This window comes from Hordeum vulgare, chromosome 1H, assembly GCF_904849725.1.
Source record: "Hordeum vulgare subsp. vulgare chromosome 1H, MorexV3_pseudomolecules_assembly, whole genome shotgun sequence".
Classification (NCBI taxonomy): Eukaryota; Viridiplantae; Streptophyta; class Magnoliopsida; order Poales; family Poaceae; genus Hordeum; species Hordeum vulgare.
The window spans coordinates 96,533,092-96,605,180 of record NC_058518.1 but is presented as its reverse complement, the minus strand read 5'-3'; the positions used below and the strand labels follow the sequence as shown (position 1 = coordinate 96,605,180).

Here is a 72,089-nt window from a genome sequence, read left to right as displayed (position 1 = left end):
TATATTTGTCCCAAGCAAAATATCAAAAATTGGTGCTACTAATATTTATCACTCGGCCATACCGATTGTAGACTTAGACGGATACCAGCCAAACCCTACCTTTTCGGTGCAACCGAATCTGCATCGGTGCTACCGAGTTCGGGTGACCAACCTTATGTTGCCTCGGTACACAAAATTGGAACTTCTGAGTTTTTGTATCGGTGTCACCGAGTTGTGTCATATCACCGTTAGTCACCTTTTCGGTTCTACCGAGATTCAAAGTTTCTACCATTTGAGCAAGTCGGTACCACCGTGGTTGTAGCTTCAGTGTCACCGAGTTGGTCAATTATGGTGTAACGGTTGGATTTTGGAGGATATCTTTATATACCCCTCCACCTGCCTCACGTTCGCAGAGGAAGCACTCCCCAAGTTGCTCATGTGTTGAGCTCAGGAGATTCCATTCCAACCATTTGAACCTTGATTTCTAGCCTCTCCAAGTTGCTTTCCACAAGATCAATCTCTCCTACCCCTACCAAATCTGAGAGAGAGTCATTGAGTATTGAGGAGACTATCTTTAGAAGCACAAGAGCAAGGAGTTCATCGTGCTACCACATCTATTACCTTTTGGAGGGTGGTTCCTCCTAGATTGGTTAGGTGTCGCTTGGAGCGTCCTACTTCGTGTTGTGGAGTTGAACCAAGATGTTTGTAAGGGAAAGAAGATCGCCTACTTCCTCAACATCTACCGTGAGTGAGGCTAGTCATGTGTGGACGAAAGTCGTGGTCGAATAGACAAGGCCGCTTATTTGTGGACCCCTTGTGGGTGGAGCCCTCCATGGACACTCGCAACCGTTACCCTCCATGGGTTCAAGTCTCCACTAACATGGACGTACAATAGTGCAACCTATCGGAACCATGCCAAAAATCGTCGTGTCAACCTCTTGTGTTTTTTCTCCCTACCCTACCTTAATTTACACTTGCATGTTTTACTTTCCGCTGCTATACTCTTAGATGTGCATGTGTAGGGTGTACTTGACTAGTCATGGTTGCTAAAACTGGCCCACACTAAAAATTGGGAAAAGGCTAAGTTTTTAGCTTGTCAAGTAGTCTAATCACCCCCCCTCTAGACATACTTTTGATCCTACAACTGCAGACGCCGTCGGGGTGAGGTGCACGAACGCTGGGCGATGGCGCGCATGCTCGGGTGCAATTACGGTGCTGCAAACGCAGGCGGGGTGACACGATGGTCTGGGCATGACGGCGGTGCTGCAGACTGTGGCGGGGGGACACGCAGGCATGGAGGCGGGGCGGTGAAAAGAAATTGCGGGCACGACAGCGGTGCTGCACATGTCGGTCAGGCAACGCGCAGGCGTAGACGTGGGCAGTGGCATGTGAGGGATTACCGGATTAAGGGGTCCTCGGGCAGTCGGATTGTCCCATATGGGCTGATCATATGGGTTGTGTCATTGAAGATCGTATTATCTGACGATTGCGTAATCAAGATGGAAAGCTCCAAAGACTAGGCATGCGCTCCAAGGCAGGAGGACCAGTTCGGCCCATCTACCTCCGACCTATGTCGATAACATGTAACCCTAGGGGCCCTAGTGTCTATATAAACTAGGGGTTGTTATGCGTAAAGGCAAGTTATCTCATCTAGGGTTTAGCTCGTACGATCTCAAGGTAGATCAACTCTGTAACCATCATTCCCCATCAATATAATCAAGAAGGACGTAGGGTTTTACCTCCTTAAGAGGGCCCAAACATTGGTTTTGACATCGTTCCCCATCAATATAACAACGGTTCGGGACCCCCTACCTAAGATGTACCGGTTTTGACACCGACATTGGTTCTTTCATTCAGAGTTCCTCTGTTGGATCACCCAAAGGATCGATGGCTCGCTTGATCATCAATGATCGAGTCCGCGAAGAGGGCATCTTTTCCCCCGAATGCATCTCCACGCTCGGCTTCTTCACGCTGAGCATGGACCTCGCCGTCCGTCCTGGCCAGATCGAAGGTTTTATCCCCGATCACCGGATAAGGTTCGAAGGATTCAAAGTCTCCACCGACTCGCGAGGCAATCTTTTCCCCACTAACCTCACGGCCTCGGTCAATGAATCGAAAAGGCCCGAAGCCTTGTCTCCGAGTCCCCTGTCCGACCATGATCCTGATCCCCTCCTCTTCAGAGAGGAGGCTTCCAACTCGGAGCCGATCACTGTGTCCGGACAGCAGGAAACGGCTACTGCCGAATTGGCTTCTTCTCCAGAAGTCACGGAAGTTAATCCAAAAACCTACAAAGGATTGGTGAGTTCAGCCTCTCGATGTTAAATGAGACGCTTGACCAGTTATAGTCACTTCAAATATCGCTTACCCGAAGTTCTACTTGTTCGAAGGTTGGATCCAAGGTGGATTATAGAGACTTCTACGACCCACCCACCACCCACTTGATCGTCACCGTCCAAGATCTAACCGACGCATTGGACTACACTTCTGAAGAGATCGAGGATATGGTTGATGAGGCCTACTACCCCACCCTCATAAACACCGGGAAGTGGAGCGCAACATCTACTTACGATTTTTACATGGTAGACACGCCTCGCAATACAGATAACGTCACACCCAAGCAAAACAGTGATAAGCCCACACAAGATCCCTCAAAGCGCCGAAAGCCGCGTAAGTGCTCCAAGGCAAATAGGGGAAGGGGCTCCGCACAAGCCACAGGGAGAATGCGGCCCCTGATGGGCACGAGAACCCCGAGGCTCCCGAGCACCAACCAGAGGAACTGGCCAATGATGATCTCGACGGCCGCAACAACTCGGACAATGACGACGATTACCTCCCTCCCATCGACGACCTCAACGGACTTGAAGCCGAAGAGTTCATAATTCCTGAAGACCCTGAAGGCTAGGAGCAATTCTGGCAGCAGCAAGCGACTAAGAATTATATAATGTGGCTAACTTACGAGAACAAGAAATAAGAGGGGGAAGGTCTACGCATAACGGACGTGGCCTACTGATGATCAAATGAATGATCCTAAACACCTACTTACGTCAGACATAACCCCACCGTGTCCTCGATCGGAGAAGGAGCTCACGAAAGAGACACTCATGGTTACGCACACGGTTGGCATATTTTAATTAAGTTAACTTCAAGTTATCTAGAACCAGTGTTAAACAAAGTTTCCACGTTGCCACATAATCGTGGGCACGGATTTCCGAAAGATTTAACCCTGCAGGGGTGCTCCAACTAGTCCATCACAAATTACCACAAGCCGCATAGAAATCCTCGATAACGAAGCTCGCGATCTCATCGGACTCCTTAGTGGAAAACCTCAACTCTGGGATTACCCAAAGCATCACCGGAATCCCGATGCACAAGATATCTCGTAAAAGGTAAAACTAATCCAACAAGACCGCCCGACGTGTCGACGATCCCGATAGGAGCCGCGTATCTCGTTCTCAGGACACGACGGATGAGCTAGACATCGGGATCGCTAAACCCTGGGTGACCAGGGGGCGCCGGACATCACTCAGGTGGGACCAACACTCATGCGGAGCACTGGCCCGGGGGTTGATTAATTATCCTCGGGGTCCGGAAAGTCCCTATGCAATTTTATTAGGTTATTAAGCAAATGTAGTACCAAAGTTGGGCCTTGCCAGACCCGCTTTAATCTAAAACGAATTATCAAGGGGGTCCCCATAACAACCCCAATCGTGGTAGGAGCGCTCAATTATGGAACATAACATCGGTATCTGAAACTAAGGGGGCAAAGGTGGAACAAAACACCAGGCTAGAAAGGCTGAGCCTTCCACTTTTTACCAAGTATATAGGTCCATTAAATTAAATAGCATTTAATATGGTAATATAACAAGGAACCCATGTTATCACATGGAAGCAACTGCACCTGCAACTAGCAACGCTAACACATGTTTATGCGAGCAGTAACATAGCCAATCAGTGGTTTGCTAGGTGGTCAACGAGTTGAATGCTTTCATGGCAATGTTGAGAGGCTGATATTTAACATGTGGTAGGCAACGAGACATAGCGATAGAAACGATAATACTAGCATGGCAATGGTAGTAATGGTATCTGGGGAAATGGTCATCTTGCTTGAGATCCCGCTTGGAAGAAGAACGACTCCGTGACGCAGACGAACCGACGTAGTCGAACGGGTCCTCACAATCCGACACGCTTGCGGAACTCTATCGAGGCGAAGGAAACCGGAAACAACCATCAACACAGATATTCACCACGGCACATGCACGACAAGATGTAATCCACATATGATGCATGATCAGCTGAATATATGCAAGACATGGCACGGCGATTCACAACACTCAAACACTACACATTAAGTGAGGTTCAATATGCAACGAGTTGCATATTGACGAAACTCCACATACGAATTATTTAGTTTTATCCCGAATAGGCACACGGCAATATTAAATGTGGTTAAACATGGCAAGAGGTGAAGCGTAATAAATCTGCCTATCTAGGCATTTTAAATGAGGTCGGAAATGACATATAGCACCTCCGAAACGACCTCACATATTAATTTACAATTCTGTCCAGATCTGAACTAACACATTTAAATGTTTCTTAAACAGCCAAACAAATAGGTTCACATGATTCTACGCGTCGTTACAAGCAATTTACACATAGAGAACATCTCCAACGGAGCTACGGTTCAAAAGATACGAACACCGCAAGATATGATGGCATGAATGCAATATGTGTGCAACGACAGTCACAAGCATTTCAAAACATACAACCAGCAAGATAATATGAAACTTCACGAGATTCTAAGAAAGTTTCATATAGGACACGATCAAAATGGAGCAACGGTTCAATAACTACGAGCGAAACAAGAAATCACTACAATCTGCCAAAATCAGCCACATAGCATTTTCTACACCCCACAACTACGAGCTACACAAAACCAATATGCTCAACCAAGGCATGATATGATAGAGGGCAAGATGCACTACAACATACAACCAATAACACCTAGCATGGAAGCATGGATCACTAGGAAAAGAAGTCACAAAAAGGCATCTCACACACAGTTTCAGACTTGGTGAAAATAACACTTCGTGAAAGTGCAGTTTTCGATCTGAAGGCATATTGGCAGCAGCAAAACCATAAGCTACAGGACTCCAAATGGCATAAATACTCAAAGCATGCTAGAGAATCCTAAAGTCTACAACTAACTCCATTACACCAACCTCAAAAGAGCTTCAGATCACCAGATAAACTCAAGACAAGACAGCAACAAAATATAACAGATTTCAGACTTAGAAATATTTCAGCGTCTACAAAACAGCACTATTTCCTAGAAAGTTGAGATCAAGCAAACCACACCTAAACATGGATTTCTATTGCAACCAAAAATATCAGAGGCTGGCCTACACATCCAAGGGCAAATCTCTAGTTGACAACTCCTTCATATCAAGCACGGATTAAATCCCACAAAATAAACAAAAGGGCACCATGGCAAAATATCATGCGAACTAACTTGCTCAAAAGCTAAAACTAAATGCACAGTTAAATTCTATGGATTTTTCTACCCCGAAAACATATATAACATGAGGGGTTGCAAAATAAAAACAACTCCACACGTATATGCGGGAATATGTCCTAAACGCGAAATAATACACTAGCGACTAAACCCTACATGAAAAAATACAACCAACTACTCTAAATACATGGCAATAGGGTTCTTAAACATGAGCATTTTATCTACGGTGTTCGAACAATCCGGACACGCATAGAAAATAACACGGGATGAACTCCTATTAGGACAGCACGCTAAACTAGGCATATGGCAAGCCAAACTACGTCAAACATGCATGCAATTTACAAATTACGAATCTACGCGGAAAACTACACAAGATACATATATAGATCATCTCGATCCGACGCTCGATTTAGAAACTACGGCCGTTTTAATATATCTATATTCCTGAAAATAACTAATTCGAAAACTCTAAAAAAAACTATCGGGCCGAATTCTACTACATATGGCCTACAGTACACGGGCGCAGGATAGCAACACTCGCCGGCGGCGCATAATAGAGGGCCAGGGGGTTAGCTCACCTTCGGGCCTTGGCCCGGCTGGAGGTGGGCTGGCTAGTGGCGCTGCAGATAGGGGCGCGCCTGGCGCTGGGCGAGGCCCAGCTGGGCCGTCGGGGCAGGCCTGGGGCGGCCAACACGGGGCATGCCTCGTCCTCCCGTGCTCTCGAGGAGCACGAGGACCTGGCCATGGTGGCGGCGCTCCTACCTTCGGCAGACAGCGCGCCAGGGCGAGGGGAGCTCGGACACAGGGGATCGGGCGGATTCGACGCTCCTAGCCGGATCTGGTCGACCGGCGGCGACGGCGACCGGAGGGCAGTCGGGCAAGGCCTGGCGGCGAGCTCGTGGCGGAGGAAGGTCCTGGGGCGGCCGACGGGTGGAACCGACGGTGCGGGCTGGCTAGCCACGACGGGGCTGCGGCCAGGGGAGCTGCAGGCGGCTCGTGCGGCGGCATGCCGGTGCTCCGGCGGGGCGACGAGTCAGTGGGGAGGCGCGGGGCTACGGCTCCACAGGAGGCGTGGCCATGGAGATCGGGGGCCGGCCCGAATGGGCTTCGGTGGGCTTGGTTCGGGTCCGGGCAGGCCCGGCGGCTGGAGGAGGGAGACAAGGAGGCTAGGGTTTGGTGGGGTGGCGTGGAAAACGAGGAGGAAAGAGAGTGAGGGCTAGATTAGGTAGGTGGGGTTGTTTAAATAGGGAATGGGGCTAGGTTTAGCAGCTTCTCGCCCCGGTTTCAACTGCGCGGTCGGAATCGAACAATTCCGAACGAGGGATGGGCTAAGTGGCCGTGTAGAGTAGGTTAGCCGGATATGAGAGGGAAAACGTCACCCGGTAGTGCGATTTTAAAACACCGAAAAACGTCTGACGGTAGACCGAATACGGTGCCGCTACGGTCGACCGTTCGGGTACCAGACGGACTCCGATTGTGACGAAATTCGACAGGCGGCCTACCTATATTAAAATAAGACTGCACATCAAGTTCCAACCCAATCCGAGAAAATTTTATACACACTTTTAAAAACAAGATTTAAACGATGTCGAGGGCGCGTGCGAGTGCGGTCGGTCTCTGAACGGGCAACGACGAACACGGAGAGAACCACAACTAATAACGGATGCGAGTTTGAAAACTGGCGGCAACGGAGATGCCAATGCAATGCGGATGATGCGCATGATGCGATGATGATGCGACAAATAAAAATAAACACCCGACGAAAACGGAAATAAAGGGGAATCTTCTGGAACGTTGGTCTCGGGCTGTCACAACTCTCCTACACTACAAGATACAACTTGTAACGCCCCGGACACACCCGCGGTGGTCGTTACTCCTGGCGGGATATAGACGGTCCCCACATATCAATACTAGTCTTTTCTGCGCACTTTGTCCTCACTCATGCGCACCCAGGATCAACTTCCTGGTCGGTCACCCATCCTAGAACTACTCCAAGCCGAGCACGCTTAACCTGAGAGTTCTATTTGAATGGGCTCCCGGAAAAGAAGGAAATCCTTATTGATATGAGTAGTCTATCATCCCTAATAAGCGAGGCTATCACATACACCACCACTCGGAGGAACCGACGTCCTCGTCGGGCCACAGGAGTGTTCCCTCTTGGCACAAACGTCTGTGCATCCAGTCCGGTACATGTGCCATGTCATGTGCCACGACGGGTCACAAACGTCATGAACAACATGACCGCACACCTGTCTGCAAACATCCATGTAACTGCGAGGGTCGGCTCTGATACCAAACTTGTAACGCCCCAGACACACCCGCCGGTGGTCTTTACTCCTGGCGGGATCTAGACTGGCCCCACATATCAATACTAGTCTTTTCTGTGCACTTGGCCTCACTCATGCACACCCGGGATCAACTTCCTGGTCGGTCACCCATCCTAGAACTACTCCAAGCCAAGCACGCTTAACCTGAGAGTTCTATTTGAATGGGCTCCCGGAAAAGAAGGAATTCCTTATTGATATGAGTAGTCTATCATCCCTAATAAGCCATGCTATCACATACACCACCACTCAGAGGAACCGACGTCCTCGTCGGGCCACAGGAGTGTTCCCTCTTGGCACAAACGTCTATGCATCCAGTCCAGTACATGTGCCATGCCGTGTGCCACGACGGGTCACAAACGTCATGAACAACATGACCGCACACCCGTTCGCAAACATTCGTGTAACCGCGAGGGTCGGCTCTGATACCAAACTTGTAACGCCCCAGACACACCAACCGATGGTCGTTACTCCTGGCGGGATCTAGACTGGCCCCACATATCAATACTAGTCTTTTCTGCGCACTTTGTCCTCACTCATGTGCACCCGGGATCAACTTCCCGGTCGGTCACCCATCCTAGAACTACTCCAAGCCGAGCATGCTTAACCTGAGAGTTCTATTTGAATGGGCTCCCGGAAAAGAAGGAATTCCTTATTGATATGAGTAGTCTATCGTCCCTAATAAGCCAGGCTATCACACTCACGATCGCCGTGGTCGGGCTCCGCCTCCTGGTGTCGCAGGGCGCGGGTGTCATGCAGATGGACCCCAAACGAGTTCTGCATGTTCCCTAAAAAGTGAATAGTTGTTCTTGCTACCACGTGATGGACCACGAGTTGGCTCGCTGTTGTTTTTGTCCCCTAGATGCATGACTACCACGAGATGGGTGTGTACTTTCTTTTAAATAAGAGGGGTCTCCCCCCGGCCCCAACTTTATTAAATCCAAGGCAAAAGGAAATCAAGCTCAATGTACAATGCCTTAGGTGGACAGCCTGAGGTAGCAGCCACAAAACCAAACGGGCAAGGTACAACTAGTTTTAGCCCTATTACAAAACACTTTTACATGGCAAAGAGAGGAATCGGGAGATATGTAATATCACCGCCAAAAGCCACTCCACGCTGCGAGATACTCATAAAACTACCATGCAATCCTAAGAAACACCCTCTTCGATGGTCCGAAAGCCTTAAACACCGGAGAAGAAGCGCACCCTCAACGTCGGAACACAACACTTTCTATTTCGTGATAAAAAGCCCGCACCAGATCCATGATACATCACATGTTTCGCCACCTCCTTCCCTGAAAGACAAATTCATTGCAAAACAGCCATAAGCCCCACGCTACAGGAATCATCTTCTTTGTCGTGTGCTATAGGAGGCGGTAAAGTTCAAGGTCACGGACGGCAAACACCTTTGTCGTCCGCTCGCTGACGGCCCCACTTCTAGCATTGTAAGTCATGGTAATCAGCTTCTTTGTCGTCTGCAAAACCACAATGGACGGCAAAGAACTTTGTCGTCGGTCTTCCTAGACAAGCACACAGCAAAGGTGCTAGACAGCAAAGCACAGTTGTCAGCCTCATTAGGTGGCTAACGGCAGCCTTTGTCATCCGCCAGCTGACGGCAAAGAAGCTTTGCCTTTGTCATCTGCTAGTTGATGTGAGCAGTCCATAGCTGCACGTCACTCCTCCCTCCACCATTGCCATTTGCTCCCTCCACCTTTGTCATCTGCCAATTGCCTCTTTGTCATCTGCTAGGTGGTTCTTTGTCGTTTGTCGGCCCCAGCTGACGGAAAAGTGAGCAAATGGGTCAGACCTGGTGCTCCCAGGTTGCACAGGTAGTTGCCATGTAGCACCTTTGCCATCAGCTGGCAAACGCCCTTGGTCGTCGGCTAGCAGACGACAAAGTGCCTCTATTACCTCTTTTAAATATGTTTTTTGTTATTCCCTGCATTTTCAAAACACATATATGTTATATATAGTTTCAAGCACTAATATAGGCCATGTATTCCAACAAGTACTATGTAATATCCAACACAAGAGAATTATTAAACAAGAGAACACATAGGCTATTAAAAGAACCAATACACATAGTTTCACACTATTCATCCATGCATAGCTTCACATTGTTCATCAATACAAATCAAAACAAAAATTAAACACTAGCATTCCATCATGCCAGCTTCCATGAAGTGAATCAAATCTGCAAAATGCGAATAAGAAAGTTAGAAGAAGAAGAAGATGATGATGATGATGATGATGATGATGGTGAATAAGAATAAGAAAACTTGCCATCATCGTCATCATGAAGGTGAAGCACTGGGGTTGCTCGGGTCGGTTTCACCTTGAGAAGGGGTGTGCGATGCGGCTCGGGAGTTATGTTGCACCAAAAATCGTTTGCATTGTCTCGATGGCATGATGACACTCAAATGTGAAGACTAGTAACTAATGTCCATTCAAATGAAACTCATCGTTCCCGTCGTAGCAATGACTGGCAGCGACGCATGGATCTGACCGGTCTTCTCGCACATAGACTGGACATTTGGTTTTGACGAGTCGGTCATATTAGTTAGTAATGAAAATGAACATTTACGTGCATGATTTGGCTAATATGCAGAAGAAACTTATCAAGAGGAGCTCATACATGGCATGCATCTAATCGGCTCTACCTCTGCAAAGGCTTGAACAAGACTCCGTATGAAATTCTTACCAGTAACAAGCCCAACCTCAAGTACTTCTGGGTTTTTGGTTGTAAGTGTTTCATTCTTAAGAAAAGTTCTTGTGTGTCTAAATTTGAACCTAGAGCTCAAGTGGGCATATTTGTTGGTTATGCTACAAACTCTCATATATACCGTGTCCTCAAGAAGTCCAATGGACTCATTGAGGAGACCTGTAATGTGGAATTTGATGAAAATAATGGCTCCCAAGTGGAGAAAAGTGGTCTTTATGATGTAGGTGATGAAATTCCTCCCTAATCCATAAGAAGAATGGGTGTGGGACACTTCCTACCCATTGAGGAACCCCTTGTGGCCGAAGGAGAAGGACAATGTTGCACTCAATTGGAACCATCACTGACGCAAGACCCACACGTTTCTGAAGAACAAAGTGAAGGCCCTCAACCTTGTAATAAAGATCAAGGAGAAGATCAACCACATGATGGTAGTTCACCTAGTGATATCCTTGATAAAACTCACACCTCCGAGTAAGTTCAAGATCAAGACCAAGCTCAAGATCTAGAGCAATCTCAAGATCAAGACCAAGCTCAAGATCAAGAGCAAGCTTAAGATCAAGAGCAAGTTCACAAAGGCGGTAAAGGTCACAAAAAGGTTCCTCCTCAACTTTCCATGGAGGAGATTTGAGAAAGACGTGCCGCCAAGAATGCTTTCAAGCTTAAAAAGAATCAACATGTGTTAGAGAATGTCTAAGGCAGCTTAAAGAGAGAGGTAACCACTCACAGACAATTAACAAACTTTAGTGCACATCATGTGTTTGTTTCTTGCATTGAACCCCTAAAGGTACAAGAAGTTGTCGAAGATATTGAGTAGCTTGAATCCATGCATGATGAACTCAACAACTTCGAGCACAAAAAGTGTGCCAGTTGGTGCCGAGACTGAAGGAGAAACACAATGTCATTGGAACCAAGTGAATCTTTAAGAACAAGCAAGATGCAAACGGTGTCGTCATTCATAACAAGGAAAGATTGGTAGCACAAGGCTACTTCCAAGTCGAGGGCATCGACTACGATGAAACCTTTGCTCCCGTTTCTTGTCTTGAATCTAATTACATGTTGCTTGCATTTGCTTCACATCATAACTTCAAATTATATCAAATGGATGTGAAGAGTGCATTTCTTAATGGTCCCCTTAAGGAGTTGTTATATGTCAAGCAACCCCCGGGGTTCGAGGATCCCAAGTTCCCCAATCATGTTTACGTTCTCGATAAGGAACTCTATGTCCTTAAACAAGCCCCACGAGCATGGTATGAGGACCTTACCGAGATGTTACAAGATCATGGGTTTGAAATTGGGAAACTTGACCCCACTCTTTTTACTAAGAAGGTCAAAGGGAGTTTGTTCATATGCCAACTACATGTTGATGATATTATCTTTGGTTCTCCTAACAAAGCTTTTAATGAAGAGTTTGCCGCACTAATGACCAAAGAATTTGAGATGGCTATGATGGGAGAGTTGAAGTTCTTACTTGGATTCAAAGTCAAGCAACGACGTCAAGGAACCTTCATCGATCAAACTAAATATACCCAAGACATGCTCAAGAGGTTCAAGATGGATGATCTCAAACGAGCCAAGGCAAACACTCACATGCCCCTCAAATGCCAACTTGACTTAGATCCCAATGGTAAAGTTGTGGATCAAAAGGTATATTGCTCTATGATTGGCTTTTGCTTTACCTTTGTGCATCTAGACCGGATATTATGTTGAGTGTGGGAATTTGTACATGATTTCAATCTGCACGTAAGGCAAGTCATGTAGTGGCTGTCAAGCGAATCTTTCGATATTTGGCTCATTCCCCAAACTTTGTCTTATGGTATCCCAAAGGTGCTTCATTTGATCTCATAGGATATTTAGACTAGGATTGGGTGGGATACCTGTGGATAGGAAGTCAACTTCTGGATGTTGCCAATTCCTTGGTTTCTCTCTAGTAAGTTGGTCTTCAAATAAACAAAACTATGTTTCTCTCTCATCCACCAATGCTGAGTATGTAGTTGCTGCAAGTTGTTGTGCTCGGTTACTTTGGATGAGGCAAACTTTAAAGGATTACGGTGTCAATTGTGACAAAGTGTCTCTTTATTGTGGTAATGAAAGTGTTATCTCGATCTCCAACAACCCGGTTCAATACTGCAAGACAAAGCACATTATTATTCGTTGCCATTTCATCCAGGATCATATCAAGCGTGGGGAGATTGATCTCGTTCATCTTAACACTAATGATCAACTTGTAGATATTTTCACGAAGCCATTGAATGAAGCAAGATTTCGTGAGCTAAGGCATGATCTAAATATAATTGATTTGAGCAATGTGGACTGACTTTAGGCACACCCCACCACTCTCATCATATTATCGTGTTTAGATGTAGGCATGGATTTAGGGGCAGTGTTGTTCTCTCAATGAACTCTACCTCCCCCTATTATGCATAAATCGATCAACTCTTTCACATTAGTCGTCGTAGATGACACTTGTGCTTCAAATATGAGTTTTGGTCATGGGCCCAAGGTTAAAATCTCTGCGGTGCCATACCAAATGACTCAAACATAGGTGGCTTTGTCCACCACCCCCTCCGAATGAGGTATTTGATGTAATATGCAAGGTCACTCCAAGATTCGTGTCTCTTCGTGTTTGAACTCTTTTGAATTGGAGTGCCTTCTTGTGAACTTACAAGTATTTGCGTGTCATCCTTCTCTCCACTCCGTAGTCAGATAGATCTTATTTTGTTGGTTTTGTGGCTGTCTTTTTGGTCGCAGACAGTACTACCGCTTCGAGGCCGGTACTACCGCTCAAGCGGTACTACCATGCAGGGTAGCGGTACTACTGCCTCAGGGAGTTCCTGGACGGTTCAAGTAATGGGAAGGGGGGTTCTAACTCCCCCATACACATTCACTTACCCTCCCCTCGACTCTCTCTTTCTATGTGTGTGTGCTACCAAGAACACCATAGGAGGCCGGCTCCAGATCTCCCATTCCGTGTTGCCCTCCATGTTTTCATCCGGTGGGATCACTCCCCCCGTCTCTCTCGTGCCATGGACTCTGGTACTACCCTCGATCCCCTGTCTTTGTGGTGTTATTATTTGTATCTTGATCTAGGGCAATGCATGAGAATTTCATGTCTATTTTGCTATTTTGTGGAATGAGAGGGCTGTATGATGGATACTAGTTGCATTAGATTAGGTAGGGGTATTGGAAAATTGGGGTCTAGAGCTCCAGCACTGCCATCCCCATGCCACGAACGTTTTCTACCATCCGGGTGGTACTACCACTCGTGCACGACTGGTACTACCGTTGTGGCAGAAGTACCGCTCCTCCACGAGCGGTACTACCACCCGGGCTTCAGAACCCAATTTTTCGTGTGCATATATCTATTCTTTTTGTTTGATTCCTTGACTTATGCAGTCCTTCTACACATGTTTTTCTCGTCAATCTTCTTGTGAGTTACAGGTAACGGTAGCTCTCCTCTGGTTGCTCGTCGCATGAACCCTCGTCGTGGCTCCAAGCTCCCACGCACTTTTGATGAGGCGGCGGCTGGTTCTAGTGCTCAACCGTAGAGGCAATCTGTGAAGAAGACTATCAGCATGAAGAAGGGTCGCAAAGAGCCTCAGGATATGACTCAAGAAGAGTTTGTGGTGTTTCGTAAGCAGGATTCCTATTGCTTTCCTCAGGACGAGGCTCTTGCTGGTCATCTATTCTGGAACAAGGCTCGGTCACTCATATATACCAAGATCATCAAGAAAAGGACCAATCTCTTTGTGTATGCCAAGAGTATTGATATAGGGCACATGACTTCCCAACCTCACACTGCACATTTTGCTGAAGCTCATCTCCCTGTCAGTAGTGGGGTCTTGGTCCTATCATCGGCTTCAACAAGGACTTCGACAGCGAGATTGTGGCTCAATTTTATGCCACCCTTCACTTTCACGAGGATGAGATGGGGCGCCTGACATGGATGACTGGTGGTCGTGTGCTGCACTCCGACTAGAACACCTTCATGAACTCTCTGCGCTACGCTGATTGTGGACCAAATGAGCCTATTGGACTGAGGCCACACGCTGAGGGCATTCCTGCTATTAACAATTCCAAGCTTATTTGTCACTCCAAGATTGTGAAGACTGCCAAGGCTGATAGCACTGAACTCATTCCTTTTCTGGATATCATGCACAGGATTTTCCGCAACACTTTGTTTCCTCATGTTGGAAACAAAGACCAGGTGCATTCTTATCTTGTGAACCTATTACTTCTCTGCATGAATGAGCGAGGTCGTCGGTCCACTTTTGATGTTTCATACATTATGTGGATGGAGCTCCATTCAGTCGTTCTTGACAAGAAGGAAGTGCCCATCTATGGCCCATATCTGTACAAGTGGATTGAGGATACATGGGATGCTACCTTTCCTACTGATCTTTTGGTGACTGACCACATAGTTCATCATGGTGTACTCAAGCTCTGCATGAAGGGAACTTGGGGGGATTCCTCCTGTAGTTCCTTAGATTGCTCCCACGGACTCAGATGATGAGCCCGAGCCTGACTATGAGTTTGTACCCACGTCTGAGACTGAACCTTCTTGGGCATCCAAGCTAAGGAAGAAGATGAAGAATCTCTTCTGCTTCCAGGCTAAGGGACAGTATAAGGCACATGTTGACGCTAAGAAGGCACGTAGTTGCGACAAGCTGGTCATGAGGAAGATCGGCCTTGATGTCCAGAGCGAATCAGAGGAAAAGATCACTGATGAGAAGGACTCGATCAAGGTGCACTATCAGTGGACTGAGTTTGAGGAGGATGCGTCTGCTGGGGAGGAGGTGTCTGCTGCTTCAGACGAGTCAAAGGGTGATGATGAAGAGGATGACTGAGCTCACCATCATTTGTTCTTCTTTTCGTCCTCTTAGCCCCTTTTGGTGTCTCGATGCCAAAGGGGGAGAGATTGTTTAGGCTGGATTTGCTTAGTCATGAGTGTTTTATCGTTTATTTCCTATCTCCCCTCGAGAACTCATTTTATTTGGTTGCTTTGGTTTGTGTTACCAAGACTTATGTGAACTAAAGTATGGTGTAAGACATATGCCATCTTTCCTATTATGTTATGTCTACTTTAGTTGTTATGTGAGTTCATATTTCCTATACTTGCATCCATTCTTAACTCAAATCCTGTTTACGCAAGTATATGGATATGTCTATAAAATTTAGGGGGAGTGTTGATCTTAGTGTGTGCTTTTTTCATTCCAAAGGCATATTCAAATAGAGATCTAGGGGAGCCTTTCTATATTTTGTACATATTGGGATTGACTAAGTATTTCTAGTTTATTCGTTTTATGGCAAATCATGTATTGTCATCAACCCACCAGAAGAGGGATATTGTAAGAGCACAATTTGTCCTAAGTAGTTTTGTTGGTTGATGATGACACCCCTTGTGGACTAATCGTGTGCATTAAACTTTCAAAGAATTATTAGGTGGCACGAGATGGTTATTTCCCCCTCAGCGGATGAAAGAGAAGACGATGCTTAGCTATCGATTTAGTGTTGGTGTACTTGAGTAATAGGTAAACCCATACTATCAAGAGGGGATCTGTGTATGGAAAGGTTGGGATGAAAAACTCACACGCACTTGCACCACATCCAATTCCCGGAGCAATGGAGCCTTCCTGAAGTGCACAAAATTTGTATAAGCGGAAGGACCACTCTCGGGAGTGATAGTACCGCTTCGGTAGTACTGGCGCCCTCCAGGGCCGGTCTCTCTTCCACTTATATTTTCCGTCTAGTATCTTCAGAGTCTTTTTCATTTTTGAGTGAAAGTACCACTTGGGGGAGCGGTAGTACCGCTCTATCGGTACCGTCGCCCTCCCCGATTGTTCCTTCTTTTGCTTATTTTATTCTTCTGGTATCGTTGGTCCCTATCGTCAACATTGAGCGAAGTACCTCTTGGAGTTGGGCGGTAGTACCGCTCAGGCGGAACTAGCGCCCCTCCGACTGTGTTCTGTCACCTGTGGTGGCCGGTACTTCCGTGCAAGCGGAAGTACTGTCCCCTGCATGGTACCGCTTAGTTGCGACTTTGGGCAAAATAACGGGTAGTTTTTTCCCACTATATATAGAAGTCTTCTTCCCCAAGGAGACTTCACCTTTTCCCTCTCCAAGCTCCATTGTTGCTCCTAAGCTCAAACTTGCCTGATCTCTCTCCCTAGCCATCAACTCTTGTTTATGCTCGAGGGTTTGGAGGAGAAGGCCTTGATTCACACTTCCACCAAGATAAAAGTTGTTCCCCCATTAATCCCTTGCAGATATTATTACTCTTGGGTGTTTGAGATCCCTAGAGGGAAGAGGTCACCTCGAAGCCATAGTCCATTGTAGTGAAGCTTTGTGGTTTCGTTGGGATGCTCCAATTTAGTTGTGGAGATTGCCCCAACCTTGTTTGTAAAGGTTCGGTCGCCGCCTTCAAGGGCACCACTAGTGTAATCATGGCACCTCGCATTCTGCAAGGGCGTGAGGAGAATACGGTGTCCTTAGTGGCATCTTGGGGAGCATTGTGCCTCCACACCGCTCCAACGGAGATATACTTCCCCTCGAAGGGGAGGAACTTCCGAAACACATCCTCGTCTTCATCGGTTCCACTTGTGGTTACTTCTTACCTTTACTTGTTTTAGTTACCTGCTTTTTATTATTGTTGCTAGAATCATATAGGTTTCTCACTTAGTTGCATATCTATACAGCCCCTTTGTTGCTAAACTTAATTTATTAAAAAAATCTTAAAATTGTTAGTTGCCTATTCACCGCCCCCTCCCCCCCTCTAGTCAACCATATCGACCCTTTCAGAGAGGTACAAAGTATTAGTGAAGAGCTCAAGCTAGCATGAAGAATGAATTGCATGAATCATGAAGCAAACCACATACCCAGTTCCACCGGAACTGATATAAGTTGGCGCTGCCTTGATGGTGTGGCACACCAACCATTTTGGCACGCCAGTCCTTCGCATTGTCATGGACGGCTCGCCAGTGGTCTGTGCACCACTCATCCACCAATGCCTCCCAACAATCCATCTTATCCGCACACCATCTCGGGGGCACCTAAGTTACTAGAAAGAAATTTGAGCACTACACCTACGAATCAAATCAAGGAAACTAAGTACAAGGCCTTAAGAATAGGTAATTACCTTCATGTACTCCTCCTTCTTCAGAAACTTTCCGTGGCACGATAGCTTGTCCTTCTTAATACAACGTGTGGTGTAGTAGTCTCGAACAGCCTACGATCGAGCCTCGTGTCGTAAGTTCTGTAATAGGCGCTTGCACTCGGTATCGATAACCTTTGCCACGGCCTCCTTGTATCCCTCCCCACACCTGTAGAAGGTCTGTGGTCAAACGAGACGACATTGATTAGTACAATAACTAGCTATTGTTAATTTTTAATTGTGTAAAGGAGAAATTATCCAAAAGCTTCTGATCACCATCTCGGCCGGTGTGTGGCACAAGACACCGTCTCCTCCGGCGGGACCGTGGCAGCCAAGTAGTGCTCCCAGCTCAATCCTGGTTGTGGAAGCTGACCCTCACCGTGCAACGTGACAAACCCCGGGAAATTTGGCCGACAAAGCAAACCAAGGACGGTGTTGGGCTTGCGGAGTCCATTGGCGTGATCCCAAACCCTGCAGTACGAGAATGCCAATGCATTAGATATTTGAAGAAACGTGAAGGCAAAAGGTACACAAAGAGTAAATGCACTTACTTCTCCCGTGAGGCCTAATCATCGGCCTCTACTCGCGGGTCGCCCGCAGCGGGGGAGCCGTGTACCACCACGCTGGTACAGGGTGACCCCCTCAACCACCTTGCCCTCACTATGAGTAAACTCATACCCACCACCATCAGCATGGCCACCCGGCCCCTGAGCTAGATCCAGCCAGGTACCTCATCCAGACGTCTCCTCGGACGTAGCCCCATCCGGATTCTCATGGGACGAAGCCTCTGGGACCGGAGTCTCATGGGCCAAAGCCTCTAGGACCGGAGTCCCGTGTGCCGAAGGACCGTCGACCCTAGGCTCATGGTCCGGAGTCGTCGTACCCCATCCAGTCTTGTGCTCGGGTGAATGAGCTGGGGGTGGAGGCGAGGAGGGTGTAGCAGTCCGTTGACCTCTCTCGCAACCACGTCATGTACCTTTCTTATTCCCTCACCGAACTCCTCTCCCGGTGGCCAACGATGCCAACGAATAAGCACCCGCTAGTGTCCCCATACTGTCTATCAACACTCTCCGGAGAGATTGGGTTGGAATGGAAGGACCCCTCCCACGGGCCGCCGACGAAGAAGTACTTGCGGAGCGCTCTGGACCTGCTCCCACCATATTTCAACACCTGCCATGACAAAGAGTAAAATAAATTAGTACAACATAAAAAATTGAATGCTTGACATGAATAATAATATGTACATAATTTAAGTTGGGATGCATACAAACTAATAATAGTTTGGATCATATATATGCTCCGAGATCAATAAATGCATCATCATCATCACTATCATCCGTGTCGTCATGAATGACATGCTCATCGAGTTCAGCGGCATCAACATGTGGAAGGCCTTTCTCTAATTAGTCAAGCATTGACAGGTCATCTGAACTAGTAACCTCTTCTAGTTCCAGCTCTTCTTGTTCTGGCTCAGGGATGAAGTCGGATTCACTATCGCTCACTACTTCCATGTTCTGGGGTGAAGTAGAGCGATTCTTGAAACAGCTTTTGGAAATATGTGTTCCTTGGAAGAATTATCCTGCATATGTTTGTAGGTTAATGTGAGGTTCATAATCCTCTTCATTGGGGGAGGTGGTCTAGCTCATGGAGGCACTTCATAAACGACATCCCAACCATTCAAATTCTTATCAATTTGGCAGGTCCACGGTAGATAGAAAACTTGGGTGGCATGTTGAGCGTAATATAGACATCGGGAACATCTAAATGGGTTCTTTGTTTGATTTCGACTAGCCTTATATGTTCATGAGTCCTTCTAGTCTCCTTCGGCTGGAACCAATAACATTTGAAGACTACGAAGTTCAGTTGGTTTTCACCATAGAATTGAAGTTCATAAATTCCTTCAACTCTTCCATAATACTTGGTACCTCCTTCGCTGATAGCAGAGACACCACAATTTGTAGATTTTTGGTCAGCCATAGATAGCTCTTTGCCAAAGGTACGAAAGCGATACCCGTTGATATTGTATTTCTCAAATGAACGAACCTTATATTCAAAACCATTAGCGGCTTGTCTCAATTCAGCATCCATAGACTCTAAATTAGCCTACATGTTTAATACGGAAGGATTGTTGCATTAGCCACAAATTAGAACAAGAAATGTAATGGTCCACTGATGGTAATTACCGTTTGTTTGAACCAAGAAATGAAACTGGAGTAGCTGCCTCCATGCTTTGCCAGAAGCTCATACTCTTCGACATAATCCTTTTGGATCACCGCTCCATCCGAGAATTTGGCGATGTATCGACTGTATCAAATATCTGGGAATAAGAGCAGTTCAAAGGAATTAGAAGTTGCAAAACAATGTACCGAGAACTTACTCGATGTACGCCCGCACTTCTGTTAGGTTGTTGAAGATATACAATGAAATGGTCTGTCATTTTTCAACATCCGACGGTATTGGTTTCGAAGCACCGGCTCGTGCGAGCTTTCCTTTGAATAGGCTGAGGTTGGATCCACCTTTTTTTAGGGTCGCTAGCATTGTACCGAGGCTTTAGATTATGCAAATGATGATTTCTGGCTTCGTAATATGCTGTCATCAAGTTTGGCACCTCCTTAGTAATGTATGCCTCGGCCATCGATGCTTCAATTCTATGTTTATTTTTACATTTTTCTCAAAGTGTCTTCTACATCCTCTCAGTTGCAAAGCACCAACGATTTTGCATGCCCCCCCAATCTTTCCTCGGTCGGGAGATGTAAAATCAAATGTTGCAGTGGATTAAAGAAGCCCAGTGGAAAGATCTTCTCTAACTTGCAGAGCAACTCCGGCGCCAACTCCTTCATGTCATCTACCACGCCAGTCGCCAGGCATAGTTCTTTCACACAAAGAACACAAAAGAAATAGCTCAGCTCTGCTAGTACAAGCCATTCATCCTTAGGAATAAAGCCACGCAACATCACCGGCATTACTTGCTCAAGCCATATGTGCCAATCATGACTCTTGAGACCCAATATTTACAATTTTTCAAGACTCGCTCCCCTCTTTAGATTCGCTGCATACCCATCTGGGAACATAAACTGCATTTTCACCCACAAGATAATTTCCCTCATAGCTCCCCTTTTTTTGATTGAACCAGGCCTTTGGCTTCGACCAGTTCTGCTTTCCTTTTGATTGTCGCATGTTTTGTAACGGTCTATCACATAGAGTCTGTTGACCAACTCTACCTTAGGATTATCCTTTGGCTTTCCCTCTATGTCGAACAATGTACCAAAAATAGTCTCTCCGGTATTCTTTTCAGTGTGCATCATGTCGATGTTGTGTGTAAGAAGGAGGTCTTTGAACTAAGGCAGATCCCACAAGCATGTATTGTGAGTCATGTTCCGGATTATACCCCTTGAGATACCTTGGATGCTCTGGATCAGGCTCGAGAGAGTTTAACTGATCTAGGATCTCTTGGTATGTCAACGTAGGTGGTGCGGAGTTTTTGACAATTGTGCCTTTGATGAAGTTCTTCTTGTATTTTCTGAACTCATCGCGAGGATCCAGGAACTGTCTATGCAAGTCGAAGCAAGAATACTTCCGACCTTCTTGCAGCCAATGAAACTGAAGAGTTGCCTTGAATGTGGGGCACGGGAACCTTCCATGCACACACGAGCTAGTGAATAGTGCATACGCCGGCAAGTCATGCATCGAGTACATGTACTAGACATGCATTTTGAAGCTTTCTTTTCTAACGGCGTCGTATGTCTTGAACCCATTATCCCAAGCTTCCTACAATTCATCCTTAAGCGGATGCATGTACACATTCATATTCTTCCCTAGATAGTTGGGTCATGGAATTATCAACGTCGGGAATATGTTCTTTCTTTGCATAATCTGTTCGGGGGGAGATTGAGTGGAATGATAAATACAAGCCAACGAATGTATTCGGTTGCCGTCATACCAAACGGACTGAACCCATCCATGTTGATGCAGACTCGAGGATGCCTTGGATCTGTAGCTTTATCTAGATGTAATGCATCGAGGTGCTTCCGCACAAAAGCATCTGATGTGTGTACCAACATTTGATTCCCATATGCATCTAGTTCGCTTATTTTGCCCAATTTGTGCCATGTCATCTACATGGTCATCTCTTCGACCATGAAATTAAATTGAAGGCTTGGTATGATTGGACTATACCGAAGAACATTAACGGGGATTTTGGTCTCCCTCTTCTCACCCACACCGTTGTCTACCAAAACATACCTGGAAGACTTGCAAATAAGATAATAGTTCAAGTCCGTATACTCAAGCCTAAATAAGGTACAACATTTCTCATAGGCATCTATCTTCTCATAGGGCATCTTAAGTACATAAAGTATTTTGCCCGACTAGTACAGGTTTGCATGCATGACATGGCCTTTGGGTAGAAAGCGTCCAAATAGTGTCATCGTTGCGTCGTAGCGTTCTCTGCCCAAGTTGAATTGAGCCTTCAGAGTCATTACTTGTGCGATGGTATCCAACTGACAAAGCTCGGTGTGCTCGTGGAGAGGACGTTTTGAAGACTCCAACATTTCATAGAAGGCCTTTGCAGATTCCTCCATCTCATCGTCTGAATCCCGAGCATCATCAAAGTCTTGCACCATGTCTTCGATCTCAGTACCATGCTCGTCGGTGCAACGACGGACAACCTCAACTCTCGTACATTGGCCAGACTCACCATGAAATGTCCACACCATATAATCAGATGTAAAAGCCCTCTTCTGCAGGTCAGCGTGGGCATTTGGGTATTTTGGGTATTTGGGGTATTTTGGTTCGGATAGTTCGGGTTATGGGTAACTCAGGTACTAAAAAATGGGAACCAAGTTTTTTCTGTAAAAGAAGTACCCGAACCCAAATTACCCAAAATTTTGGTTCGGGTAATTCGAGTACCCAAAAACACAAAATATTCGGAGCACACGTCAAATTTTGGTATGAATAATTTGGGTAGTGTGGGTATTTTGGATAACATGGCTATTTTAGTTAGTATGGGTAACATGTTAGTATAAGAATAGCATGAATAATTTGGCTAGTATGAATAATTCAGGTAGTATGGGTATTTTGGGTTTTCCAGACTAGAACCCGAACCCGAACCGAAAACCGAATAGCGAGGAAATGAGAACCGAACCCGAACCCAATACCCGAATTACCTCACAATTCGGGTAATTCAGTTCGGTTCGGGTTCGGGTTGCGGGTTAGGGTACCCAAATGCCCAGGCTGATCTGCAGGTGTTTACCCATTTCATCATCTGTCATCTGTGAAAAGTTGTCGCACTTACGACAGGGGCACCAGGTTTTTCTCTCGCCATTTGCAAATGCGGATTTCAGAAACCCCTTGGTTTTTGTTAACCACTCATTGGTCATCTCTTTCTGACTAGCGTGACATGTGTACATCCACGCATGATCACTCATCTTGCGTGGATACTAAACACACAAGTTATATATATATATATATATATATATATATATATATATATATATATATATATATATATATATATACCTAAACCCTAAACCCTATATATATGACTAACTTTCTGTACTCCTGGGTGTATGTACTCTCATTCTTAATATACTTCATATATGCATTGGTAATACCTCTTCATCATTTTCAATATACTTTATTAAATATTCTAAGATACCTCTGTATGAATTTTGTTTACAAAATATGAGTTGCAACGTACTTTTTATAATATACCTTTTTCACCTATAAACAAAGCAGTATATACGTAAACCTTTATAAATATGTAAACTCGCATGAATTTTTTCATGAAACTCATTTTAAGGTATCTAGTAATTAGTAATGAAGTATATTAAAAATAATAATGAGGTATAAAAGACTCATCTATGTGGTACATGAGGAGCAGGAATACGTACTCCCAAGAGTACATAGCCATTTTCCTATATATATACATATATATATATATATATATATATATTCATCGGTTAATCAAGTTTCTCAATTTTATTACGTTCATGCAACCTACACGCTAATAGCTAAAGATAAGTCCTCATCCCACCCGAGTATGTGTAGATTAGGTTCGTTTTCCCCTGCTCTGCTCCGGATCCAACACAGAGTTTCGTTAGCACCACCCCGTTGTTTTCCTGATACACATCTCGGCATTAAACAAAGAGGATGTGTACGCGGAGAACAACAAGGAGGCACTGACGAAATTCTGCATCGGATCCGGAGCAGAGCATGGGAAAATGAACACATACTTGGGTTGTCCATGGATAATGTTGGACAATTCGAAAGAATCACTATTATACAAATATGCAAATACATGCATATTTCTAACTATAACCCTTTCGAATGGGAGACGCATACTGATGATTGAATCTACCTATAGCTAGCAAGTTTCATCGGCACGAAGACCGGAACAGAGCAAACGAAGGGGGGGGATGTTATTTGTTCTCACCCACGAATGCACGGGATCTCGCTGAACGTACGGGGAGGTTGTCGAACACTAGACCCTCGCAACAATGAAACAACTGCACATTTAAATCCACCCGATCAACACGAATATTCAATCCCGATAAAAAAATATCTATATATATAACTACTTTTCCACTTTTGTTTTATTCTTCTTATCCTCTATGTCTTCTTCTTCTTCTTCCTTTTCTTCTCTTATTCTTGTTCGTCTTCTTCTTCTTTTCTTCTCCTCTTTTTCTTCTTCTTTCTCCTCTTCTTCTGTTTTTCCTCTTATTCTCCTCTTCTATTCTTCTTCTTCTTCTTCTGTTGTTGCTTCTTCTTCTTTTTCTTCTTCTTCTTTTCTTCTCCTCTTCTTCTTCTTCTTCTTCTTCTTCTTCTTCTTCTTCTTATTCCTTCTTTTCCTTTTTCCTCTTCCTCTCATCTTATTCTTCTCCTCTTTTTCTTCTTCTTCTTCTTATTCTTCTTCTTCTCTTCTTTTCTTCTCCTCTTCCTATTATTATTATTATTATTATTATTTTCCCTTTTCCTCTTCTTCTCCTCTTTTCCTTCTTCTTCTCCTCCTCCTCTTCTTCTTCTTCCTTCTTTTCCTTTTTCCTCTTCTTCTACTTATTCTTATTTTCTTCTTCTTTTTTTCATCTTAGCACTAACCTACAACTAACCTAATTAGTTCTTTTCTATCTAACCTAGCACTAACCTAATTAACAGTATAGCAATTAAATGAAAAAATAGGGGGAAAAACTCATCGGCCGGAGGAGGGCGTCCCGGCGGCGGGGGCGGCGAGGCGTCAGGGTTGGGCAGGAGGAGGCGATGGTGGCGTCAGTGAGGAGGAGGCGACGGCGGAAATGGGCAAGGGAGGAGGAGGAGGCGACGGCGAGTTGGGGAGGGTGGGGTAGGAGGACGAGGAGAAGGTGTCGGGGCGGAGGATCGGGCAGGAATAGGCCGGAGGAGGAGAAGATGGGGGAGGGTGGGTCGGGCATAGCGGAGGGATAACCTTTCGCTTTGCAATCTGCCTTTTGTCGGGGCAGACGACAAATAGAGAGGGGGAAGACGACAAAGAGAGAGGGGACCGTGAGTTTTTTCCTTTTTGAGCAAGCCGTTAGGTTAAAACTTTGTCGCATGCCTTCTTTTTAGATGTCGTCAGCGTGTTCTTTGTCGTCTGCATTTAGGGTGTTTGTCATCCGCTAGCAGACGGCAAAGAATGAGCTGATGGCAAAACATATATTTGCAATGAGTCCTTTCTTTGCGGTGTGCTTTTGGGAAGCTAGCGGCAAAGTCCCTTCTTTGTCGTCCGCTAATAGACGGCAAAGAGTGGACTGCTGGCAAACTCTCTGATTCCTGTAGTGACACAAGGTGGCGGTTGATATAATATTGACAGCCTCACTACGCTTTTTTTATTTCCAAAAAACAGCAAGATCATCGAAAGAGCAAGGTACAGAAATACCACAGATATCAGAAATCATAACCCAGATTTCTTTAGCAACAATGCAGTCAAAGAACAAGTGTTGAATAGATTCATGCTCACTACAGAACACACAAGTTAGGTCATCAATGTGTCTTCTTTTTGCTAAATTGTATCTAGTCAAACATTTGTTATAATAATCCAACCAAAGAAAGACATGTATGTTGAGAGGAACTTTAATTTTCAATATAAGTCTTTGATATCATAAGAAATGACACCAAAGTTAATCATTTTGTAGAATGATCTCACAGAATATCTAACACATGCTTCAAGAGTCCAGAGGGGGCATCCAACTTAGTGGAGGGACTAAAGGTTCTCACCAAAGTATTCGGTTTGAACCAACAATCCATCAATCTAGCATCCACATATCTACTAAAGGTAAGGTGAAATTGATCCACATCCCAAACCTGAGAAAGAGAGGCCTCATGTTGTTAGCAAATCTCAAAAAGATCCCAAAAGAGAGTCTTTAAAGAACAATCCCCTATCCAAATATCATGCCAAAAGGCAATGTTCTCTCCATTCCGAGGAGCCCATCTAATGAAATTTTTTGTTGCCCCTGGTGCCGAGGTCACACTTTTCCAGAAAGGAAACCCTAACACGGGTTTAGCCCAAGTAATAATAGTAGGTTATAAATGTGTTATAATGATGGTACCAAATATGTGATAACAACAAATGTGTGAATACCTTTTGTTGTACAAAATCTGGTGGTAGACCATTAGAAGCTGGTGTGGTAATGATGTGCTTTTTCTCTGCTGCATTTTATTGTCTTTGCAAATTACTTGACTTCATTATTGTTTTTGTTCAAATTGTTTGCGGAGATGTATCCCAATGAAGCACGGATGCTATTAATGGACATGGGTGGGTTTTGATCTGCTAAGACATCTAGTAAGATTAACCATGGGTGACATCTCTATGCTTGATGCTTTGCTTTGAATTGAATCAAAAAAATCATTTTTTAGTGGTGGCACGTACTATAATTTCTCTGCTTGCTTACTTGAGCTCTAGCAGTCTAGTCGTAACACAAAGTTGGACATCTCTTCACCTTCAAAGTTCATGTTTAATGATGTGACGTGCCATGTAAAAAATGATGGGGTCTTTGTTTAATGATGAGTTTATGACCCTTATTATGCCTTGCTTGAACCAGATACACCAGTTGAAGAACATGGATATCAGTAGGTTCATCGACGAGAAGTGCGCAATCGAGGAACAAGTTCTTGTTTATTTGTTTTTATAATAAATTGCAAAAGTTTGGGTTAGTTTGTACTCACTTATCAAGGATGATATGTAATTTGTACTGAATTATCAACAAAGTTCTTGTTTATATATGCTAGCGTTGCATTCAAATGCTATGTTGCACGCCATTTTTGTATGATTATCAAAGATTTTTGTTTATCTTGTTATATGGTGCACAGCATTTTTGTATGATTATCTAGGATGTTTGTTTTTCTTGTTCAAATTGATGTGTCCTTAATAACTCTGAACTAAACCCCCTTTTAATTTTAAAGAACCAAATGGGCCTGAAGAAGAGGGGTTTGGCATAGATCGGTATGCAGTGAATTGGTGACACGCAGGGATAAACTTGATCTCCTAGTAGATTAGTTCCACTAGAGGAATAGTTCCCTTGAACCAAATAAGGGTAAAATTGACAAAATTGACCTCTGGAGCGAAAGAACTGACAAAGTGAACCCGAATGGAAAAAAATTCACCCACCTGACCCTTTCGTGTGGCGCCCGACACCTAGGCGCCACACTACATTGTGTGACACCTAAGACGTCGGCGCCACACGCCTGGCCACGCTAGTGCAGCTGGCCCCACCCCTAGGCAGTGTGACACCTAAGCCTCAGGCATCGCACCCTCTACAGTGTGGCGCCGAAGGCTTAGATGCCACACTGTGACTTATCCAGCCACGGGCCAGTCCCTCTCCCACAGCCCCTCCTCATTCCCCTCCCTTCACTTCACTTAACAGCTTGCGTTCAAGTCTTCCCCATCCTCAAATCACTATCCAAATCAGTAGATCTGAAGGTTTGTACCGGGCATTTGTTGTCCAATCCCTCCCCTAAGGTAATCCCCTCTGATCCCCTCCTTCTCATCCAAACAAAAATCTCTTTTGGTCACTTTGTTGCAAATTTGAGGAAACCCTGGTTTTTCATGAAATGTGGGATGTATATGATATTGTTATATTTGTTTGTATGTTAGGATAAGGGGTATGATGGGGTTAGGATTAGGGTTGTTTGGATGTTTGCATTATGGTTGTGTTAGGGTTAGGCTAGGGTTAGGATTAGGGTTGTTTGGATGTTTGCATTATGGTTGTGTTAGGGTTAGGCTAGGGTTAGGGTTAGGGTTACGGATGTTTGGAAGTTAGGAATAGGGTTTATTTTTATTAAGTAGATATTGTAGTATTTGGATGATTGCTTGTAGAAAATATTGTATGTTGTGTTGTTTAGGGATGGTAAGAACATGTGTTTCACGTGGACAAGGATGCCTTTTTAAAAGGCAATATTGATCCGGACCCGGATGAGCTTGACATGGTGTTTGATTTCTATCCTAGCTATGCTGAATTGTTGGAACAAGTCCGAAAGGATTTGAATTGGATGGACCCTAGTGATGTAGTTGAGTTTGATGGTAGGCATAATGTGGGATTCGGAATGCACATTCTTTGGAAGACCATGCGTGTCAACTCCGAGCAACGTTGGCTTGCATACAAGGATACGGTGGCCGAATCACTAGACAAGGCTCTAGGGTTATTTGCCATCAAAACAAATGTTCCTAACTTGCAGTTGGATTTGAACCGGGTTGCCTCTCCGATTGGTGAAGCTAGTCCTCCACGCATCAATGAAGAGGCCAACATTGAACCTCTTTCAGCACAACAATCTTGTATCCAACATGAACCATTGCTAGAGGATAATGATGAGCACGATGATGATGAGAATGATGGTACTGTTCTTCATGAAAATAGCCTTGGTGATTTGGACAAATATAATTTGCAAGAGACAATGGACCATTCTATTCCTTACTCACGTGGCTATGCATCCGAGTCGAACGATGAGGGTCCCGATGAACAAGTTGATGAGGAAGGGTTTGCGGCAAAGGAGGCTGAAGCTTTCACGAAGGTATTAGGGCGGGAGCACCGGACACCATTGTTCGAGGATCTTAGCCTTGCGGATGAAGCCGTGGTTGATGGAGGCGAAGGCATATTGTTTGGAGTTAGGCCACCTTCTCACCGGGACAAACATGGGAAGAATATTATTTTGCCGGAGTCAAAGTTCCAAACATTCCTTGAACTGAAGATGTGGTTGGATGAATATTCTGTTATGCATTATAGGCCACACAAAGTTGTTCATTCAAACATGAAGCTGCGTTACACGGTTGCATGTGAGGATTCAGGGTGTCCTTGGATCGTCCGTGCAAGACCATAGAAAGGAGGGCCAGGATGGAACATTGTCGGTTGTATGCCTCACATGTGTCGAGGCAAGAGGGTTGATGGCAAGCTTTTGCCGCAAAACCATAGACAACTCACTTCTGAGTTCATCGCTTATAGGCTTTCCAACTCCATCTCCTCTCTTCCTACAATGAGCATAAAAAGCATACAAGACCTTGTGAAAGCCCTCTTTCACTACAAGGTGAAATATGGGAAGGCATGGAAAGCGAAGCAAGCCACATTCAAGATGTTGTATGGTGATTGGGAGCAAGCATACAACCGACTACCTAGGTTGTTGGGAGCTATTGCCGCCATTAAGCCGGGCATGGTTCATGTGGTCGAGTCGTACGGGGAGAAAACAAGGATTCACAATGGAAAGAGGGTCCGTGTATTTGGTCGTGCATTTTGGGCATTTGAGCAATGTGTGAGGGCTTTTCAGCACTGTCGGCCGGTCATCTCCATCGATGGCACATTTTTGATCGGAAAATTCAAGGGCACTTTGTTGGTTGCAATAGCAAGTGATGCCAATAACCGGTTGATGCCTTTGGCTTTTGCTTTGGTTGAGGCAGAGAACAATGTTAACTCGGAATGGTTCTTGCATATTTTGAGAACCAAAGTATTACCGTTTGAAAGGGAAATCTGTGTCATATTGGATCGCCATCAAGGCATACTTAACGCGTTTTACATTGTCATTCCCGGCCAGGCTCCTGTGGTAGCATGGAGTTGGCGGATGATCGCCATCAAGGCATACTTAAGCCTTAGGCGCCACATATGTTCAACCTACTGGCATTTTTACTGCCAGCATTTTCACATGTGTGGCGCCCAAGGCTTAGGCGCCACACATGTGAATTTGCTGCTCGCAGTAAAAATGCCAGTACGAGTTTAAAGTTTATTTGTTTGCTTGGAGCAAAGGAGTTTATCCAACAGGTTTAACATGTGTGGCACCTAAGCCTTGGGCATTGCACCTGTGTGGCGCCTGAGTCTTAGGCGCCACACATGTTAAACCTGCTGCCATCTCTTGTTTTTTCCAGCAGTTCAGAGCATTGATTGACATCAATTTCAAAGCATTGATTCACAGCAATTTTAGAGCAATTTCATGGACATAATTCATAGCATTAAAACACCCACAAATGCAAATAGTTCACAAATAGTGCAAATGGTACAGATGGCCACAATACTAGCCAAATGGTTCACAAATAGTGCAAATGGTTCACAAATATCGCAAATGGTACAAATGGTTCACGCAACTACTTGGGGCCTCGTCCCCTCTTAGAAACTAGCTTCTTTCTTCTCACAAGAGGCTCCAGTTCATCCAACTCATCGTCATCGTCATCGTCATCCTCATCGTCCATACTTCTCATCCTTGATAAACGAGAGCCCCCGACGACCGGGTTCTTTCCTTTGTGCGCATAATCATCCAGTGAGTACCGCTTAAATTCCTTCCTAGGCTTCAACATGTAAGCGGAGCATTGGAAAGCCTTCAACGTCATTTCGTCCACAACCTATTATGCGAAAACGATATTGATAACCCACAAGTATAGGGTATCGCAACAGTTTTCGAGGGTAGAGTATTCAACCCAAATTTGTTGTTCGACACAAGGGGAAGCCAAAGAATATTCTCGAGTATTAGCAGTTGAGTTGTCAATTAAACCACACCTGAAAGACTTAGTATCTGTAGCAAAGTTTCAGTAGCAAAATAGTGTGATAGTAATGGTAGCAACGGTAACAGTAGCAGCAGTGACAGCAGTAGTGGTAACAGTAGCAGCAGTGACAGCAGTAGCGGTAAAGTAACGTAGCAAGGACCAGTAGGAAAAGACTCGTAGGCATTGGATCGGTGATGGATAATTATGTCGGATGACATTCATCATGTATCAGTTATAACATGGGGTAATTTGTAACTAGCTCCAGTTCGTCAATGTAATGTAGGCATGTATTTCGCATATAGTCATACGTGCTTATGGGAAAGAACTTGCATGACATCTATTGTCCATCCCTCCCGTGGCAGCGGAGTCCTAATGGAAACTAAGGGATATTAAGGTCTCCTTTTAATAGAGAACCAGAACAAAGCATTAGCACTTAGTGAATACATGAACTCCTCATACTATGGTCATTTCCGGGAGTGGTTTCGGCTATTGTCGCTCCGGGGTTGCCGGGTCATAACACATAGTAGGTGACTACAACTTGCAAGATAGGATCAAGAACACACATATATTGATGAAAACATAATAGGTTCATATCTGAAATCATGGCACTCGGGCCCTAGTGACAAGCATTAAGCATAGCAAAGTAGTAGCAACATCAATCTCAGAACATCGTGGATACTAGGGATCAAACCCCATCAAAACTAACTCGATTACATGATAGATCTCATCCAACCCATCACCGTCCAGCAAGCCTACGATGAGATTACTCACGAACGGTGAAGAGCATCATGGAATTGGCGATGAAGGATGGTTGATGATGACGACGGTGTCGATCTCCCCTCTTTGGAGCCCAGAACAGACTCCAGATCTGCCCTCCAGAGGAAGAACAGGTGGTGGCGGCGGCTCCATGTCATAAGACACGATGAACTCTTCTCTCTTAATTTTTTCTGGGCAAGAGAGACTATATAGAGCTGGAGTTGGAGGCGGCGGAGCCACGAGGGCCTCACAAGCCTGCCAGGCGCGGCCAGGGGGCGCGCCACCTGGGCTTGTGGGCTCCTGGCTCCGTCCCTCCAGGTAATTCTTGCGCCAGTATTTTTTATATATTCCACAAAAAATCCTCGTAAATTTCCAGGTCATTCCGAGAACTTTTATTTATGCGCAAAAACAACACCATGGCAATTTTGCTGAAAACAGCGTCACTCCGGGTTAGTTCCATTCAAATCATGCAAATTAGAGTCCAAAACAAGGGAAAAAGAGTTTGGAAAAGTAGATACGATGGAGATGTATCAACTCCCCCAAGCTTAAAGCCTTGCTTGTCCTCAAGCAATTCAGTTGACAAACTGAAAGAGACAAAAGAAAAACTTTTACGAACTTTGTTTGATCTTGTTGCTGTAATTATGTCTAACTCATATTTGGATTTTCAGCAAGATCATAAGCTAACCACATAAGCAATGACATTTAGGTCTCATGGTAAACTCATATCAATGGAAAAATCAACTAGCGAGCAATAATAATAAGTTTCAAACGTCAACACTTCAATCAAAACAATCATGAAGCAATATGAGCACATGGTATCTCGCTAGCTCTTTTTGAGACCGCAAAACATAAATGTAGAGCACCTTCAAAGACCAAGGGCTGACTGAACATTGTAATATATGGCAAAGAAGAGCCAGTCACAATCATACTCAATAAAAATTAATGGCAAAGCATAAAAATGACGGAGGTGCTCTCTAATTGGTGCCTTTATAAGGAGACGATGACTCAACAGAAACATAAATAGATAGGCCCTTCGCAGAGAGAAGCATTGATTTGCAGAGGTGCTTGAGCTCAAGCTTTGAAGACAGAGATGAATAATTTTGGGTGGCATGCTTTCATTGTCAACGCGATGACCAAGAGTTTTCACCATCTTCCATGCTACACATATTATAGGCAGTTCCCAAACAGAAAAGTAAAGTTTTGACTCCCCCACCACCGATCAATCACACTCCACGACTAGCCGAATCCTCGGGTGCCGTCCATACCAACAACAATCGAGGGGGAGTTTTGTTTGCAATTATCTTTTCGATTTGAGCATGGAACCGGGCATTCCGATTACCGGCCCCTTTATCGTGAGTGATAGTGAATAAACACATATCGAGGATAAAACGCGTAGCATGGAAGATACTGACCGCCCCTTGTCACCACATGAGCGGTTCGGGCATACAAAACAGATTATTACTTCAAGGTTTAGAGAGTGGCACATGCAAATTTACTTGGAACGACAGGTAGATATCGCATATAGGTAGGTATGGTGGACTCATATGGAACAACCTTGGGTTTATGGAAGTGGATGCACAAGCAGTATTCCTGCTTAGTACAAGTGAAGGCTAGCAAAAGACTGGGAAGCGACCAACTAGAGAGCGACAACAGTCATCAATATGCATTGAAATTAACCAACATTGAGTGCAAGCATGAGTAGAACATAAATCACCATAAACATGAATATCATAGAGGCTATGTTGATTTTGTTTCAACTACATGCGTAAACATGCGCCAAGTCAAGCCACTTGAATCATTCAAAGGAGGATATCATCCTATCATACTACATCATAATCATCTTGAAATTCATGTTGGCATCCAAGACAAACCATTATAAGCTCCTAGCTAATTAAGCATGGCATCAGAAACTATGATCTCTAAGCTGTCATTGCAAACATGTTTCTCTCATAACAATGCTGAATTAGGAACGATGAGCTAGTCATATTTACAAAAAACAAAATAGATCAAGTTCATACCATCTTTTCCAGGCTCAGTCACTTCATCATATATCGTCATTATTGCCTTTCACTTGCACGACCGAATGATGTGAATAATAATGAGAGTGTTCGTGCATTGGACTAAGCTGGAATCTGCAAGCAAACACAGAGGAGAAGACAAAGTAATATGGTTCTTTGACGGATAAACAGATATGCATGTGAGAGCCACTAAACATTTTAACCATGGTCTTCTACCTTGACCCAAAGAAAAACAAAATTATTTACACGGGAAAGCTCCCAACAAGCAAAACAAGAACGGGAAATCTTTTTGGGTTTTCTTTTTAAACACCACTAAGCAAGCTGGAAAGTAAACTTACAACTAATTTTATTTTATTTCTCAATCTAAACAAACACACGAGAAGAAAGCGAGAAAAAGAAATAAACTAGCATGGATGATACAGTGGCAAGGTGTGTGAACACCGACTATCAAAGTGAAACTGTGAGCGTGAATATAAAGTCAGTGAGAAACACGTACTCCCCCAAGCTTAGGCTTTTGGCCTAAGTTGGTCTACTCCCATGGAGGGAAATAACCGTCTCCGGGGTACTCCGGAGTGTACTGAGGGTGCCACTGTTGGGTGAGCTCCTGTGGCTCCCACTGATAAACTGGCGTCTGGTACTCGACTGGTAGCTCGGGCACGGGTGCCTGTGGTGGCGCTATGCCCCAATATGCGTAGATGTCCGAGGGCATAATAATGTACCTGCCTAGATGAAGAATGAACAAAGAAGGAGCAGGCAAAGTAATAGTCTCACGAGTACCCTGGCTAAATACCAGGTTATAAATCATCCTCTTATTTATATCTTTATCAAGAAAGTCAAGGCGAACCATGCTATCATAATCTAGATATCTTTCAGGAAGAAGCATCTCTTCTTCCTCGTACAATCTAATAGGTATCTCAAAATGTTTAGCAAGACGGGTAGCATAGTTACCTCCATAAACAACGCCTTTAGTACGGTTCGTGTTCAACCTTTGAGCCACTATAGCGCCCAAGCTATAAGTTTTATCATTATAAAGAGCTTCGCGCAAAACCACAAGATCTGGGGAGCTAAGAGCCCCAGCTTACCCACGGCCAATCAAACATTTTCCCACAAATAATGAGAGATACCGAAGCACGGGAAAATGTACACTAGCAACTCTAGCGCAAGACACTCCTCTCTCCTCTCCTACAGCAATAGTATCAATGAAAGCCTCCAAGTCCCGTGGACGAGGTTCATGAATATCCCCAACATAAGGTAATTTGCAAACATTGCAAAAATCCTGAAGTGACATGTGATGGGGGATATCATATAACTTGAACTCAACCATAGGAGGACTCTTCCTTGGATAGAAATTAAAGCTTTGCACGAAAATATTAGTGAGGAGGAGGTATTGTGGACAGTTATCTTCAAAAATGTGGTAAGGCCTGCGTTCTCCACCAAGTAATAAAAATCCTCATAAAGACCGGTGGCACGTAAGAACACATCGCTTGGCCACTCGCACGCTCGAACTTCTGGAACTCGAGGGACCGGATACTTGAGTTTCTTCTTCTCATTGTCATCTTCCTTGGGGTCACGGCTTTAAGAGTCTCTTAGGAACCTCCTCATCTTTTCCTTTTTCTTTCTTTGAAAATTTCTAAAAAATTTAGTGACTCAAAAGAAAAGTGAACAAGGCTCAACAAAACTCATAGCAACTACTCCTACAAGTGCTTAGAGGCCATATCATGCATCAGAACTACTTCGGACCAACTAAAATTATCATGCAAAGCTCAAGAACATGGTCACCAAGATAGCAAAAATACGCAATGAATAAAGCACTAGAGAAAAAACTAATTGGACCAATGGAGGAGTCACATACCAAGGAACAATCCCCCAAAACAGTTTGGTGAATGGGGCTTTGCACAAGGAGATCGAAAAACGCAGCAAGAAGAGCAAGAACACGGGTTTGGGCTGTGGAATGATTTTTTTCTCGAGGTAGAAGAAGGAGATGGGAGCTGGAATAAGTGGAGGGGGCCACATGGGGCCAACAAGCCTGCCAGGCGTGGCCAGGGGGTGCCCGCGCCTCCTGGGCTTGTGGCCCACTGGTGCATCCCCCTGACTAGCTCTCTATCTTAGAAATTTTCAAAAATTCCAGAAAAAATCATACTTGAATTTCACGGCGTTTGAAGAACTTATATTTTTGGGACACTTCTCTAAGGGACGCAAAAAGCAGAAAACAGGAAAATAAAGCTAAATTTATCATTTTTCTTCTAAACAACAGAAAGTAAAATAATGGGAACAGAAGGTTGTGACTCCTAGATTCATCCATCTCATGGTCATCAAAAGAAATCCGTCAATGAGGTTGATCAAGTCTTCTTGACAAACTTTTTTGAATCACATAAAACCGGAGAATTTTTGAATAATCACTAGGTTACCTCAATGGGGATGTGCATATCCCCAACAAGGAAATCATACTTCATCTTGACAGTAGTTATAGGGCATTCAAAGCTTCTAATAAGAATTGATGAAGTTTTTTCAATAGCATTGATGCAATGTACTCGATATTGTTTCTTTGGAAAGTGCACCGTATGCTCATTACCATTAACATGGAAAGTGAAATTGCCTTTGTTGCAATCAATAACAGCCCCTGCAGTGTTTAAAAAGGGTCTTCCAAGGACGACCGCCATGGCATCATCCTCGGGAATATCCAGAATAACAAAGTCTGTTAAGATAGTAACGTTAGCAACTACAACAGGCACATCCTCGCAAATGCCGATAGGAAAAGCAGTTGATTTGTCGGTCATTTGCAAAGACATTTCAGTGGGTGTCAATTTATCCAATTCAAGTCTACGGTATAAAGAGAGAGGCATAACACTAACACCGGCTCCAAGATCGCATAAAGAAGTTCTAACATAGTTTCCTTTAATGGAGCAAGGTATAGTGGGCACTCCGGGATCATCTAGTTTCTTAGGAGTTCCACCCTTGAAGGTGTAATTAGCGAGCATGGTGGAAATCTCAACCTCGGGTATCCTCCTTTTATTAGTCACAATATCTTTCATGTACTTAGCATAAGGAGACATTCTGAGCATATCTGTGAAACGCATTTGCAGAAAGACAAGTCTAATCATTTCAACAGAGCGCTCAAAATCCTCATCATCCTTTTTCTTGGATGGTTTGGGAGGAAAGGGCATGGGTTTCTAAACCCATGGTTCTCTTTCTTTACCATGCTTCCTAGCAATAAAGCCGTTCTTATCATATCTCCTATTCTTAGGTTGTGGGTTATCAAGATTAACAGGTTCAATCTCCACATCCTTATCATTGCTAGGTTGAGCATCAACATGAATACCACTATCAATATTATCACTAGGCTCATGTTCATCACCAGATTATGTTTCGGCATCACAAACAGAGACATCGTTTGGATTCTCGGGTGTAACAGCAGCAGGTTTGCTAGCATGCAAGTTCCTATCATCTTTCTTTTTCTTCCTATTACTAGGATGACTAGGTGCCTCAGTGCTAACTCCTTGAGAATCTTGTTCAATTCTCTTAGGATGGCCCTTAGGATACAAAGGTTCCTGGTCATTCTACCACCTCTAGTGACAACTCTAACAGACTTGTCATTCAACTCATTGAGCAAGTCATTTTGAGCCTTAAGTACTTGTTCTACTTGAGTAGTGACCATAGAGGCATGTTTACTCAAAAGCTTGAGATCATTGACATTTCTATCCACACAAGCACTTATATGATCAATCATACGAGCATTTTGCCTCAATTGTCTGCTAACATAATCATTGAAACTTGGTTGTTTGGCAACAAAGTTATCAAATTCATCTAAGCATAAGCTAGCAGGTTTATCAAAAGGAATATCACTCTCATTGAATCTACGAAGAGAATTTACCTCTACTACTTGTGTCGGGTTATCAAGACCATGTATTTCTTCAATAGGTGGTAGATTCTTAACATCTTCAGATTTAATACCTTTCTCTTGCATAGATTTCTTGGCTTCTTGCATATCTTCAGGACTGAGGAATAGAATACCTCTTTTCTTTGGAGTTGGCTTCGGAGGTGGTTCGGGAATAGCCCAAGCATTATCATTTCTCAAGATATTTTTCAATAGAATTTCAGCTTGTTCCACAGTTCGTTCCCTGAAAACACAACCAACACAACTATCTAGGTGGTCCCTAGAAGCATCGGTTAGTCCATTATAAAAGATATCAAGTATTTCATTTTTCTCAAGAGGGTGATCAGGCAAAGCATTCAGTAACTGGACAAGCCTCCCCCAAGCTTGTGGGAGACTCTCTTCTTCAACTTGCACAAAGTTATATATATCCTGCAAGGCAGCTTGTTTCTTATGGGCAGGAAAATATTTCTCAGAGAAGTAGTAGATCATATCCTAGGGACTACGCACACAACCAGGAGCAAGAGAAGTAAACCAAGTCTTAGCATCACCCTTTAGTGAGAAAGGAAACAACTTAAGGATATAGTAATGGCAAATCTTTTCCTCACTCGTGAATAGGGTGACTATATCATTCAGCTTAGTAAGATGTGCTACAACCGTTTCAGACTCATAACCATGAAAAGGATCAGATTCGACCAAAGTGATTAACTCAGGATCGACAGAGAATTCATAATCCTTATCAGTAACAAATATAGGCGAAGTAGCAAACTTAGGATCGTATTTCATTCTAGCGTTCATAGATTTTTCTTTCCACTTGCACAATAAATTCTCAAGATCATAGCTATCCTTACAAGCAAGAAAGTCCTCAGCTACCTATCCCTCCATAACATAACCCTCAGGTATATCACGCAATTCATATCTAGGAGAGGTAGTTCTAACAGGTGAAACAGCAGGTTCTACTTCAATAATTTCAGCAGTTTCAGAAGTATCATCACATTCAGCAGCAACTCTAGCAATTTGTGCATCAAGGAATGCACCCAGTGGCAAAGCAGTATCAAGCAAAGCACCATCATAAGCATCAGGGATAGCAGAAGTAGCATCATCAAGCACAGGCGACACATCAGAATTTCTAGTAGGTGGTGGTGTCGCAAACTTACTCATAACTGAAGGTGAATCAAGTGCAGAGCTAGATGGCAGTTCCTTACCTGTCCTCGTAGTTGAGGGCAAGACTTTAGTTTTTGGATCTCTTGGATTCCTCATAGTGATCAACAGACGTAAATCCCAAGTGACTTAGAGAATAGAGCTATGCTTTCCAAGGCTTAGGCGCCACACATGTCAATTTGCTGTTGGCAGTAAAAATGCCAGTACGAGTTTAAAGTTTATTTGTTTGCTTGGAGCAAAGGAGTTTATCCAGTAGGTTTAACATGTGTGGTGCCTAAGCCTTGGGCATTGCACCTATGTGGCACCTCAGTCTTAGGCGCCACACATGTTAAACCTGTTGCCATCTCTTGTTTTTCACAACAGTTTTGAGCATTAATTGACAGCAATTTCAGAGCATTGATTCGCAGCAATTTCAAAGCAATTTCATAGACACAATTCATAGCATTAAAACACCCACAAATGCAAATAGTTCACAAATAGTGCAAATGGTACAAATGGCCACAATACTAGCCAAATGGTTCACAAATAGTGCAAATGGTTCACAAATATCGCAAATGGTACAAATGGTTCACCCAACTACTTGGGGCCTCGTCCCCTCTTAGAAGCTAGCTTCTTTCTTCTCACAAGAGGCTCCGGTTCATCCAACTCATCGTCATCGTCATCGTCATCCTCATCGTCCATACTTCTCATCCTTGACAAATGAGAGCCCCCGGCGACCGGGTTCTTTCCTTTGTGCGCATAATCATCCGGTAAATACCGCTTAAATTCCTTCCTAGGCTTCAACATGTAAGCGAAGCATTGGAAAGCCTTCAACATCATTTCGTCCACAACCTATTATGCGAAAACGATATTGATAACCCACAAGTATAGGGGATCGCAACAGTTTTCGAGGGTAGAGTATTCAACCCAAATTTGTTGTTCGACACAAGGGGAAGCCAAAGAATATTCTCGAGTATTAGCAGTTGAGTTGTCAATTCAACCACACCTGAAAGACTTAGTATTTGCAGCAAAGTTTCAGTAGCAAAGTAGTGTGATAGTAATGGTAGCAACGGTAACAGTAGCAGCAGTGACAGCAGTAGTGGTAACAGTAGCAGCAGTGACAGCAGTAGCGGTAAAGTAACGTAGCAAGGACCAGTAGGAAAAGACTCGTAGGCATTGGATCGGTGATGGATAATTATGTCAGATGACATTCATCATGTATCAGTTATAACATGGGGTGATTTGTAACTAGATCCAGTTCGTCAATGTAATGTAGGCATGTATTCCGTATATAGTCATACGTGCTTATGGAAAAGAACTTGCATGACATCTATTGTCCATCCCTCCCGTGGCAGCGGGGTCCTAATGGAAACTAAGGGATATTAGGGTCTCCTTTTAATAGAGAACCGGAACAAAGCATTAGCACTTAGTGAATACATGAACTCCTCATACTATGGTCATCTCCGGGAGTGGTTCCGGCTATTGTCACTCCGGGGTTGTCGGGTCATAACACATAGTAGGTGAATACAACTTGCAAGATAGGATCAAGAACACACATATATTGATGAAAACATAATAGGTTCAGATCTGAAATCATGGCACTCGGGCCCTAGTGACAAGCTTTAAGCATAGCAAAGTAGTAGCAACATCAATCTCAGAACATAGTGGATACTAGGGATCAAACCCCATCAAAACTAACTCGATTACATGATAGATCTCATCCAACCCATCACCTTCCAGCAAGACTACGATGAGATTACTCATGAACGGCGAAGAGCATCATGGAATTGGCGATGAATGATGGTTGATGATGACGACGGTGTCGATCTCCCCTCTCCGGAGCCCAGAACGGACTCGAGATATGCCCTCCATAGGAAGAACAGGTGGTGGCGGCGGCTGTGTGTCGTAAAACACGATGAACTCTTCTTTCTTAATTGTTTCTGGGCGAGAGAGACTATATAGAGCTGGAGGTGGAGGCGGTGGAGGCGGCGGAGCCACGAGGGCCTCACAAGCCTGCCAGGCGTGGCCAGGGGTGCGCGCCTCATGGGCTTGTGGGCTCCTGGCTCCGTCCCACCAGGTAATTCTTGCGCCATTATTTTTTATATATTCCACAAAAAATCCTCGTAAATTTCCAGGTCATTCCAGAACTTTTATTTCTGCGCAAAAAACAACACCATGGCAATTCTGCTGAAAACAGCGTCAGTCCGGGTTAGTTCCATTCAAATCATGCAAATTAGAGTCCAAAACAAGGGCAAAAGAGTTTGGAAAAGTAGATACGATGGAGACGTATCAGATATCGTCATACATATGAAGGTTGAAAGTGCACACTGTATGATGTCTATGTCATACCTCTGGAGTGTCAACATCATCCTCTACATTGAGATCCCGAGGTAATGTCACCATCGTCCATACGAGCTCCCGAAGAAGTTAAATCATCTAGAGTATTTTTTGGGATGAACCGGATCTCGAAGGTGAAACATATTCAGGGTCACGACAACCTAAAATGTTGGATAGGCGCCGCAACTTCTTGCCCTGTTTCTGTTAGATTGAAAGATAAATGAGATATATAAGGTACCATATGTTGCATTCGTCGGCAAAATCTGAATAATGACACAACACCTTCATGAAAAGTCGAAGTGCAGATTCTTTTTTCCTCTAGGTGTCTTGTCTAGAATAGCTTCGGTTTCATCAGCTTGTTTCTTGATCTCTTTGCGCTATGATCATAAGAAAATGACATGTAAGGCAAGTGCATATGTGTACTAGCGTTCATACTTAACATAGGGGAGCACACTTACCACAAAGCTCAGGACAGGGGCGAAAGAAGTTTGGTACCCTTCGCGAATTAGCCTGTTGTATTCATCATGGGCAAGTGCATCGTACTTAGTGGGTTCTTCCAATATGTCCTCCTCGTAAGCCGGCGGACAAATCTCGACGCGAGTACTCTCCTGAAACCATCTTACGTAGTTGTTGAACGCAAGCGGACAATGCTTGCGGGGCTGGGTTCCTTGCGTACTGGTAGCTGCCTGCACACTTTGCTCGAACATGGTGACATAGTTCTTATGATGCTTGTGCCAATCCTTGATCTTTCGCTGCCTCCTCCTATCCAACCTGCTTTTTACAAAACTCATTATTAGCTCCCTCAACACTTAACTCAAACATACTTCTTTATTGTGCATGCTTTGTTACGTGTGAAGCTGTGTGTCGATGTCCACCCACTCCGGCGGGTGTGGCTGAAACAACCCAAATTGATGCATCACACGATGCGGGAGATGAAACTCAACCGCCCAATTGCATATAAGTGGACAACGCATTAACCAAAGATGTTTTTCCTGCAGGCATATTGGATTGAGCTAGAACGTGTGTGCATCACCAAAGCTTAGCCCGGCACCATATGACTGCCATTCCACCTACAACACAACATAAAAGGTACAATTCATTTTCCTCACAACAAAAGTTGGGAGTCAACTCTGAGATGTTTACCTGCTCGGTGGTAAGCAAATCCATCTCGTTGGTGTATTGCTTGTACAATAGATTCACATCGCTCGCCACCTCCATTACCACGTCCCACTTGTAAGCCCAGGTAGGAAGCCGTACAAGGTTGTCGTGGTCATCCCAGGTCTTCCACGTTGCGGCTTTAGGGTGTCCAACAGGAAGGCGTTCCTAGCTCCATACCGAAAGTAGGAGCATACAACCACCAATTCCACCGTCCTTTGTGGACCTCGGACAAGCATCGTCCAACTACAAGTAACAACAAACATGGATCAGTTTAGCAGAAAAGTATAAAACTGAACTTACTATTAACAATTTATTACGTGCCGGTACAAGTAGGCCAGTGCGGCCGAGCCCCCTGAACTTGTTGTCGAAAACAGTCAATGTCTTCAGCCACATCCATGGAGCATTCTTGCCAGTGCCGTCAGCGAATATAGTCCTAGAGATCACATACCACATGTACACGCGAGCATAAGTCTGGATCACCTCATCATTTGTGTCCTCAGGACAATGAGCAAAGTTGGCTGCAATCCAAGTGAAAGAAGCGCCAGACGGGACTCCATCTTTCTTCCCTCCATCTTCTACCTCCGGCTCTGGAGGTGACATACCAATAAGGGCATCCGTTTGGTGTTGTCATATCTCTGGTCCGGAGGTGAAAACTATGGGTCTCCGGCCTTCACCGATCAATAAGTGCAGTGATTGTCGCAGCGTTCAGGTTGTGCGTTGACCGACTCACAAGCTGAATGAATGGAAGGAGTCTTGTCATCTCGATATATGGTGTGTACCGCTCATCGTATTGCATTACAGTCGATGCCTCGTGAGACCGAATCTTCAAGGGCATAAGCTTCTGCAAACAGATAGGAGTGATATGATTACAGTCTCATTTTATTAAATAAATACATGATTTTTTAACATATGATCTACTTACCATTTCCTTGTCCGACATCAAATAGGCCTGGTGTTCAACGTCATAGGGGTCGTTCAAAAGCCACACCATCCTACATATCACCAAAAAAATACACTTATGAATCTACTTATGAATCCTACATATGAATCCTACATATCACAAAAGCCACACCACACCATCAAAAAGGCATCATTTATCTTATTATTCCTACATATCACAAAAAGTACACTTCAAAAAAATCGTACATGCAACTAACTCCTCATCTACATAGAACTAACTCATCATCTACTTATGAATCTACATAGGACTAACTCCTCATCTACATAGGGCTAACTCCTCATGAATCTACATAGGACTAACTCCTCAAATCCAATCAAAATATGGCTCTCAACCTAACTAACCCAAATCTTAAAAATACACAAGTTTGGGGATCAATCCACGGAAGAAATCACCGGATCTGAAGCATTTAGAAGGGATTCGGATGAGGAGAAGAGGCGGCCACCGGTTTCAAAACAAGAAGGGAGGGGAATGAGGGGGTGAGGGAGGGGGGCTGGCCCATGGCTGGATAAGTCACAGTATGGCGTCTAAGCCTTCGGTGCCACACTGTAGAGGGTGCGACGCCTGAGGCTTAGGCATCGTACTGCCTGCGGGTGGGGCCAGCTGCGCCAGCGTGGCCAGGCGTGTGGCGCCGACGTCTTGACGCCATACATTGTAGTGTGGCGCCTAGGTGTCAGGCGCCACACGAAAGGGTCAGCCGGGTGAATTTTTTTCCATTCGGGTTCACTTTGTGAGTTCTTTCGCTCCAGAGGTCAATTTTGTCAATTTTGCTCCAAATAAGGCCTAAGGGCTTCCGTTTAATCCCTTCTCCCCGAGGAATTTGACTCACGGAAGATTTTTTTTTTACGTGGACTTACAGGAAATTTAATCCCTCGCAATCGAACATGGCCTAAAGACCCCCACCCCACCTGCAGCAACTCCGACAACCCTCTCACCCATCAAGTTTCAGAGTCACTCCTGTTCATGCACGGCTCAGTCCCACCGTGGCCGGTACTACTCACACAGTCCCGCCTTCGGTCTCGCGCAAAGCGGAAATCGACTAACACTGGGAGAAAAAATCAGGCACCTCACAATCAGCAAACGAAGAAAAACAAACAGGTAATGATATGAACCAATTGAAATCGCCAAATCATGCGCCGGACGCACCAGAGCTGCACACCAGGAAACAACGTATGCACAGCTCACCAACCGTGTTACATAGACACCGTACTACCAGAAACTAGATTGCTAGACTACCATTAACTTGGACTTGCAAAATAAAGCAAGCTGTTGTGAACCATTCTAATCTCTACCGGCAGTTTTACAAGATAATAGCTTCTCTTCCTTCCATTCCACATGGGTGGAAGCTTCTAGCAAAGGGCACGTTTTCAGTGCCCCTGTGAAATGTCATTTTGTCCACTAGACTAATGCAACCAAAAATTCCTATGTTCCTCGACAGAAACTGCGCTCATTCTCAGCTTCAGAATCTATTCCTGAAGATCAATTTTACACGTTCAGTCGATATCACATCCAAGATATATGTGGATGTGCCCAAAGCTTGCGGGCTTGAAGTTTAGCATATGAATCTAGCCTTCTTCGGAGCCAAAACGTGATTCCTTATCCTTCTAGCTGCAAGGAAAGACCGGGTTGAGGCCAATTAATGGAGAAAAATGACTCATCCTGCTGTAGAAGGCTCAGAGTCGGTTGGTTTAGCTGTATCTAATGCCATCTCAGGAGATGAGTCCCCAGCATCTTTCATACAGTCGTCTCCAGTTTGATGGCCAGAATCCAAGCTTTCCAGGGCATGTTGCTGTTGATCTGGAGAGCCTGGGCTTGCCTTCCCTACATCATCGTTGCCGTCAGAATTTTTTATGCTTGAAGCAGGTGAGAGCGGTGGCTGCTTATCTTCTAGCTTGGGCTTCTTTAGAATATTCCCATCTGCATCTTTGCTATCCAATGAGCTATAGCTCGCCATGGGTGTATTTAAGGCTTCATCGGCTTTTACGGGTCGCTTGGGAGATGACTTATAATCTTTGTCGACGCCATTATCCACAAGACCACCAGATTTAGGCCTGAAAATGCAAAGAGATGAATGAAGCACAAGAGACGAAGTATGTTTAAGAGTGCAGAAATTACATGATTAGTACAGAAAATAGGACCCAGAAAAATCAGAGTTATCATCGATGTAAACCAGTAAAAGGCAGCACATTAATCTTGAACAAGTACAGCTGGTAATATCCCCAGTTGTCGAAGATGAGATACCTTGCAGGGATGTGATGGATTTCACTTCCATTAGCTGGCTTAACCAAGCATTGTTGATGTGCATGTATGGTATGTGCAGCAGAATCTTCTTCACTGCTAAAGGTAAAACAGAAATTTCACGTTGGTTAAGTAAACAATGCAACATCAGGAGTTACAAAAAATGGAACGTGTGGAATCCATTCAACCCAGCAACATAAAATAAGCAGCAAATGAGGAAATAAACTAAGACCTGTCTTTACTGAAATAATCTTCCTCTTCCTTATCAAGACCTCTTTCATCTGCATTTCTCGTATGATCCACACTAGTAGTTTGCATTTCCTCAGCAATATCCACGTACTAGCAGGAAAACAAAATACCACCACTGTTCATGTCAATAGTACATGGTATACTAAGGCCTAACTTACTAGAGTGACGAAATTGACAATAATGACAGAATGCGAGAACAGACAAAGTCTCAACTCTCCACCTCTTGATACTTGAGTTTGAAGGCCTGAATGCTTGTCAGTTGTCCAAACATCAAAAGTTGATCCCAAAAAGACTCGACAACATATACGACGAGGGATTTTAGATTTTCCTGTTCACAAAAATGTATCAGATGGCAAAGCCCAGTAGATAATGGTTTTCCCTTTTTTGAGAGAGAGACGGATATTTTTCCCGTGCTCGATAACATGTACTACACGTCAATGGATAAGGATGTACCTTTCTTATGAAGTCCAACAGTTCGAGGACCGTGGAGTGTAGCATGTTGTATCTATTTCCATTTTCAACAAATACTTCAATAATTGGTTTCAACGTGTTGTATTCAATGACATGGCTAATTAGAAGCTCGTCCTAGAGAACACGGCAAAAAAAAAATCAACTCAAATTCAGATATGACAAGAACATTGCAGTTAGGATATGCTTGCTGACTGGTGCGCCTATTCTCTAACAATCAGCGATATAAGGTGTACCACACAGTTCTGCTAAAAGAAGCAAGCAGCATGATTGACAAACATGTTTACTATTGCCTCCGACAAAGGAAGCTAAATCCTCATCTTGGAAACATCAGTCCTTTTATTTGGCTTTATACCGTGCTGCACCAGCTGGTACCACTTCTAGTACACTTGTACATAAAGGGCGGATTCAAGTATACAAATAAAGAGAGATTTGCCTTCCCTAGTAAAAAGTCGCCACCGCTGTTAAATATTTCAAACTACAGACGACTCTTTTTCCGCAGTAATAAGATATGGGATGTATGTGATGCATATAAGCAAACAAGCCTAGGTGTATGATAAACTCACATGTGGATCATTGGATGAAAGATAGGTTGGATTTGGATGGTCATGATACTCAAATCTTGAGGACGTAGGAACCATCATAAATATCAAATATGTTCAGCATGTGACTGGGTTAATTAAGAAGTTGTCAGTTGTGCTGCAATAATTACATTACATCCCAGTGGATCTGATCCATTATCCAGTGGTCAACATGGAATGCTTCCTAGACTGTATCTAGTTTTAAGTTGGCAATCATAATGTAGTCAAGGACCAATAAACTTGGTGAGTTTTTTCGCATGAAGACCAATAGACTTAATGGTGCACAGAAGAACCAAAAAATTCAATCGATGTAAAGAGCCCTCCATGATGTAGTGCTTAATTTATGTATGGGACAAAGTAAATTTCTTACATTTCTGCCAGCGCCAATAATAGTACGCATGATTCGGACAGCTGCCACAACCAAAGACCTCTCTCTTCGACGGGTTAGAGTAAGGATCTTCTCCATTGAATTGCTTCCAAAAAAGGCAATCCTGCAAGATTGAGAGACGCATATTAACAAAGACGCAGAAAAAACAAACAGCAGGGGGGGGGGGGGGGGGGTGGGTAACGAGCATTACTTGATCTTGTAGGGGTGATGACGTGCACAAAAGCATAAGAGCTCACAAATGTTATACAATATTTCAGGCTTAGCAGAGTATTCTTCAACTCTTGACGATTCTATTATATCGATCAACTTATCAAAACACTTCTCATAGAATAACTCGATGAAGTCTCTCTGCAACAGGACAGAGATAAAAATTTCATACCACAATCTAGTTAAACACCAACATTTGAAAAATGCAATATTTTGTAATGACCACAATGAAGATCAAAAGCTACACATTGGAGAGCAGAGGAGCAGAAACATGAGAAAAACACTATTTCCCTAAGAGATTCATCATACCAAGGATGTGCATTACATAATGTCCTTAATACAAATAATTCCTAATGTAGCATCAGGAGATTATACATTTAGAGAATCACAAAAGTTCATGATATAAGCTAAAGCATCTTACACATTGTGTAACTGTATCTGCAGTACATCCATCCAGCAGCACCTTTAGAATTTCCAAAAACTGGCAGGGCATTTCGCCACCGAAATCAGTTAGAATGCCTTCAATCTGAAATTTGATTAACTGTTAGCAGTATCCACAATTATGCTAGATAAGGCAATTTGAGTTTTGCTAAAAGGATATTCTGAAAAACATCAGACAAAAACAATCACCTGATAAAATAACACAATGATTGGTAGCTTAATGGCTCAACTAGCAAGACACGTGATACTAGGGAGGAGAAAATCCCCACCTGAACTTTATGTCAAAAAGATCACGCTAGTGCAAACACCTTTTCAATGAAATGAAACGCAAAGATCATTTTGCGTTTTCTCGAAAAGGATAGAAAGTCTCGCCACATACAGGCATAGGCTTTGAGCTCGGTTGTCTTTATCCTATGGGACCAGAGTAAACCTGGGCATACACCGGGCCGGGCCAGGCTTGAGAAAGCCTGAACTGAAAATCTCAAGCCCGGCCCAGCCAAAAAATTGAATATTCAGGCCCGAGCCAGCCCGAATGGACTAAGAAGATCGATTTCGGGCCAGGGCGGGTCGGGCCTCAGTGTAAAATGACTTTTCCCAAGCCCAAGCCTGGCCCGAAATACACACCGGGCCTAGTTTTCAAGCCCGAGCCTGGCCCGAACACAAAGCCCGACCGAACCCGGCCCGGGTTTTTTGGGCCGGGTTCGGGCTTTGTGTTCGGGCCGGGCTGCCCACGCCCAGGTGTAGACCAGAGTGTGAGATCAGAGAGGATGTTTCTCAGAATATCGTTTACACTTGAGAGTTGGTTGTCAGGAAACTCAACTTTTCCAAAGAATAATGAGCATTGAGCAGGATGAAAGGGGTGAGTGTTTCGGGTTAGCCCTGGCGGCATTGTGATTTGCCTAATTTCCTCGACGGGGGAGGTGGAGGGGTGGAAGGCGAGCTTCCTCCAAACCCTAGCAGCGGCAGTGCATTGTACAAATAAGTGTTGTCAATCTTCGTCGTGTGACATGCAACGGGGGAACTGGCTTCAATGGAAGCATTTTGCGATGGAGGTTAACTCGTGCGCTGAGCCGATCCAGGTGGAGTAGCCAGCCAAAGATCTAACTTTTGCTGACACCCTCGAGCTCCAGATGCTGTCAAGTTTGGGGTCAGAGAGCTGGAGAGATAGCGCAGCATATTCCCCTTTTGTAGAGAAATCCTTCCCACCGGTGAGAGTCCTTGTGTCAGGCTCCCCTAAAGAGCAAAACCCTGCAGCAAAGGCTGAAGAGAAGAAAATTCAGAGGCCGCATCCCCAGTTATCCGGTTACGCAAGGCTAGTTCGATCCCATCGTACAGGAGTTCTGATACGTGTGCTTGTTGGTTTTGGTGGTGGGAGAAGGTGGCAGGGAAGCAGCAGCTAGCGGTTCTGGCAGTAGCTAGCAGTCTAGCCGGAAGGTGGATTGTCCATTGCCTACCTGACATTGTAAAATTTCAGAGAGGCTGGAGAGGTGCTTGTGGACTACTTTGGCAAGGAAGGAGGCATTTTTGCCATGAGAAATAGGCAGCGGTGACCTTTGAAGTATCCATTCTTTCCAAGGCAAATTTCATCTATGTACTCCCTCCATCCATAATTACTTGTCGCGGAAATGAATTAAAATGGATGTATCTAGAATTAAAATATGTCTAGATACATTCATTTCTCTGACAAGTATTTCCGGGCGGAGGGAGTAGGAACTTGTAAGCAAACTTCATCATAAGGCAAAAGTTCTAAGTTTGAATATTTTTAACCCATAGTCCACCTAAACTCTTAGGCATGCAAACTTTGTCTCACGTGACCAGGCATTGCGCCCCAGAGCATACCCACAATACAAAGGTAAGATACTTGCAGTTCACAACAAATGGACAGGACATACCCACAATACGAGAAGGGAGAGAGAGCAGTTGGGCATGGAAAACCTTGCCAAGGTAGGAGAGCACAATTGGCTCTCCCCCGACACAAGCTTGAGCAGACCCAAAAACACGATGGCTTTACAGGAATGTAATTCACTGCTTGGACCAAAAGTACCGCGACAAATCCTGTACGGAGACCAAAATTCACTTACCAGAAGCCCAAGAAGAGAAATGCCTTCTCTAGAATTTTCCTCATGGTTTGCAATATATGATCTCAGTAAGTTAGGATCTTGAGTAAGATAATGTAGGATGTCTATCCTGCATTTGCCCAAAAAATGGTGAGACTTAGAAGGATAAGATACAGAAACGACCAAAGAAGAATTCATTCACTGCGCCAGAAGTTACCCAGCTGAGACAAGCACTTTTTCCTGACTCCGCAACACATCAGAAATTATATCAAAGACACCTCGACTTGCTAGATCCCTGAATAGAGAAACACGATTATTAAACTACTAAAACAGCTCTAATGATACAGCTTACAAGAAATTGTATTTAAATGATGTTTAGTTCAAATTGACTAAACTGCTCAAGAGGCATGTCTGCACTGCATCAAAGAAGGTAAGATAATGATCAAAACACAAACGAGAGGTCAATAGTGTTCCCTTTACGTGCATGATATGCACTATCCTTTAGCACATCCATACCGTATACTAACAAAAACAAGATGTACAATAAATGATTTTGGCATAAAGCATATGGCTAGAAGAGAGTAAACACAACTCGTAGAAGTGTTGGCTTGTCATAAAGTCATCATGTAACTGAAAAGGCTGCAGACATACACACAGGAATAACATGACAAATGGACAGCATCACCCTATAACCAACAAAAGCTAAGATTGTAATATACATTCACCACAAGGCTTGGCAACGAATGTGGAACAGAAACTTACTACTCCTTCCGATCCATACTGTACTTGACTTAGATTTGTCTAGATACGGATGCATCTAGACACGTTTTAGTGCTAGATATATCCGTATCTAGACAAATCTAATAAGGCAAGTAATATGGATAGGAGGGAGTATTAGTTATGTTTCTCTATCTAAGAATGGGCTTGACAGAGAAGTTATTACAACAAGTGTGAGCCGGTCTCGAGAGAGAGAAAGGAAAAAGGAAAAGCTGATCCAACTATTTGCTTATTACATCCATAAAATGCTGCCACAAATACCCACCAACTAACAAAGAAAAATTTGCCATGATCATGAACAAAACCTAGATAATGTCAAGAGAGGCGGGGTAGAGCAAAACTTGACAGGGGAGGAACCCGTAAAGAGAGATCTGAAGGACTTGAATATCATCAAAGATTTAGCCATGGACAGGGGTGCATGGAAGTTAGCTATCCATGTGCCTGAACCATGACCTGGTTTTGATATCTTATGGATTTCAACTCTAGTCTACCCCAACTTGTTTGGGACCGAAAGGCTTTGTTGTTGTTGTTGTCAATGATGAACAAAACCTGATCAAAATAACCATGAATACAGTGTGGCAGGCCCCCAGGTAATATCGTGATAGCTGCGATAAATTCCAACAAAAGAAAGAAAGAAATTCTGAAGTGCACAAGATAAAATACATCATCCATATACCAACCTAGATAGTTGCATTCGTTGAGCAGGCTGCAAACTTGAGCTGATGGTACAAAACTCGCGCAAAAACAAGACCTGCAAAGAACCAAATGTTGTCCATGTAAATGGCATACAAAAGGAGAACCATTGCTGAATTGAGCATACACTGGCAGTCTGGCACGCCACACTCCCTCCAACACACACAATGATATATAATTTCAACATAAAGAACTAGCAGATCGACTAGAAAGGTAATAAGGTACATAGTACAAAGATTTTTTTGGAGCGACTTGGTGCAAAGATTCATAATCCACACTCATATCAACTCCCAAATGATAAGAGGCCAATGCTCCGCAAAGCACAAATATATTTGCCAATCTAATTTACGATAGTCATGAAACAGTACATGGTGAACAAATAAGGTACTTCATCCAGACGCTAGCATCAGCAAACCCACACAAAACCCAGTTCACTCAAACACATCCTTGGGTTCATGGTTTGCTTCATTTCCTCTAAGTGCCAACTGCCCACAACACATCATGGAACTACTGTGATCCACGAAAGCAATGAACATTCCTTAGCCTTTCTTCTTTTCTGGCAGTTCAACAATTCCAACTGAATAGTTCAAACAAGGTTAACAAAACAGATCATAATATAATGTAGCCATTATGACTACTAATCATACATTATTTCAGGTTCTGATACAGAAGGGTATATCTAAAGAAATAAACAACAAAATGAAATGCTAGTTTCACCAGTTCTTTTTTTGATTCAGAAGAAATATTTGAAGATCTCATAGTAGCAAACAGTCTTTGCATAAAAGAAGTGTCGTCCTTCAGTAAACAAACAACCTACAGGAGAATCATACAGTCCAAAATTACAGAAGGAAATTTTTACTTAAAGCACGTGAAAACTTGATAAAGTTGAAACACTAACAAAAGCATTGTTCGCATTAATAATCGCGTTAAGGCTTGCCAGAGTAGCTTCATCCAGTTTCGGCAATATAACATCCTGTAGATGACAAGCAATCCAGTTTGAAATAATTAGCACAAAAGTTGGCAGCAGAGATCAAATAAACGAAAACTCTAGCTGGCGGGGCGGGGGCAGGGTGGTGGAGCAGAGCACTGACCTTTATATAGCATATTCTGTATGTTTGATGAATCTTTGAAACCACGGAAGCATTTCTAATGGGTATGACCTATGAGAGAGAAAGCGTCACTAAAAGTCATTACAGCTCAAACAGTTTAAGATGCATAAAAGATGACATCGATTTACCTCCTTGAAACCTGCATGCTCCTTCAGGAAAGCACTATGATTTTGCACATTACAAACCTCTGGATCGTCTGTGTAGAGTGAGACTCATTAATAAATAAGTAAAGAACGGTGCATGTAGTCCTACAGGTATGTCGTTGTGTAGAACACGGCAGAGTTTATAATTTACTATAAAGCACAAATGAGAGGTACAGGCTATAGTGTTTACATTCAAGGACGCCAATTATGTCAAGAATAAAATCATCAGAGAAAATCTTGTCAAATATAGCAGCACTGTTCAATAATACTGCACAATCAGAAACAATGTAAGTAGCAAGCTGAAATAATATATGCTGAAGCTTACTAAGTACTCCCTCCGTAAAGAAATATAAGAGCGTAAGAGCGTTTAGATCACTAAAGTAGTGATCTAAATGCTCTTATATTTCTTTACAGAGGGAGTATGTACTTACTGATAGCCTTGACTAATCTGAAGATAATGTGGAGACCACCCATGTCTCCTAAACCCTTGCATGTTCTGAAAAGGTTCACTATCTTGGGGAAAAAATCACGCTGCAACATGTTGTAGTGAAACAGATAGGTTGGAAGCATCACGGTATACATACATAAATAAAGCAAAATCCAGAAAACCTTGTATGCAGATGCAATTTGTTGACAGTCTAGTTAGCTACATTCATTTCTCTTACCAAAATAAAAGCATTCATTTGTCTGGTTTCTATTAGACAGATGGGGGCTGATTGCACCTAAGTGGCGCAAGTATGAGAAGATTTTGCGATGAAATTTACACATAAAAATTGATTCTATGAAGATATGAAATGCGTATTAAGGCATGTGCCCTTTTGAAAATCAGGTTCAAAGTTAAAATATATCAGTAGAAGAGAAAGGAAGCACATATTAAGGTATGTGCTCATTTGAAAATCAAATGCTTAGTAAAATATGTAAGAGGAACTTTCTGGCTCTTGGAAGATCTGGTGAAAGCTGACAAACATCTGGAGGATGAATACTTGAAAAACTTATTAGTCTTAAATCTTAATCTCATCAGCTAATTGCATGATTCATAATTCATTTTTCCTTTGATATATTGTAAATCCGCCGTATAAGAACAGTATATGATTTAAACAAATTACATTTTTATTATGTGGTTAGCATTTAAAAAAAATACTTGATCAATTTGTTGGCTCCACAGGATAAATCTTGTTGCGCTGCATTTGACTTGATATTTGCGTCAAGTCTATATGTATGCACCTAACTTCAGGGAGAGAAACATGCTACATACAGCATCATAACCACAAATAAACAAGTCAACGACTTACATCTTTCAATATTAAATCTGCAACATGCGTCTGCTGCGCCACATCACATTGCAGTATAGTCTGTACATTTTGGTGAACAATATTTCAATATTCAGTATGTAAAATATTGAATAAATTTTTAAGAAAAACGAAGGACCTATGGGGGATAAGCCCCTTTCTACAATAAATATAGAACAAGACACCAGACTTTCAGTTGGGGATGGTCAAAACCTGGTGGGCTGGCTGTATACTTTTTCAAGAATAAAACATTGTATAATTCATTTGTTATGACCGGTACAACGTACCAACGGAGGAGGCCCAATGGACAGGGTTAATTACGAGCTTAGCCCAAGTTATCTTACCTATCTTAGAGTCCAAGTTATACTAGAGTCCAAGTTATATTGGAGTCCAAGTTATCTAGGGTTTAGTGGAGGCTGTCCTCCTATATAAACACATGTACCCCTTTGATATTAAGCAGACAATAAACAGTATATTCTGTTGTCGTCTCCCTCAAAAGACGAGAGCCCCAAACCCTAGCCGCCTCTCTCTCTCTCTCTCTCTCACGCCGCGACGGCGCCCAACCGCCGGCGCCGGCGTCCCCAACCTCGCAGCCCGCACTTCTACCCCTACAACCTACGTCCGAGACCTGGTAGAACCCTAGCCTCTACCAATTTGGTATCAGGTAGCTTGGGTTCGATGAGTTTGTCGGACCTTCCCACCACCACCGCCGCCGCCGCCACCGCCTTCCCCGCCACCTCGCAGCAGCCGCCGCCGCCGCACCACTCGCCGCTGCCGGCCACCTCAGGTCCGGCCGCCTCCGGTCCCACGGCCCTGGCGGCCGAACCCGCCCCCATCCTCTCCCCGGCGAAGATGTCCTCGGCGATCCGCGACCTCAACCTGGCGGTCTCGAACCTCCGGACTTTCCTCCAGGCTCCGTACGCAACCCCGCCACCACCGCCTCCGCCGGCGGCGCCCTTCGCGCCACCGCCCCCGGCCACTGTCGCGCCCCAGGGCCTGCCGATCACCCAGGTCCGGTGGCCGCCGTCGCCGTCCCCGCTACCGACGTGGATTGACACGCCGACCTACACGACGGCGCCACTACAGCCGACGGTGTTGCAGCCACCCGCCCCCACCTTCGGGGGGTTCGGCGGGTACACTGATCCATACGCTGGGAGCTCCGTGGTGCCGCAGCACTCTCCTTCCGCCGCGCTGGGTCGTCACGAGGGCACCTACGCGGCCTCGCCACACGTGCAGCAGCCATCCCGCTTCACCAAGCTGGAGTTCGCCACCTACGACGGCACCGTCGACCCCTGAACTGGCTCAACCAGTGCGACCAGTTTTTCAGGGGGCAGCGGACCATGGCGTCCGACCGCACGTGGATCGCCTCCTACCACCTCCGTGGCGCCGCCCAGACTTGGTACTACGCCCTCGAGCAGGACGAGGGCGGGATGCCTCCGTGGGAGCGCTTTCGCGACCTATGTCTCCTCCGGTTCGGCCCCCCAATACATGGGAGCCGCTTGGCCGAGCTCGGTCGCCTTCCCTTCATCACCTCGGTGCAGGACTTCGCCGACCGCTTCCAGACGTTGGCCTGCCATGCGCCTGACGTCACGGCTCGCCAACGCGCCGAGCTCTTCGTCGGCGGCCTTCCCGACCACATCTGCATCAACGTCGAGATGCGCGGCCCCCAGGACCTGCAGACGGCCATGTATTACGCACGCGCGTACGAGCAGCGCGCCAACACCCTGCAGCAGGCGTTCCCGGGCCGCGGCACGCGTCCCCCGACCCGCCCCGCCCCGACGGCCGCCACCCCGACACTCCCCGCCCTGCCGACCGCTACTGCGGCTGCCCCCGCGCCGACACGCACCTTCCGGCGCTTGACGTCGGCCGAGCAGCTCGAGCGGCGCCGCAAGGGCCTGTGCTTCAACTGGACGAGCCGTATGCGTCGGGTCATATGTGCGCCCGCCTGTTCTACTTGGAGACCGTCGACGACGCGGAGGTGGAGGCCCTCACCGCGGAGCTCGACGCCACCACACTCTCCGAGGCCGGCGTCACGACCTACGGGCCGGTCGACGCGACCGCCTTCGTCGTCTCCCTTCATGCCATGGCTGGCATCAAGACCGCAAAGACGATGCTGCTTCCGGTGACGATCAACGGGGAGCGTCTCACCGCGCTCGTGGACACGGGTTCGACCCACAACTTCCTGTCCGGGGACGCCATGCGCCGCCTCGCACTCCAACCGGCGGGCTCAGAGAAGTTCAGTGTCACCGTCGCCAGCGGGGACCGCCTTGCTTGCCAGGGGGTGGCGCGGCAGGTTCCCGTCCTCATCGGCGACGAGCCGTTCTCCATCGACTGCGTCGGCATCGACCTGGGCTGCTACGACTTCATCCTCGGCATCGACTTCCTGTCCACTCTCGGCCCCATCCTTTGGGACCTCGATGTGTTGTCCCTCATCTTCTGGCGCGAGGGCGGCCGTCGCGTTCAGTGGACAGGCATCGGCGGCTCCGGCGCCGTGACTCCACAGCTCCAGTTGATGGCGGCCGCACTGGACGAGGCGCATCCCCTCCTGGCCGACCTCCTGCAGCAGCACAGCAACATCTTCGACGAGCCACAGGGCCTCCCTCCCGCGCGGCCCTGTGACCACCGCATCCACCTGCTGCCGGACACGGCACCTGTAGCCGTGCGTCCGTACCGGTACCCTCAGCTGCAGAAATACGAGCTCGAGCGTCAGGTGGCGGTCATGCTCGCGCAGGGCATCATCCGGATTTCGACATCGCCGTTCTCCGCCCCGGTGCTCCTTGTGCGCAAGCCCGACGGCACATGGCGCTTATGCATCGACTACCGCGCCCTCAACGCCCTGACGTCCAAGGACAAGTTCCCCATCCCCGTCGTGGATGAGCTCTTGGACGAGCTACACGGAGCGCGCTTCTACACCAAGCTCGACCTTCGCTCGGGCTACCATCAGGTGCGCATGCACCCTGACGACATCGAGAAGACGGCGTTCCGCACTCACCATGGCCACTTCGAGTTCCTAGTGATGTCGTTCGGCCTCTCCAACACACCGGCGACCTTCCAGGCCCTGATGAACGACGTGCTCAGCCCATACTTGCGCCGCTTTGTGCTTGTTTTCTTTGATGACATTCTCATCTACAGTGCATCTTGGGCGGAGCACCTACAACACGTGGCCATCATCTTCAACGAGCTTCGAGCGCATCGTCTTCACCTCAAGCGCTCGAAGTGCTCGTTCGGCACGACCTCCATCGCATACCTGGGGCACGTCATCTCGGCGGACGGGGTAGCGATGGACGCGGACAAGGTCGCCGCCGTCGCCGCGTGGCCGATCCCGCGGTCACCGCGGGCGCTCCGCGGCTTCTTGGGCCTCGCCGGCTACTACCGGAAGTACATCCGGGACTTCGGCCTCATCGCCGCGCCACTGACGCGTCTCCTTCGATGCGACGCCTTCTCCTGGGACGAGGAGGCGACTACGGCATTCGAGGCTCTCCAGCGGGCGCTCACGACGGGACCCGTCCTCCAGATGCCGGACTTTGATATGCCGTTCATGGTGGACTGCGACGCCTCTGGCATCGGCTTCGGCGCCGTCCTCCACCAGGGCGAGGGACCGCTCGCCTTCTTCAGCCGCCCCTTCGCCGCTCGCCATCACAAGCTCGCGGCCTACGAGCGCGAGCTTATTGGGCTGGTTCAGGCGGTGCGCCACTGGCGGCCTTATCTTTGGGGCCGGTCATTCCGTGTGCGCACGGACCACTACAGCCTCAAGTTCTTGCTGGACCAGCGCCTCTCCACAGTTCCGCAACACCAGTGGATCAGCAAGCTCTTTGGCTTTGACTTCACCGTTGAGTACCGCCCCGGCCGTCTCAACACGGTCGCCGACGCCTTGTCCCGCCGCGACACTGAGGATGTCGCGGACGACGTCGCCATGGCTGGCACAATCATGTGCATTCGCTCCGGGCCATCTTTCGCCTTCATCGACGACATTCGCCGGGCAACTTCGACGGCCGTGGACGCCCAGGGCCTGCGCCAGCGCCTTGACGCCGGCGAGCTGGACGCGCCCTGGTGCTTGGACGAGGGGCTGCTCCTACATGGCCGCCGCATCTTCGTGCCCGACCATGGCGACCCGCGCCACCAGGTCCTGACCTTGGCGCACTCTACAGGGCACGAGGGCGTGCAAAAGACTCTCCATCGTCTCCGTGCTGATTTTTACATCCCCGGTGATGGCGCGACTGGGTGAGTTCGTGCGTGACGTGCCAGCGGAACAAGACGGAGACACTACGACCCGCGGGTCTACTGCAGCCGCTGGACATACTCTCCCAGGTGTGGGCGGATATTTCCATGGACTTCATCGAGGGCCTTCCCAAGGTGGGCGGCAAGTCCGTCATCCTCACGGTGGTTGACCGCTTCTCCAAGTACGCGCACTTCATCGCCCTGGGTCATCCATATACAGCCACCTCCGTGGCGCGGGCCTTCTTCGACGGCATCGTCCGCCTCCACGGTTTTCCGTCGTCCATCGTCAGCGATCGTGATCCCGTGTTCACGGGACATGTCTAGCGGGATCTCTTTCGACTGGCGGGCATGAAGCTCCGCATGAGCACGGCGTTCCACCCTCAGACATACGGCCAATCCGAGGTGGTCAACAAGGTGATCACCATATACCTTCGCTGTGTTACTGGTGATCGTCCACGAGCTTGGGTGGACTGGTTGGCGTGGGCGGAGTACTGCTACAACACCTCCTATCACTCCGCCCTGCGCACCACGCCTTTCGAGGTGGTCTACGGGCGCCCACCTCCGGCGATGCTCCCTTACGAGCCTGGGACGGCTCGGTCCGAGACGGCGGGCGACTTACTGCGCACCCGCGACGACATTCTGGCTGAGGCACGCCAGCGTCTTCTCCAAGCACAGCAGCTGGCTCGGAAGTACTACGATGCTCATCATCGCGAGGCGGAGTTCGCGGTGGGCGATTGGGTGTGGCTGCGCCTCCTCCACAGGACCACGCAGTCTCTGGACCCGCGCTCCAAGCGCAAATTGGGACCTCGCTACGCCGGTCCCTTTCGTGTGCTGGAGCGTGTCGACACACTCGCATACCGCTTGGAGCTGCCAGCTGGTTCTCGCCTCCACGACATCTTCCATGTCGGCTTACTGAAGGCCTACCGCGGGGACCCTCCTGCAGCGACGCCGGCCCTTCCTCCTACTTCGGATGGCCGCCTCCTTCCAGCTTCCGCACAGGTGGCAAAGGTGCTGCAGGCGCAGCAGCGTCGCGGCGTCTGGCATGTCTTGGTACAGTGGACCGGCCTGCCAGAGGAGGAAGCGACTTGGGAGAAGCTCGACGTTTTCCGCCGGCAGTTTCCAGATGTTCAGCTCGAGGACGAGCTGTTTGAGAAGGCGGGGAGAGATGTTATGACCGGTACAACGTACCAACGGAGGAGGCCCAATGGGCAGGGTTAATTACGGGCTTAGCCCAAGTTATCTTACCTATCTTAGAGTCCAAGTTATATTAGAGTCCAAGTTATATTAGAGTCCAAGTTATCTAGGGTTTAGTGGAGGTTGTCCTCCTATATAAACACATGTACCCCTTTGATATTAAGCAGACAATAAACAGTATATTCTGTTGTCGTCTCCCTCAGGAGACGAGAGCCCCAAACCCTAGCCGCCTTTCTCTCTCTCTCTCACGCCGCGACGGCGCCCAACCGCCGGCGCCGGCGTCCCCAACCTCGCAGCCCGCACTTCCACCCCTACAACCTACGTCCGAGACCTGGTAGAACCCTAGCCTCTACCATCATTCTATATGTTTGCTACATGCACATTGACCCAGTTGAATCCTACAAATACATGAAGACTCCCCCGTGTCCTAAATCACTTCACAATACTTTTGAGCTCCCAATATCTGCTAGCAAAGTATATGATGCTTCTACTTGGTAATCGAAAAGATGTCACGAAATAAAGCATCATGAAAACACTAAGTGTTAAAAGGTTTACATGAAAAGAACACTGAAGGTTGCTCACACCTCTAAAATAACAGAGAGACTGGACAATTCAAGAGGAGGGAGTTCGAATGCTAAGGATTTACCTGCAGGTAAAGTAATAACTGATTAATATCTGAACTTTCTAAGTAATAGTCACAAATTTAAAAAAAAAAGGATGCTTAGCATGACTTCTCAGTTGAATAAATAAATATAAGAATGTAATGTTTCATACAGAGCTTGTGAAATTGAATATAATGTGATCAGGCCACCAAATAATCCACTCAAAATTTAGCAGAGTTCTTGGGGTTGTTGAATTGAAATGGAAAATCAGTTCCGATAACTCAGTACTGAACATTAGCAATACTAAAGAGATCATGTGCACATATTGCAACATAACAATCAAGAATTAACTGTAAAGATTACTTTGATACTAAGCTATCAAATACTCATTCCGTCCCATATTAATTGTCGTTCAAACAGATGTATCTAGACGTATTTCAGTGTTAGATACATCCGTTTGAGCGACAATTAATATGGGACGGAGGGAGTATATTATAGATCACATGTTGCACACGAGAGAATAAGTAGTTACCTACCACGCGAAAGCGAATCTCTTGGAGCTTCTAAAGATTTCAGTGCTCGTTGTGGACGAACTTCATGAGCTGCAAGACATGGCAAAATAATTACAAGGACGAATGAGAACAACCAGACAAAAAACCAACTGATTTAACAAACTCACAGCCAAGGATTTTAGATTGTAGTTCAAGCTGTATGGTACACATGTTCTCCCTACATAAAGCCATCAGAATGTAAATTAGACATGATTAAACCATGAAGGGACACAGCAATAACACCATTTATTGTTGAATCACCATATGAATGAGCATGATTCGGCTTCTTGAAAGCTCAGTGCTAATTCTAGTGCCTTTTCAGGATCCCTCCATGAGATGATTGTTTCTACCAAATAAAATGGGCAAACCACTGTGTTAGGAGAAAGAAAGAAATGGCTATAGAAAAAAAGGATAGTATGCCAGTTCACCTTCTTGTTTCCTGTAGATATCATCAGGTGTAATGTTGTGAAGCAGCAGAGTGTCATTATCCTCTTCATCCACAACAGCCAGAGCGAGATCTTTTGACCCCTAGGTAAGAAAAAAACTGAGGAAGTAAATCTCAAATGACAAACAATAATGCTTAAAAAGAAAAAATCTTGTCACCAACACTGTTTAATGCCTTGTTTTTTTCTCAGCGATAAACAGACCAAACTCCACTGTCATGTAGGGATGCAAGTGGGACGGCCAATTGGCTACTTTGGTGTTAACTTAACTGGTGGTCCACTTTGCATATCCCATATATCTAAATAGTTGATCCCCACTAACTCTAATTCTCTCAACATGCAACTATGTCACCATGCATGTCAAAAGACCCACCCTAGAAAACACTTCTCTCAACATGCAACTATGCCAACTCACCATGGCATACCGCCCTGCATGGGAAAAGACACACATTAACATGCACCATGGATGATACTCATACTCGATAAATATTCTACAACTATACAGAATAACAAAATGCAATAAATTACACTCCCTTCGTCTGAAAATACTTGTCAGATAAATAGATAAAAATGGATGTATCTAGAACTAGATACATCCATCACTCCGACAAGTATTTCCGGACGGAGGGAGTATTAGTTTAATTTAAATTCTCCCATTGTTCATCCAAAAGCTAATGTTTCATACAACCAAATCTCACAGAAATAATTGAACCCATTTCCACAGTAACGCACGGGTGTCATCTCTAATATACTTTACAAATTATATATCTAGCAAACGCAGGATAAGTCAATGGGTTGGCTCGGCGCACTTGCATCCCTAATGCCATCAGAGGCACTATGAATATGTGTGGTAATGTTAAGAGCCCGCTCTGTCGGCGGTAGCCGGGCCTATTCCCGCCGTTTTCTCCCCCTTCCTCCTCCCTTTCCCTCCATTTCCCCCGCCTCCTCCCGCCATTCTTCTCCCGCTCCCGCCATCCAGCCGCCATGCCACTGAAGAAGTACACCTTCCTCACCCCACCATCGCTGCCGATTCTAGCCAGCCGAAGCAGAGGAAGCTGATGCCTAGGCCCGCGGGCGTTTCGGACGCCGAGTGAAGGGCGGATGTCCAGCGCCGGGAGGCGGTCACAATAGACCGGCGGAGGAGGCTCGACGCCAAGAGGATCAGGGACGCGGTGGCGGCGACGGTCGATTAGGAAGGGGCGTCCAGCGCGGGGATGATGAATCCTCCCAGCCGCAACCCGCAGGCCGCATGGAGGGGTCGCCAGAGCATTGCGTCGCCAGCCAACCTCTCGCCGCCGATGCCGCCCTGGGGGTACGTGCCCTCGCCTAGCTAGTCTGACGGCAACGCGCATGGCGGCTTCAATCCCAACACCACCTTCCCGCATGGCGCGCCGCAGCGTTCCTCCCCCACCGGTTTCGGCCACGACCAACGCACTCCCTCACTCGCGTTCAGCGTCGGCCTCAACACCCAGTACAGCTACTCGCCGTCGGCGTACTCGTCAACAGCCTCGCTTGCGCCGTCTCTGCGTCGTGGTGTCCTTCCATTCGCGCCCACTTCGTCGCTGCAGTTTAACTACGTTGACGCCGACATGGACGAGATCATCACGAGCGGCTTCGTCGCCGCCACGTCGCACCCGGAGTTCGGCGTGCAGGATGAAACAATGGACATCGCCGGCGACATTGATGACGAGCTCGACGACGCCGAGGAGGAGGGAGAGGAAGAGGCGGTGGAGGTGGAACCGGAACCAGTGCCCAAGAAGAAGGGAGGGAAGAGAAAGTGGGCGGCGAACGACAAGCCAGTCGAACCACGCGTCAAGTGGACGTCAAAGGAAGACGAGTGCCTTGCCGAAGCATGGAAGACCGCCTGATGGAGTTCTTGATACCAAGCACATGGTCCTTGTGGCTCTTAGGATAGAATCCTTGACCATCAAGGACTGGCAGTTAGGATAGCATCTTAGACTAGCATCTTAGCAGCATCTTAGACTAGCATCTTAGACTAGCATCTTAGCATATGCTTGGCTGGCTAGCAGCCTATAAATATGTATCCCCAACCCCTCAGGTTGGCATGGCATTTGTGTGAGAAATAAACCAACGAAAATTGTCCCAACTCTCCTAGTGTCATCCACAACTATCAATGCTCAGGCTGAAAGGTCTAACAAGTGGTATCAGAGCCTCGTTATCTTGTACCCTGAGCATTTCCTGCTCACCTCTCTCACCGGGAGCTGAGCAGCCTAAGCCGGTAGCAGCAGTTGCTCCGACTGTCCCTATTTACCTCCCTCCCTCCGGACTGTCGAGCAGCAGCAGCTCGTCAGCAACAGCCTCCTCTTCACGCAACAGCCCCCCTGCAGCGAGCCATGTCTGCAGGTCGCTCTCAGCACACGGCTACCTCGAGCATACGGCGCCGGCTGGAGGCCGAGCGCGCCGTGGCAGAGGAGCGTGAGCGAGCAGCTGTAGCAGCAGCTGCTGCGGCAGCAAGGGTGTCGAGGCTGGCTGCAGCGGAGCTGGCAGCAGCCAGAGCAGAGGTAGAAGCAGCAGCAGCAGCGGAGGCAGCACGTGAGGCTACGGCGGATGCCAAGGCACTCCGCGTCGGCTCCGGCAGCTCCAACGGCTCCGCGCCTGCGGACGACGGCGCCGACGCAGACCGCGCCAAAGTGGCGCAAGAGCGGACGGCGCAGTGGGCAGCCGAGCACGCCCGCGCTCCAGGTGGAGCTGCGCACGGCGACGGCGGCTGCAACGACCAGGACCGCGGCCTCTACGAGGTCCGGACTGTGGTCAGGGATGTTGGTCCCAGTGTTGGGTGGCCTACCCTCACTAAAACCAACTACGTCGAGTGGGCCGCGATCATGAAGATCAGGCTCCAGGTGCGGCGGCTGTGGGAGGCGGTCCAGGACAGCAACGTCGACCAAGAGGATCGACGGGCGCTGGACGCCCTCATCGCCGCAGTCCCGCCCGAGATGCAGTTCTCGCTCTCCAACAAGCGGACTGCCAAGGAGGCTTGGGACGCCATTGCCGCGGCACGCATCGGCAGCGACCGTGCTCGCAAGTCCACACTGCAGGCACTTCGTAAGGAGTGGGAGAGCCTGGCCTTCAAGCCAGGTGAGGACGTTGATGACTTTGCTCTCCGTCTCAACACTTTGCTGCAGAAGATGGTGAAGTTCGGCGATGCCACTTACACCGAGGAGAGAGCTGTCGAGAAGCTTTTCCGGTGCATTCCCGAGAAGTACAAGCAGATGGCTCGCTCGATCGAGTCTTTGCTGGACCTCTCCACGATGACGATCGAGGAGGCGATAGGTCGCCTCAAGGTCGTCGACACCGACGAACCACAGCCTCCCTCGGGGCCCATCACCACCGGCGGGAAGCTGCTCCTAACTCGGGAGCAGTGGGATGCCAGCCTTGGTGACAAGAAGAAGGGGGAGCCTTCTTCCACGACGGGCGGCCGCAAGCGCGGCAAGCAACGCAAGGCGCGAAGGGGCGGCAAGGCACAAGGACGTGCCGAAGGTGACGCCCGCGGAGGCGCCAAGGAAGGCGTCGCTGGCAAGCCCAAGCCGGCACAGGACAACAGCTGCCACAACTGTGGCCGGCTTGGCCATTGGGCCAATGAGTGTCGACAACCACGACAAGGCCAGGCTCACGTCGCACAGGCGGAGGAGGAGACGGCTCTGTTCATGGCGCATGCAAGCATCGAGCTACCTTTAGCGACACCAGTCGCAAAGGCTCTCCTCCACCTCGACGAGCCAAAAGCACACGCTCTTCTCGGCGATGGCTCCGGGAAGGACAAGGCTGTGGGGTGGTGCCTCGATACCGGCGCCACCCACCACATGACCGGTCGAAGGGAATTCTTCGCCGAGCTCGACTCCGACGCGCGAGGCTCCGTCAAGTTTGGGGATGCCTCAGCTGTGGAAATTAAGGGCGTCGGCTCCATCATCTTCACCACCAAGACGGGAGAGCACCGGCTGCTCACCGGTGTCTACTACATCCCCGCACTAAGGAACTCCATCATCAGCTTGGGACAGCTGGATGAGAACGGCTCACGCGTGCTGATTGAGCATGGGGTCCTACGCATCTGGGATCGCCAGCGTCGCCTTCTAGCCAAGGTACCCAGAGGTGAAAATCGACTCTACATCCTTGATGTGCAGGTGGCACAACCGGTCTGTCTCGCTGTCCGTCGAGACGACGAGTCGTGGCAATGGCATGAGCGCTTTGGGCACCTCCATTTTGAAGCCCTGAAGCGTCTAAGTGCCAAGGAGATGGTGCGGGGCCTGCGAGGCCTGCCATGCCTCGACCATGTGGAGCAGTTCTACGACATTTGTGTGCTGACGAAGCAGAGACGACTCCCCTTTCCCCAGCAAGCGAGTTTTCGGGCCAAGGAGAGGCTGGAGCTCGTGCACGGAAATCTGTGCAGCCCGGTGACGCCAGCCACACCAGGAGGTCGACGCTACTTCCTGCTGCTTGTCGACGACCTCTCTCGCTATATGTGGGTGATGGTCCTCGGCAGTAAGGGAGAGGCGGCGGACGCCATCAGGCGCGCGCAGGTTGCTGTGGAGGCGGAGAGCGGCCGCAAACTGCGCGTGTTGCGCACTGACAACGGCGGCGAATTCACGGCGGCTGAATTCGCGTCGTACTGCGCTGATGAGGGCATCCAGCACCACTACTCCGCGCCGTACAGCCCGCAGCAAAACGGCGTCGTCGAGCGGCGCAACCAGACGGTTGTGGGGATGGCTCGGGCTCTCCTCAAGCAGAGAGGGATGCCGGCTATTTTCTGGGGAGAGGCGGTGCTAACGGCCGTCTACATCCTCAACCGCTCGCCTACTAAGGCACTAGACGGCAGGACGCCGTACGAGGCCTGGCATGGGCGGAAGCCGGCGGTCTCCCACTTGCGGGTCTTTGGCTGCCTTGCGTTCGCCAAAGAGCTCGGACACAACGGCAAGCTCGACGACAGGAGTACTCCGGGAGTCTTCATCGGCTATGCGGAGGGCTCAAAGGCCTACCGCATCCTCGACCCAGAGACACAGCATGTGCGCACGGCGCGAGACGTCGTGTTCAACGAAGGGCGAGGGTGGAAATGGGACAAGGCGGTGGACAACGGCTCGACGCCGACGTATGACGACTTCATTGTCGAGTACGTCCACTTCAAGGAAGCTGGGGGAGCAAGCAGCTCCTCTTCGCCGAGCACGTCTACCCCAGCCCCCAAAACTACATCGACTTCGGTACCTGCTACGCCGACGGCACCACAACCGGCGACGCCGCATACTCCAGCCCCGGCAGTCACCACTCCGGGCTCGTCTTCATCAGCACCAGCTCACGCAGAGCACAACCCGATGAAGTTCGCTTCCCCGCTCACTCACGACGAGGAGCGCATCGACGCGTATCATAGCGGCGAACCGCCGCGGTATCGTACGATGGATAATCTACTCGGCGACCAGCCGGTGCCGGGGCTGGTGCCACGCGACCTGGAGGCGCAGCTACAACTCGCGTGTGAGGACGGCGAACCTCGGTCCTTTGCAGAGGTTGAGAGAGACGCGGCATGGCGCGCCGCGATGCAGTTGGAGATGGATGCGGTCGAGCAGAACCGCACATGGGAGCTCGCTGACCTCCCTCGTGGTCACCGCGCAATCACCCTTAAGTGGGTGTTCAAGCTGAAGAGGGATGGAGCCGGCGCCATCAAGCACAAGGCTCGCTTGGTGGCCCGAGGCTTCTTGCAGCAGGAAGGAGTCGACTTCGACGACGCTTTCGCTCCCGTGACACGGATGGAGTCCGTGCGACTTCTCCTTGCGCTAGCTGCCCAGGAGGGCTGGCGTGTCCATCACATGGATGTCAAGTCGGCATTCCTCAATGGCGACTTGAAGGAGGAAGTCTATGTGCATCAACCACCGGGATTTGCGATCCCTGGCCAGGAGGGCAAGGTACTCCGCCTGCGTAAGGCTCTCTACGGCCTACGGCAGGCACCTAGGGCGTGGAACGCCAAGCTGGACTCCACGCTAAAGAAGATGGGCTTCGAGCAAAGCCCGCATGAGGCGGCCGTCTACCGACGGGGCAGTGGAGGAAATGCCCTGCTGGTGGGCGTCTATGTTGACGACTTGGTGATCACCGGCATCAAAGATGCAGAGGTGGCGGCGTTCAAGGAAGACATGAAGGCCACCTTCCAGATGAGTGATCCGGGGCTCCTCTCCTTCTATCTAGGGATCGAGGTGCACCAGGATCACTCCGGGATCGCGCTTCGACAGTCCGCCTACGCCAAGCGCATCGTTGAGCTAGCTGGGCTCACCGACTGCCACCCAGCTCTCACTCCGATGGAGGAGAGGCTGAAACTGAGCCGCGACAGCACGGCGGAGGAAGTGGACGCTACGCAGTACCGACGCCTTGTGGGGAGCCTTCGCTACCTCGCCCACACACGGCCGGACTTGGCATTCTCCGTGGGCTATGTTAGTCGGTTCATGGAGCGACCGACGTCGGAGCACCAGCAGGCAGTGAAGAGGATCGTCCGCTACGTGGCAGGGACACTCGACCACGGCCTCCACTACCCTAGGTGTCCGGGGGCGGCACACTTCGTCGGGTACAGCGACAGCGACCACGCCGGCGACATCGACACCAGCAAGAGCACGAGCGGGATCCTCTTCTTCCTCGGCAAGTGTCTCGTGAGCTGGCAATCGGTCAAGCAGCAGGTGGTGGCCCTGTCCAGCTGTGAGGCCGAGTACATAGCGGCCTCCACCGCCTGCACTCAGGCGCTCTGGCTCGCTCGACTGCTTGGTGATCTCCTCGTCCGAGACACCAGAACGGTGCAGCTCCTGGTGGACAGCAAGTCCGCCCTGGCCCTGGCAAAGAACCCCGTTTTCCACGAACGGAGCAAGCACATCCGACTGAGGTATCACTTCATCCGCAGCTGTTTGGAAGAAGGGAGCATCGAGGCGAGCTACATCAACACCACGGACCAGCTCGCAGACCTGCTCACCAAGCCTCTTGGGAGGATCAAGTTCCTCGAACTCTGCTCCAGGATTGGGATGATTCGACTCTCCCACAAGACGACGTACAAGACTTAGGGGAAGAATGATGGATAAGTCTATGTACTATGGTCTTTGTGGGGCTGCAGCACATAGTCCTATGTGGGGCTGCAGCACATGGTCCTTGTGGCTGTTAGGATAGAATCCTTGACCATCAAGGACTGGCAGTTAGGATAGCATCTTAGCAGCATCTTAGACTAGCATCTTAGCATATGCTTGGCTGGCTAGCAGCCTATAAATATGTATCCCCAACCCCTCAGGTTGGCATGGCATTTGTGTGAGAAATAAACCAACGAAAATTGTCCCAACTCTCCTAGTGTCATCCACAACTATCAATGCTCAGGCTGAAAGGTCTAACACCGTCAGCAACGACCCGATCACCGGCGCGAATCAGAACACCGACACGTACTGGGGGAGAATCAAAACGGCATTAGACGAACGCAAGTTGGTCGGCCCCGTCTTCGCCAACATCGACATGGACCGCGGCGAGAAGGCCATGTCGAACCGTTGGCCGACGATCCAGACAGCCTGCAACAAGTGGCATGGGATCGTCGAGGAGGTCGCTGCTCGCCTGGAAAGCGGCGCCAATGTTGAGGGTCAGGTATGGACAAAGTTCGCCGGCCCTAGTTCATCGCGCCGCCGTGTACTTTGCCGACACATTTTGTCCGCGGTTTGTGCAGATGATTCGGATGTTCACCATGTATCGCACCGACAACAAGGACCAAGAGTTCAAGTTCCTTCACATGTTCTCCAGGATCGAGTCGTGCGAGAAGTGGAGGGAAGTTCGGCTCGCTCTTGACAGGGCCAAGGAGACCTACAACCCGGACGCGCTTCTCCCGGTTGGGGCAGAAGGGCGCCCAGATGGCACCAAAAAAGCCAGGGCGGTGAGGGACGCGGCGCCCGCTACCGAACGGCTGCAAGCTTCGATCGAGCAATGCATCGCCGACGTCAAGAGCAGCGCTGCTAGGAGAGAGGAGAAATCCGACACGCGGTGGTCGGCGTTGATGATCAACGTCGCCGCAAAGAAGAGGAACACTGACCTGGAGTTCTTGATGGGCGCAGACACGTCGACGATGGACGAGAAGGTGAAGGTGTGGTACATGGTGTAGCACGACCTCATCTTAAGCCAGATGCCCGTGCCGGCGGCGACCACAACGGCGACCAAGACGGCAGCACCGACGACGATGCCCAGCCCGAACGCAGAAACCACGCCGACGATGAGCCCGACTACGCCAACGATGAACCCAGCCAGTCCCGCGGCAAAGGTGCCGCACCATGCCGAGCCGGCCGTTTCATCCGTTTCATCCCTATTTTATCCTTTCCTTTTGATCGTCGAATATTGGGTGTGTTTGATCGCCGAACTATGGCATGTTGATCGCCGAACTATGGCATGCTGATCGCCGACTTGTGGCATGACGATCGCCGAACTCGTGGCGTCTTTTTGGCAGCGGGAAAGAAGAATTTGAAGAAGTTGGCGTCTGGGGGCCGAAACCTAGGGGCGCGGCTGGAAACTCGTTCGCCCCCAGGCCGAAAATAGCGTCGGCGCAACGCCAAAAAGGCTTTCGCCGGGGTGCGTTGGGGGCCAAACGGCTGGAGATGCTCTAAGCTCCCCTACTGCAAATATGTTGTCATGTTCGACTCCAATATAATTGTACACAATACAGAAAAAACGGGAAGGATGATAAAGCCATCAACAACATAGCAAAACTATCAAGATAGAAATAAAATCCAGTAATACAGTGAACAACAACATGTACATCACCACATGCTTCTAGAAAACTAAATGTATGTGGTGCATCAGCAGAGAAACCATATTTAACTAAAAAAATTGTTAAACCATACCTCTATATAGTCAATGGTTACATGACCCGTCCCCTGGTCATCCCACTTCCCATTATCTTCCAACCGGTACACTTTGACACGCTGGAGCAATTTTTAATGTGTCAAATTTCATAATGGCTATTGCTTATATAGCATAGCACAAAATGCATAAATAAGAAGTGGGGATAAGATAATAATTAATAAGTAGATTAACAGTTACAGGCAATGTACATTGCACATTTGAGTAACCCAGTAAAACGGGCCTAGTGAATGAGGTGAAGCATACCATAGTAGTCATGCCAAGCTACTTGTAAAATCTTTACCACACACAGCAGAAAATGATGAACTGTGTGGCATCCTAATTCACCCACTCGGCCACTCCAAAACAAATTACTGATCTGCGAATTACTGTAGTATGACACTGAAATTTCATGCTTGGGAACGTTCAACAACCTACGTTTGAGAGTAGTAAATAATCAAGCTATTGTCAGGAAAAATACATATCAGTATATAGAGAAACTCGACCAGCGCCAAGAAGGCGCTAGCACCCGTGGCATTCCAATTAAGAAGACAACCGTGATCATGAGCATACCCCATGGAAACTAAGCCTCGAACAGAGTGGGTGGGCTCAGACCCGCTCCTTTAGCCAACAGGACGATGATTGATTCTCTATATCAATAACGCAATACTATGACCCCCTGATTCCCTCTGCCCAAAATAAATGTGGTCTGCAAATTACTGGAATATAAGTCTTATGAATCTTGACCTATGATTATCCTCCTTACCAAACAGAACCGGATAAGCAGAAATCTAATAATTACAATGAGGAGATAGCAACACTTCTGCGATGGTGATTTTTAATTGAACCAAACAGGGAGCATAGTGGCCTAAATTCCTTACTCAGACCTATTTACGATCCATGGCTGTATTGCACACCAGTACAGTAGCACACATACACTAATATCATATTTTAGCGGCTGCGCATTGTCTAGAGGCCATCTCCCCCTTCTGATGCTCTAATCCCGTTTAAGGCATGAAGTTTGGCCTTCTTCTACAGGTAGCTAGCCCAATGCAGACATCAGGTATTCAGGTTACTAACTGATATATTTAGAAAAAAAATGGTAATTCATACAAGATTGAGCAGGTGTACATGTCATATCCTTGAAGCACGAAGCTCAAAAACAACTAAACAAACATGTTACATGCTTGCTACTAACCAGTACCTAAGATACTAGGCAGGAAAGTTCCCTTGTGAATAACAACTCCGCAGCAGCAATGGGATTTGTGTAAATGTTTGTTTTGCAGCATAGTCAACAAATTAGCTGAAGCTTGAAATGGAACTAAAAAGTTGCTTCAGGGCGCCAGCCTTTTTCGGTAAATGGAACTAAAATGCCTTGAGTAAAAACTATTCAGCTAACAGATGCTGCACTGTTTTTCTAGATATACACAAGGAGGCATACTGCATTTTACGTGATTGAACTGGACAAGTGAAATACCTCTGGCAGTCCTATATCTGAGTAGCGAACTGTAATGTATTAATCTGTAGGTGCTAACTTAAAAAGAAAAACGATTGTATATGCCAATTAGCAAGAGGTCGTCGCTTGTAGTGCTTGCTGCTGCAGAAAGTCGCACAAAACATGGCGAAAATATCCTAGATTTCTCCAACGAGCTGTGCGCTTGAAAATCCCCAAAACTATGCCCACTTCTACACTGTCCTGACATGAACGGAACATCGAATTACCGCCTCGCAGTTCCGGAGGGGCGACCTCGTCAATCTCAGAGCACGCGGACTTCTAGAAACATCGGGTACCTCGAAATGGGGATCAAACGGGAGCTCCGATGACTGCCTGCGCCCCAAGCCACCGAAGGCACGGGCGCGCCAAAAAACCACCGCGAGTGGATCTACCGCGCCAGCTCGCCGCTAGATGCTTCTAGGAACTCCGATGAGGGACAATAAGCGGGAGGAGCTCACCTTCATCCGCGTGCGCAACGACTCGCACTGCCACGCCTCCTTCCTGCCCTGGCCCGGCTTCTCCCCCATCGGGAAGACCCCGCGCGCGTTTCGACGGGTCGGCGGTGTGGCAGCTTCTCAAATCGCACCGCGGCTAGCAGCGGGAGGAGGCTAGAGGCGAAACCCTAACCGCCATTGGCGAGCTCCCTCCCCTCCCCTCCCCTCTCTATCTCTCTCTCTCTCTCTCTTTCCCTCGCTCCTCTCTCTCCCTCGCTCGCTTCGCGGGGTTCTCCTTGCTCTTTCCCCTATTGGCCCCTCGAACTTTTCCTTTTCTTCTTCTGGTACGTTTTACTCGCGGACTGGAAAACTGCAGGGTGGGAAGAGGAAATGGGAGTCTGGGATATTTATCTCCGGGTGCCGGGGCTTTGCTACGCGGAAGGCACGGGAGAATATTTGTGGCATGCAAAACACGGAAATACTTCGACCCATGTCTACTCTAAAAAGGAAGTTGTTCTGTTAAAAAAAATGTTAGTTTTTCTCACTCTTATCAACCCCTAAGCAAACACTAAATACGTCCTCAAGCATTTTATAGCCGATCTTTCGCTCAAGCTCACGCGGGCGATAGCTGGTATCATAGCTAGTATCATAGTCTTGAAACTAGCAAACATGCTGATATGATAAGTAATTAAAGAACAAAAAAAGGGTTAAAGTAATATAGATAGATACCGTATCATGTTAAATGTTATGCTACTACTCCCTCCGTTCCTAAATACTCCCTCCGT

At 46.9% G+C, this 72,089-nt stretch overlaps 1 protein-coding gene across 3 annotated transcripts; it reads right to left on the bottom strand.

Annotated features, from left to right (window-relative positions):
* Nucleotides 1-43,988: 43,988 nt before the first annotated feature.
* Nucleotides 43,989-71,547, bottom strand: LOC123426091 (serine/threonine-protein phosphatase 4 regulatory subunit 3-like). Of its 3 annotated transcripts, XM_045109882.1 has the most exons (26): nt 71,329-71,390; nt 69,643-69,809; nt 69,378-69,458; nt 60,523-60,622; nt 60,356-60,440; nt 60,223-60,272; nt 60,080-60,145; nt 59,526-59,587; nt 53,533-53,592; nt 52,672-52,771; nt 52,431-52,508; nt 52,226-52,293; nt 52,080-52,148; nt 51,887-51,961; nt 51,706-51,801; nt 50,976-51,046; nt 49,736-49,813; nt 49,543-49,648; nt 47,442-47,546; nt 47,004-47,161; nt 46,796-46,916; nt 45,830-45,961; nt 45,597-45,704; nt 45,360-45,466; nt 45,131-45,226; nt 43,989-44,940 (listed from the first exon to the last, which is right to left on the bottom strand). In XM_045109882.1, the coding sequence occupies exons 2-26, from the start codon at nt 69,652-69,654 to the stop codon at nt 44,544-44,546; spliced, it is 2,481 nt and encodes an 826-aa protein (XP_044965817.1). In that variant the 5' UTR covers nt 69,655-69,809; nt 71,329-71,390; the 3' UTR covers nt 43,989-44,543. The 3 variants fall into 3 exon arrangements, with proteins under 3 accessions (XP_044965817.1, XP_044965804.1, XP_044965812.1); XM_045109869.1 differs by lacking the exon at nt 69,643-69,809 and having other exon boundaries at nt 71,329-71,547; XM_045109877.1 differs by lacking the exon at nt 69,643-69,809 and having other exon boundaries at nt 45,131-45,223; nt 71,329-71,546.
* Nucleotides 71,548-72,089: the final 542 nt, after the last annotated feature.

Bases quoted from the DNA above. Each gene is read 5' to 3' on its own strand.
- LOC123426091 (XM_045109869.1), bottom strand. From the start codon at position 71,397: ATGGGGGAGAAGCCGGGCCAGGGCAGGAAGGAGGCGTGGCAGTGCGAG. The intron at 60,623-69,377 runs GTATGGTTTAAC...TTTCTTACCTAG, and splicing joins TAACCATTGACTATATAGAG to GGGTCAAAAGATCTCGCTCT. The intron at 45,705-45,829 runs GTACATCCTTAT...TTTTGTGAACAG, and splicing joins TGTTGGACTTCATAAGAAAG to GAAAATCTAAAATCCCTCGT.